Raw genomic sequence first — 72,089 nt, 5'->3', positions numbered from 1 at the left:
GCTTTATTGCAAAGAAGCCCTCTTGAGGCATACTAATCTTTTCTGGATCATACTGAAGCAAAATAATGTTACATAATTCTGAAAACAATTTCAGAATTTAATTGCAAGAAATGAAAAAAGGGAGGGAAGAGAGTCTAATGCCAATTTTCAACTTATTTCAGTGTCCATATCCTGCTGGAGTCTGACTGACTTCAAAGATCTTCCTCCACAGCCCTTTACAGAGTGCTAAACTTATCTTTCAATTTAACACTTACTTTGCTTTCAGAATTTTCCTATATTCTCTTAAGATAACTGAAGATATTTTAGTCAAGGCAGTTATGGGAATAAGTAAAACTGGAAACTCATTTGTACTCAAACCTATCACTCTCATTTAATGTTTATACTTCCAAGGAAAGTGTAAGCTCACAGAAAGAAAAAAAAAAAAAAAAGGAAGTGAAAAGAAAAAAAAAGTAGAAACACAATTTTGACCTTTAAAAACAGGTTGCTGTAATAAAATAAATTACTTGCTTTTCCATCCCAAATTGGCTTCAAATTATAAGCAGTGACATTTACTGGGGGCATACTTCATGTCAGCTACTACTGCTAAGTCTGTTAAATATATTTCACTTCAAGATACCCCCAGAAAATAAGTATCGTTTCCATTTTACAGATGAGTGAAATGAGGAACAGTGAAATTAAGTCAGTGCTTCTTGAACTTAATGTGGAAACAAATGGCCTGATCTTGTTAAAATACAAGTTCTGATTCAATAGACCAAGGTGGGACCAAGACCCAGGACTTGGGAATGGTGAACACAAGGTTCAGAGCCATTAGGTCTACTCCTACCCACGAAGCCAAGGGCCCTTAAAGTGTGATCCAGGACAAGAAGCAGCATCTCCTGGGAATGTGTCACAAACACAAATTCTAGGGCCTTACCTTAGGAGCTACAGAATCAAACTCTGGGGGGTGAGGTCCAGTGATCAATTGTTTTAACAAGACCTCCAAGGGATTCTAGTGGCACTCAAGTTTAAAGTCACATTATGCCACACCTTGGTTTCTTGTTTTTGGAAGTCTTTCCTGCCACTTTGCATTTGAGCCTGGGAATGTGTCTGAGGTTTTGACACATTACAATCCCTCTGGGCTAATTACTATCACACAAAGGGTAGTTTCTTCAGATAAGGCTGAGAACATAGTACCTCTCATGACTAAAACCACACGGCTTTTGTCTTCTCCACCCCAGAGAAGAATAGCAAAACAACTTAGGCAGCCAATAAGATGGAAGGCAAAGGAGGAACTTAACTGGCTTTCCAAATCAAATTGTTTATATGCTCCGGGGTTATTAAGAGTAACTTAGCTGCTGCAGGCATGTGCTTTATACCTAGGAAATGATCATTCTCCAAGGTCTATGCACAGAACAGAATTTCGGTGAAGGAATGGAAATGTTTCCCAGAAAATTCCCCAGCATGGCAACAACAATGATGCAATCATTTATTTTTCACATTCAGAACCACAGAACTTCAGTGCTTCCCCAAAGCAGGCCTCTGTGGCTCCCAGATATATATAGATATATATATAGATATCTATATCTATATATATATATAGATATAGATATAGATATATATCCATCCAAAATGGAGACTAAATGCAACTCAAAAAAAATGGAAAAACAGACAAGCAGAGTAACATTTTTCTACTTACCAAACCAAAAATAATAGTATCCATTCTGTTCAATTTACAGTCTACTTAAGGTCTGCTTTGGTCCTTCCTTTATCTTACCCAATACATTCATCCTCACTAAAGCGTCCACCTCAGACTCGCTCTGGCTAGACTCCAGTCAAGATATTTTATAAGTTTAAAGTGATAGGCTCTTGATGACAGCACATATTTTCCCCCATCTGCACTAAATTCAAACCATTCTTCACAGCCCCATTAGACATGAGCAAAGTCACTTGTAGCCAGTAGGTGTCCTTTGATTGTATTTTTAGAATAGCCCATGAATAAAATAGAGTTGGATTACCCAAAGAAAGCCAGTAACTAAATATGACAGTCTGAATAATCAGGAAAATTCTAACATTTTATCTGGAGAATAGTCTCCCCTGATGCCATTGGAAGTGTGTTATATTCATATTCCTGATTTCAGATAATCCAAGAGTTTCTTTAGGTGTTGAAAGACACTAAAAAGCAACACAAAAGCACAGTAATTCTCAGTGCACACAAAGACACACACACGCCTATCCAAGACCAAGAGACTCCAGTGGAAGAAAAGGCAATCTCACAGTCTCTTGCTATACAATCTTCTCTCCCTAAATTCTAGCCTTTTCTCTAAAGCCCAAACTTCCTCCATGTTATCTTCAGATATTTAATTAATTTGCACCCACGTCCCCAGAACTCCGATTCCTTAGCTTGCATCTGAGCCTCGCCCCAGAGAATCAAATACATATTCACACTCTCAGAAGCTGGAGATCTTACCATATTTAACAAGAAGCATCTCTGACAGTAATTGGAGTTTCATATCAAGGTAAATAAATGGTAAGATCATAAGAACATACTCCAGTGGCCCTGTGCATCCTGGAAATGCTAACATCAGAGAGCAAATTTAACATAAGGCCTCAGTGGAGATGAATTTTCTATAAACAAACAATGTGAAGAAAGCCTCACTTTTGTCATGTGTTATTCCCATTGAAGAAAAGATGAATATTCTGTTTCATATGTTTGTTACCAGAAGCTGATGCTTCATTTATTTAATAGGAGAACTTTCACTTCCCTACCAGGTGGACCAAGTTATATCTTGGCCAGCAGTGAATGAGAAATCTCACCCAGCAGTGCCTTTTAATGCAAATTGTCCAAGTTGCTAAATGTGCTGTGTGATGTTAACACTTGAAATAAGTCAGTCTAAAAGTAGCTTATCTTTTTATTTTATCCACATTGAATGTAGCTCTGTCTTCTAGGACTAGGAAGCTTTCTCTAGGACAGACTTTCTCAATCTCAGTACTACTGACATGTAGGGGTTGTAGTATACAGAATGGCCTTACAGAGATGTTCACAACCTAATCCCTGGAACCTGTGAATATGTCATATTACACAGCAAAAAGAAATCAAGGTTTGCAGATAAATTTAAGGTTGCTAATCAAAAGATGTTACAAGAGAGAGGTTATCCTGGGTTATCTGGGCGGATTCCATATAATCACAGTTACCCTTAAAGTGAAAGAGAAGGGCAAAACAGTTGGTCAAAGACATATGATTATGGAAGAAGCAGGAGAGATCTGAACCATGGAAGGGACCTGACTCACCACTGTTAGCTTCGAATACAAGCAAAGGGGCCCACACGCCAATGGATGCAGACAGCTTCTAGAAGATGGACAAGGCAAAGGAGTGGATTCTCCCCTAAAGCCTCCACAAAGGAATAGAGCCCCGTGGACACCTTAATTTTAGCCCCTTGAACCTCATGTCAGACTTCTGACCTACAGAACTATAAAATAATAAATTTGTGTTGTTTCAAGCCACCAAATTTGTGGTAGCTCATTATAGCAGCAATTATTATGGCAGTCTCCATATTAAAAGAATACAGGTGCCACTCTGTGAACTGTAGGGTGTTTAGCATTATCCATGGCCTCTGCCTGCTAGAAGCCAGTAGGACATTCCCCCAAGTTATGACAAAAAAAACTGTCTCTAAACATTGCTAAACATATCGGGAATGGGGCAGTAAACATCACCCCTGATTGAGAACCACTGCCCAGAACCTATTTATTTTTAAAATAATGTTCTTCTCTCACATAATAGAGCATAAATAAATAATCTCAAACGTTCAGGCCAAGTCATTCCAATATCCCAGTATAATGCTAAAAAGAAAAAAAGTTGTTTTTATCCTAAAAAAATTAAAGACAAAATATTCTAGAAAGAAAAATTATATACTAGAAAGAAAGCAAGCCTCACTCTGTAAGAAGCAAGTGAGGTGGTATGAAAGATACAGATTAATGTCAGACCCATGCAGGGAGTTGGCCCATCACTAATGATTTTTAAAATAGTATCAAAAATAAGCACTTTATATCTGTAATGTCATTTAATCCTCAAAATCACTGTAAGCCATACCTTGGGGGTGTTGGGACATTCTTGCTGCCATCTGTGAGTTACTAGAGTTGGCACTTCAGAGGCAAAGATGAGGTGAACTTTTATGCAGGGACAGAAGAGGTGAAAAGACCAGAGATCATTTTGGGAAAGGAGGTCTAGGAAAGGTATACTGGCTGTTCTGTAAATGCTTAGAGGTTGATTCGAGAGTGAGGAGACCTGCACATAAACACCACAAAGCAGTGCTTTGTCCCAGTCTATTCAAATCCTAAGACCATCCCCATTTAACTGGATTCCCAACCACTTCTGATTAAAACATGCACAGATCTTCAAAGGGGCAACATGCACCCCAGTGTTTATAGCAGCACTATCAACAATAGCCAAAGCATGGAAAGATTCCAAATGTCCATCGATGGATGAATGGATAAAGAAGAGGTGGTATATATACACAATGGAGTATTACTCGACAATCAAAAAGAATGAAATCTTGCTATTTGCGACTATGTGGATGGAACTAGAGGGTATTCTGCTAAGTGAAATTAGTCAGAGAAAGACAAATATCACATAACTTCATTCATATGAAGAATTTAAGATACAAAACAGATGAACATAAAGAAAGGGAAGCAAAAATAATATAAAAAACAGGGAGGGGAACAAAAACATAAGAGACTCTTAAATATAGAGAACAAACACACGGTTGCTGGAGGAGATGTGGGAGGGGGGATGGGCTGAAAGGGTAAGGGACATTAAGGAATCTACTCCTGAAATCATTGTTGCACTATATGCTAAGTTGGATGTAAATTTAAAAAATTAAAAGAATTATATCTAAAAAAAGAACTGAAATAAATAAAACCCAGATCTTGGGGAAATTTTTAAGTAACTATTAAAATGTATGATGATTCCTTACTTAAAGTGAGGGCTATCCCCACCTCCCACCCCAAAAAATATCCAGCCAGCACTTGGTCACCGTTCTTTCTGAACACAACCCTAGGAGCTTTAAAAAATTCTGTGTCATGGGGGAGTGCAAGCAGGATGTCAAGAGGAAATCTCCATCCTGATCTGTTCCCTGACACTGAACAGCCCTTAACTTCATAGGCTACATGTTTTTTGGCTTTCCACTGTCATTCTCTTAATTTAATTCAACAAACCATTTATCTCGATCCCCCTTGGAATCTGCTTGCAGTCCTACTTGTTCTGAAAGTTTTCCAAATGACAGAGCAGCTATAACCATCTCTTGGCACCCTCTTGTGTGGCAAAGCAGTCACGCTCATATTAGGACCAGTTCTGTCTTCATTCTCCTGGAATATGACCTATCTCCCTGGAGCCACCTCATTAAGGCATTAATTATTGGACAAACTGAAAATTCCAAGTTTGGCTTACGTTACCTTGTAGAAACCAACGTCTGGATACTAGTGTTTCTTTGATCTGTGGGGGATTCAGAAAGGGACTGCACAGGTGCACTGGGGAAGGCAAGGAGACAAAGCAACTCCAAGGACACCCAGCCACAATGGACTATAACTATATCACATCCACATTATCCATAAAAGACCATTCTGCTAACATAGATTTTTTTTTCTTTTCCAGCTCTACAATATCTGGCTCACTTTACTATCATATTAAATGTAAGAAATCAATGCTAGACCCTTGACTTTGTAGAGTCCAATGTCAGGAATATTTCTTGCTTTACCTGAATTTCCCTTTCCTCTGCTTAATTTTTTTTTTTTTAATCTTACTCCAAGAAGTAATCAGCCTCAGGGAAGGGAGACAGAAATGCAACACAGAATAAGAAATTATATTTTATTGATGTCATGCCAACAACACTACCCAAAATGGCCAGTAGTTATTTAAATTGGTTGCATGATGAAGCTGTTTATTACCTTACACTGAGCTAAAGAAATGAAGGCCAAACCATTTCTAACACCCAATCAGTAATTAGGAGAATAAACTGTAATTTCACATCTGAACAAAAAGCACCTAAACTATTACCAGATGACAGGTCCCACCTGGAAACTCCTTTCAATGTGGGAAAACTAGTCTGACACACAGTCTGGATGCTTTTTCAGTGGGACCTGGAATAATTGGTCAGCAGTAAGTTCTGCTTTAGGCATCAAAATGGCAGGAAGGAAATGCAGGGCAAGTGGGGCCTAAAACCTCACCAAGAAGCAGAACACTGTCAAACTGGGCTCTTCAGTAGCTTTCACCTTTTTCTCTTTTCAAGCTGGGCCCTGAGTGGATACTGTAGGGGTACTTGCTATAGTTCATTGGGGCCAGAAGGAAGAAAATAGGAAGGAGTTTGAGATAAGCTTTCTGTCCCCATTTTAAAGGAAAAAGTCCAAACCAATGTTAAGGATAGATTGTTGGTTATTCTCATTCCTGACAAGAAATTAAATACAAAAAAGAAAGAAAGAAAGAAAAGAAAAAAATTGGGTCAATTGTTTGGGAGAAAATAATTCAACAAACATTTATTTAGTAATTCCTATGTAAAAATGATGAGCTCTGGCCAAAAAAAAATAATAATAATAGTAATAATACATAAGACATGATTTATTTTTGAAAAAGTTATTTACACAAGTAACTATAATACAACTCAGAATTAAATGCTTGATATAAGTAAGGTATGACCAAATGCTCTCAGATCACCACAATAATGGAGGCATCAGGGAAGGTTTGGGGGAAAATCACAGTATTTGAGCTAAGCCTTTTCGTCTGACAATGATTGTAACAGATGGTGAGGACAGTGGAGGGCACTCCAAGCTGGGAGCACAATTGAGAGCAGAGGCTCAGTGGCATAAGCATGCAAAGCATTTCTGAGAAGCAACAATGCTCCCTGAAGACTGGAAGCAAAAAGTTGAAATAGAAAAAGAGGCTTCCTGAGGTATATTTCAAACAACTAGTTAAAACTGTGCCAGTACTACTAATGTTGGATGTTGCCAACACACCCAAAGCGACCCCCAATGAGTGACACACTTGTATAATCCTATCTCGAGTTTGGGTACAATCTGGACTTTCTTCTAACCAACAGAATAGGTCACAAGTGACAGGATGTCATCCCTTGATTATGTTACGTTATATGTGACAGGGTATTATTCCCATGATCGTTTTATATACTTATAAGACTTCATCATAACAGAAAAGACAGAAAAGCTTCTTTGTTGGCCATGAAGAAGTAAACTGCCATATTATAAGAGGGGCGTGTAGTAGGAAGCCTCTAGTAACCAAAGAACATCCTCCTGCCAACAGTATGAAAAAGGGGAGACAAATTCTGGAAACAATCAGAAGGACCTTGTCTGTAGATCTTGCCCCTGTCAAGCCTCAGATTAGACCACGGCCCCAGACAACATCTGTATTACACCCTGGTAAGCCTTGATAATCTAGGCAAGTCTTGCCAGAACTTGTGACCTGCAGAAACTATGAAATAATAAATAGGCATTTTTAAAGCCACTGAGTTTATGGTAATTTGTTATCCAGTATGGAAAACTAACACATTTGGGTATATAAATATTGAAAAGGATTGGCATTCAATACCAGAGCAGGGAGGCCCTTGAATATCATGCCAGAGGAATTGAATCCCTTCATGGAAGAGTAATTATTCATTATGGTCCAAAACCCTGTTGTATTTTTGACAATTATAATTACCTTATTAAATGAGCTAACATATATACTCAGCATAGCAGCTGGAGTGTATTAATGCCATAAATATTAACTATTATTATTGCTGCTGTCATCATTACTATTTCTTGCTATGTATAAGTTTCCTGAAGAGAAATAAGGTGCTGTTCAAGACAAAAGCTCACCTAAGAAACAACTCTCTCCTTAGGTCTTAAGATTTGGGAGCTTTGAGAATGTGAAGAAAATGGCATACTCTCCACCACTGAGAAAAACACACATATTCATATATATACAACATTTTGCTTACGGTTTCAAGGGGCTCTAAGAACCAATGCCCTAAAAGAATAATGTGGCATTCTAAGGCTAGTGGAAGAGTCCCTGGAAAACCCTAAGCGATAGTACTCTCTTAAGACCTCTGATTTTACCCTTTGCTCTGATGCCAAAACTTTGCAACTCTTTGCAAAACTATCCATCCTCTTTAGCCAGTGCCAGTTTTAACTGCCATTCAAAATTGCCCAAAAGGGTATGATTCCCAAGGTAGAGAATATTCTTATCCTCAGCTCTTCTGAATGGTGGGCAATGCCCCATATGTTCAGATTGCTAAGTAAGAAGACCCACAGCACACTTAGCATTCCAAAGCCAGCCACAGAAAATTCTCCTCAGGCTTCCTATACATTGTATGGGCAGTATACAGAATCCAAGGAAGCAGCATCAATATCCCCATGAGCTCCACCCCACTCATAAAGCATTGCTGTCTCTCGACTCTGGTGTAAGTGGCATATGAGAAACTAAAGGGCATATGAGAAACTAAAGGATGGGTTCAACCTCATGAGAGCCCACCATCCACAGCACAAACAATTGTGGTTGACATTTCCCAAGCTATATTAAATGATTCATGTAATTAGTCTAGATACAAACACAGGCATCAGAGGCTTCCTGATTCAGCTTATCTGTTATAAATTGACAACTGTGTGTTCTTAGGATTGCAAGCATTCACAATTAAACTGGAATTTTAGCTTCCTGCCTGGGAAAATTTTTTTAAATGGACATGGAAATGTAATGAACAATGTGTGGACCAATGAACAAAACAACGTGCATGGAATTGATGAAAAGTGAATCTCATGCTTACATCAACACATTCCACTGAGTTGTTCTGAAAAACATATTGTGTGTGCATGTATGTGTATTACATTTACACAGTGGGTTGAAATTAATAATCAAATTTGCACATAATTTTTAATTAAATCTATATCTTTCCTGTCCCCCCCAGCTGTTGGCCCGGTGTTTATGTGGAATACATCTGGCAGCCCTCAGCATTCTCCACAGTCACCCGTCCTCTTGGTCCCCAGATACACCTGCTTTCTGCAGCTGGTCCCCGAACAGGTGCAACGGAAAGCCTGGTTGATGGGCATTGTAAACACTCCTGCTGTTGAGCATCTGGGTGGTAACAAAGGGCCCCATTCCAATTTCAATGTTCCTTCCTCCAGTAGAAGCAAAAACTCTCTGTGTGATCTAAACACACTATAGGCTCCCCATCAGTCACTTTCCCACTCCAGAAAGAAATTCTCTGGGTCAACTGGGCGTTAACAGCTGTGTCACTTTCTGGGTTATTAACGAAGGTCCCCACAGGGAACTGGGCCTTGGTCATTCTTTCTTTGTCTAAGCTTCTAAGCCTGCAACCAGTGGCCTAGATGCTCACTAGAACAAATGGAAATAGAGTAAGGCACAGATCTCACGGTCCCCCAGTTTGTAACCATTAACCACCTGGTTTTGATTGGGGAGCCCACAGACCAATGCTTTGCATAGTACCTCCAAATGAAAAACATGTGGAAGCAACACGTATGGTGAGAATTACTATTTTGCAATTCCTTGTTGATAGAGTAGTAGGCATTTCAAAGCAAGAAAAATGCACAATAATGTGCAGGGTCTTTTTGTTTTACTTTGCTTTGTGTTGGTTACCATTACCCCTAACCCTGAAGTTTGGAAAGGGGTTCAGATTTTTCCTGTGGTGATCTAAAAAATACCTCATCCTATACGAAAGCATCCATGCAATTAGTCCAGATATAAATACAGGCTCTGAAACTATGCTCCGTGGCACCCAGGTTAATGGACTAATGCAATAAAGCAATAGGTTACAATAAGGAATTTCAATACAATTAAAACCATAAAGCTAATGATGATCTCTTTCAAATGAAGCTCTAGATGAAAATAAAGCACTAAAAGTCACTTACTCATTAAACAGTTTTGGTTCCACTTGCAAAAGTTCACAGAGGGCATTAGTCATCTAAAGTGTAAGATGCGCTGGAAATAAAATACATAAAAATGGCCTCCTTTCTGCTATTTATTTTGACACTCTCATCTCCACGCCAATGGACTATTCCCCACATGCCTGTAAGGCAGAGTTCAAGTACCACTCTATTAGAATCTTCTTGTAGTTTTTTTCCCCCCCACATTCCAAGCTACTATTTACAGCCCAGGAATTAAGTTGGTCACCTAAGACACACAGAGACTGGGTCAAGATCCCAGACTACCATTAGCTTCAGTGATGCCCCCCACTTGCTTGGAAGAGTTATTGCATCACACTGTAATCCTTAAAGGACTCAAATTATCTCCAGGTAGTTCCTGCTGCCCTGGGTAAATCAAGCCCCCGATTGAAATGACTATTCTATTTCAGCTTTATTTTTTATTATGTAGTTAAAAACCCTCCTGGTCCCCCCTAGCTTTCTCCCACTCAAAACTTCTAATATTGCTGAAATAGAAGGCAGTTGACTCTGGGCATGAATATACTGCCCACTAACAAAACATGTAAGAGGTCCAAAAAGCATGAGCTGGAAGTTTTGGGATCCGTGTACTGTATTTCTAAAGGCAGTCTTCCCACGGAGAAGGCAAATAGTGTTCTACATTCTTAGTGCCTGCTGCTTACATGGTATGTGCCCAGAGGATGTGTCTGTGGGCATAAAAAGCCAAAAAAGAGAACCATATCCAATTGGAGCTTTCAGCAGAACACATCCATCGGCAAATAAAAACTCTGTATGTGGTTTTCTTACACAAAATAGTTTGTAACCCCTGCCTTTTCCAAATATTATATACCTAAAACCTTAATGCATTGACAGGCAAGTTACAGGGAAAAAAATGTTGTTTGCTCTCTTTTCCTTGGTCTGTGTTGTGATTCTAAGATTAAAACAAAGCTGCTGCCAGAAATCTGATGCATCCACTTAGCTAATGGGGTTGAGAGTAGGAAAACTAGAAAGAAAGAACTGCTTTCGTATTACTTCACTATCAGAGATCTGTCTCTGTGCTGGATATCTTCCCCTGACTCCATATACCCTTTCCACCCTTCCCCACTCATCCCTGTGCACCAAGGGGCTGACCTATATGGCCTATAATGGGGGCTCTCTGGTGCTCTGGCCTTCAGCTATTTTTGCCCACAGGAAACAATGGGAGAAGGTAGAGAGTGAAAGTGAAGTATTTGCTCCTGCCACTCCTTCCTACAGGTGACCCTGGGCTGGCTACATTATCTACTAGGTTTCAGCTCCCATCAGGCCACCCTCTCTATAAAGCTGCCATGTAGTCCTTCCATACTGTTCTTCTTTTGCCTCTTAGACCTCTGGATGGTAACCACTCCCCATAGTTACTTCTCCAGAGTACTGCACTCCCTCTGGTTGGTTTCCTTTGACTCTGCTTGACCTTTGTGATTTTGTAAATTCCTAGTTTGAGCATGCCATTTATTTTTTGCCAGCGTCCTCAGTGACACAGTGAAAAATCACACTTAGAAACAAATGACTAACCCAGTAAAACATGGATTTGGAGAATCTAAAAAATTTTTCTTATTCTAATAAATAGTAAAGAAACAATGTTAGAGCGTAGACATGCAAGCCAAAGGAACCATTGCCCACTTTCTCATTCCTTCAACACTATCCACTGAGCTTCACATGATAGGCACTGTTCTCAGGGGACATAATAATCTAAAGGCTCTTAGGGATAATTTAGAAAGTGTCTTCAGTGCACTCCCTATTGCAAGTGGTAAGCAGGGATTCTTTTTTTTTGTACAATTGTTCAATATAAGACAAAAGGTAATTCAGTAAATTAACTTGTGTTATAGACAACAGTAGACAGAGAAATTAACAGGTTTAACAGTAGCATCACATTATATACCCACTGTTCTCAAATTTGGTTAAATAAATAAATCAGAATCTCATCTGTGAGCTTTCTAAAACAGTTAATTCACCTCTACCCTCAGCAAGTCTAAGTGCCTTAGTGTATAAGGATTCTTATACATTATTCCTGGGGTGGGGCAATGCTGTTGGTCTTTGAACCATACTTTGATTAACAAGGTATATACAACATGATGTACTTAGCCAATTTCTTATTGTTGAATATTTAAGTTCTTTTTGTTTAAAGTTTATTTATTTGAGAGAGAAAGAGAGAATGAGTTGGGGAGGGGCAGAGAGAGAGGGAGACAGAGGATCTGGAGGGATCTGTGCTGGCAGCAGAGAGCCCAATGCAGAGCTTGAACTCATGAACTGTGAGATCATGACATGAGCCAAAGTTGGATGCTTAACCAACTGAGCCACCCTGCACCCCTTAGTTCTTTTTAATATTATAAATAACAATACAATGAACATCTTTGTACATATGTATTTAGTACAGTTTCTGAATAATTTACTTTATAATATATTTATAAAAGGGAAACTACTAAGTCAAAAAGGATGTGAATTTTTTTTAAGTTCTTAATCCATATTGCTAAATTGATTGCTATAATGTCTGCAAATACATTTTACCACAGCCTTACCAACACTTAAGAATATCTTCATTTTTGCCAATTTGATAAACACAAACGGTATCTTATTTCAGTTTGCATTTATTAATGAAGTTGAACTTTTTATGTTATTAGTCATTTGCATTTCTTCCCCTGTAAATGACTATGGCCTCTATTGGACCAGTCTTAAATTATTCCCTTGTCAAATGTTTCAACTCGGTTGATCATTGATTTTCCCTCCTTTTATGAGGTTACATCTCCAATTTTATAATTGAAGTAGTAGGGAAAAATAAAAGCTCCTTTAAAGAAATTCAGTTTATTGCTAAGTTGTAAAAACATATTCCTGTACTGACTTCAAGGAAATGCCTTTTCTGACACTGCGGATAGATTCCACCATAAAACTGAACTGTATAGTTCTTTGCCATAACATTTGTGTGTTTCAACTTGTAGCAAGGAAAGGCAAATTCTGTATTCCATTCTTTGAGAAAGTTGTTTGTTTGGCAGTTTTTAAATTTAAATGAAGGAAAGAAAAAGAAATAGAGTTAAAACTCTCATCTGTGTTTCTCCAGACCAGAGTAAAACAGCCACACAAAACCACAGTTATGTCACAAACAACGATACCACTGTATATATTTATAAAATGCTGTACTCACAGTTTAAAACAGAGTAAGGAGGGGCGCCTGGGTGGCGCAGTCGGTTAAGCGTCCGACTTCAGCCAGGTCACGATCTCGCGGTCCGTGAGTTCGAGCCCCGCGTCAGGCTCTGGGCTGATGGCTCAGAGCCTGGAGCCTGCTTCCGATTCTGTGTCTCCCTCTCTCTCTGCCCCTCCCCCGTCCATGCTCTGTCTCTCTCTGTCCCAAAAATAAATAAACGTTAAAAAAAAAAAAAAAATTAAAAAAAAATAATAAAAAAAAATAAAACAGAGTAAGGATTTCATACTGTGAATTCAGAAGAGTGTATTTTCAATGTGGTAAAACTGAGATACTTAGATCTTCTGTAACAAATGAACTGTGAACAACTCAATATTGCCCAACACTGAAAGTTAAATCAACAAGAGTTGATTAAGCACTTATTACATTTTTATATATATATATATAACATATATTCAAAAATATATGACTTGCTCCTTGCCATTGTCTAGCTTAGAATCGCATTACCCAAACTCATGATTTTTAAGATTAACTGTTGAGGGCAACTCAATACATTGTCTGTGAGACCATAATTGGAATAGTCTCTTTGGAAAGCAATTTTCAATATATATCAAATCCTTAAAACCACTTATACTTTTAAATTAGTCATTTCACTTCTGAGAATTATTTTTTTTAAATGTAAGCAGAGTTCTATGCACAAAGATATCTTTAGCAGTAAAGCACTTTTCACTGTATACAATGAAGGAACACCAGCTTAAAAGCAATCTATAAGTTTGTTCATTTGTTATGATGATCACTATGTATGTAAAGTAAAAAGCCAAGCACAGAAAAAGAAAAACATTAACAAGGGTTTATATTTTTGACATATTTTTCCAAATTTCCCCCAAAAAGCCTTATAATAATAGGGTGAAGACTTTGCTTTTATAATGAATGAATGTAGGGGCACCTGGGTGGCTCAGTTAAGCGTCCCACTCTTGATTCAGGCCCAGGTCATGATCTCATGGTTAGTGGGATCGAGCCCTGTGAGGGGCTCAACACTGACAGTGTGGAACCTGCTTGGGATTCTCTCTCTCTGAACCTCCTCCCCCCAGAATAAATAAGTCTTTGAATGATTTGGTTTTGCTCACCGGGGGCACTGCCAGAAATGGAAAGGAGGGACTTTGGTGAGAGACTCTGAGAAGCCAGAAATTTCTTCCCAGTTTGAGACCTCAAGAAAAAGATGCACAACATGTCTTCATTTGGCTCTGTGGTTCTCCCACCCTATTTTATTTAATAATTAGTCTTCCCATGTGGATTCTCTTTACATGCTTTCTGAAGGAAGGTAATTAGGGCCCAAAAATTCACAAAGAGTTCATGGTGGGTACGGCTTTTCTGAAGGGACTCACACTGTGTCAAGAATAATCCCCATGCACTCCATCCCTGCCTTGGGGCAGGAATCCTCTACAGTCAAAATATGCATATGAGCACATACCTTAATCATTTGGCTACTTTTTATGATCTGTCTTCCTCCTCTTGGGTAAGCTAAAAGAATGGTGTCTGGTACATAATAGGTGAAGAATTATTTGTTAAATGAATAAAAGTAGAGACTTTCTCTCTGTTTTATTTGATGATGTAGGCCCAATGTCTAGAGCAATACTGTCCAACAGAAATATAATGTGAGCTACACACACAATTTTAAATTTCCTAATAGTCACATTAAGACAGGTAGATAGCTTAAATTGATTTCAACATTTTATTTTACCAAATATATTCAAAATATTACCATTTTCACATGTAATTAATATAGAATTACCAATGAGCTTATATTTTTCTTATCAAGCCTTTGAAATGCAGCATGTATTTTATATTTACATACCACTTCAATTCAGACTAGCTACATTTCAAATCCTCAATAGGTACACGTGGCTTGTGACTGCCTTTTTGTAGAGTACACATCTAGAAAAGTGTCTGGTGCATAGCAAGTGGTTAGTATTGGCTGAATGAATGAGTAAACTAAAACATCTGAGTCAAGAACTTCTGTTAAGCCATTCCTCCACACTCCATACTTGTTGGTTTGTTGACCAAATGGTTGGTTGGTTCTGATAATCTAAACGCAGGATTTTGCCTTTATTGCTATCAAGCGTGATTTTTTTTTTTTTTTTTTTAAACATTCAACTCTGGACCCAGCCTTCCAGGATCACTGATATTCTAGATTCTATCTGACATATCTGCTAATCCTCCCAGTTTCAGGTCATACTCATATACAGTGACCATAACATCTATATTGAGAAAATGTTGGGCAGGTCTGGTCTAAGGCAGATTTCCATAGGATGCTTCTACAGGCTTCAAACATTGCATTGATCTATTAGACATTTATGTTTCAGGTTCTTCCTCTCTCAATACCTCTAACTAAACAATTCAATGCCTCTAATTTCTTCATTTTCTCACAAAAATATCAGAGATTGGGAATCAAGCAATATCTCAATATGTCTTTGGCTTAATTTAGTGTCTAAAATATTCTCATCTACTTACTCTCTTCTGCAAATGTACAGTCATCTCTATGTAACCCGACAGATTCTTAAAAAAAAAAAGAAAAAATCTAACAGTGTATACAACTAAATAATGATACAAATCTCTGGCATTTGTGGATATAACAGTCTTAATTTCAACTATTCGCTATCAACTTATGTGGTAATTCTTTGAATTCTGGACACTAAGTGACCAGTGGTTGGAAAGAAATAATTTAGCTGATGAGGAAAACTAGCTGATGTCGTCACAACCCCATTTCAATTGATGCTGTGGCTCTCTAGTCTTCAACTACATAGTAACTCTATAATTTTAAACAATAAATTTGTGTATAGTAAGAAATGATCTTAAAAAGGAAAAATAAAATAACTTTCATCAAAAACAAGAAAAGAACACTAATAAAAAGTGTTAGGTCCAGCAATGACTCAGGATTATATTATAAAACACTCTGTTTCAGGCACCATGCATTCCTTCACTTAATCCTCTATAACAATCTTTTGATCTAAATCTTATTGTTGCCATCCCATTTTAATCCTGAGTTATCCTAAATGAAATGTGAACCTCTGTATCACTCTCCCAAGAGCAGACAAACCTGGCTCCCTTTTTTATCATTTTTCTATCGCTGATATGTTTCCCCAATTGTGGTCTGAAAACCACCTTTATCAGGGTCACTGGGCCGCATCTTTAAAATACAGCTTCCCAGGCCGTACAATATTCCAAGCAAAGCAATCCCTTTGGGGATAAGACCTGTGAATCTTCATATTGAATAAGCTTCCTAAGTGTTTCCAATGTGCATTACAGTCTGTGAACTACTGACCTAGGGTCTACCTTAAAAGACACTGTAAAAGAAGGGCTCTTCTGAAAATGTTGGGTGTTCCCACTTAAGACACATCAGAATTACATGAAGAATATCTTCAAAATAAAAACTCCTAGGTCACATCCTGGATGGCACAAACTGGGATCTACTGGGGTTATACCTGGAAGTATGTGTTTTTAAGACAAATTCTCCTGGCCCTTAAGCAGCAACAAACCATGCCCTGGTCAGCTGGTGAACACTTTGGAATCACTGGTATAAGTCCCTGTCTAGTTCACATGTCAAAATTCTGCAAATTTTATGCTTGTTTCAGTAAATCAGAATTCGTGGTTGCATACTTTTACAGAAAAGAAAACATAAGATGTGGTAATCTGCCCTTGAGATGTTTATTTTCCTATATGGAAGAAAATATTTACTCAACCCAAAATTTGAAGAAGAAATAATAAGCAGTTCTGAGAAGACAAGTAGATATAAATGATACAACCCTAAATAATAGGCAACTCTGAACTTATGTCACTGATTCCCCGGATTCCAACAGGAGAAGGTCTTTCACAGTTCAATCTCTAAATACTATACAAGTTACAACATTCTTGGAATTTTTATTCATGATTTCCACTCATCAAATGCAAGATATTTTCTCTCATGCAAGAGTCACTCCTCCAAGAATTCCTAGTAAGATCTGCTTATGAGGCCCTGTGTAACCCAACTCAACAGGACATCCAGGTGATAACAAAGAAAATGTGTGAATCTTGGCAGTGAGCAACTAGCACTGATCAGCTGCCAAATGACTCATAAACTGGTCCACAAAATGTAAGCACAGTGCTATTTTTGAAGAGGTCAGCAACCCAGCTGGCAGAAAGAAAGAAAATGCCAAGGAGTCTGATTAGTAAGAAAATAATGCATAAACAGCTAACTAAAACATTTAGAAAGGGATTCTACTCCACAATCTTCCAGTGGAACTTCAGACCCCTCTGGAAATATCCCAGACATACCATAGTCTATCAGTATTTATTAAAGGCCTTTTATGTAGTATCCTGTGAAGAAAACCCAGACCCAAAGGAGTAACAGGCAAAAAAAGGCTACATGTGGCTTCAAGGTAACAGCAGGGACCTGACAGGGATGGCTGCATCCAGTCCCCAAACACAGGGTCCTATACATTGGCTGCTGGGAGAAAACCAGTAGGGTCAAGAGTCACAGACCCTAAGAACCAGAAGTCTGAACCCATCAATACAAGCCCATCCTTTGTGTTTCCACAAGGAACACAAGGGAAGCCCAGCTCCAGGAAGAAACAGAGTGTGGCTGACACAAGGTCCTCTACATCCTGGGAAATGAGCCCTGAGAATATGAGTTCTCCAAATAGCAGAGTCAGGTCAGCTGAGGAGAATGGAATATGTGAACAGAAATAGAGATGTTACGAAAGCAAATTACATATGTGGTAGGTACCCTTTCAACTGAACCTCACTCAGCCAACTCACCGGATTAACCAATATTCCCCATTCCCTCTCTAAAACCTACAGATGAATGCCAGGATGTGCTGACTGCCTATAACCAAGAGTCTATTCCTCAACATTCCTGGGCATCTCCACTTCTACCAGTTATGCTAACAAGAGCTATCTATATCAAGTTTAACTACTGTTACAAGTATGCAGTTTGTTTAAATGTATAAAAATGATGAAATAGGAGAACCATGGAGTTGTTTCCAGGAAAACTAAATTGCATTAAGAGGACATAATAAAATAAGTTTTTTAAAAAACAGTTGCTGCTTGGGGCTCCCAGGTGGCTCAGTTGGTTGAGCACCTGACTGCAGCTCAGGTCATGATCTCACAGTTCATGGGTTTGAGCCCTGCATCGGGCTCTGCGCTGACAGCTCAGAGCTTGGAGCCTGCTTCCGATTCTGTCTCCCTCTCTCTCTGCCCCTCCCCTGCTCACACTCTGTCTTGCTCTCTCTCAAAAATAAATAAAAACAGGGGCGCCTGGGTGCCTCAGTCTGTTGGGTGACCAACTTCAGCTCAGGTCATGATTTCGCAGTTTGTGAGTTCGAGCCCTGCATCGGGCTCTGTCCTGACAGCTCAGAGCTTGGAGCCTGCTTCCGATTCTGTGTCTCCCTCTCTCTCTGCCCCTCCCCTGCTCACACTCTGTCTTGCTCTCTCTCAAAAATAAATAAAAACAGGGGCACCTGGGTGCCTCAGTCTGTTGGGTGACCAACTTCAGCTCAGGTCATGATTTCGCAGTTTGTGAGTTCGAGCCCTGCATCGGGCTCTGTGCTGACAGCTCAGAGCCTGGAGCCTGCTTCAGATTCTGTGTCTCACCCCCTCTCTCTAACCCTCCCCTGCTCACACTCTGTGTCTCTCTCTCAGTAATAAACAAAAAAAAATTTTTTAATAAAAAATAAATAAAAGCATTTAAAAAATTAAAAAAAAACAGTTGCTGTGCAATTAGGGGTAGGTTTAACAACTATTAAAGATGCGAATATTGTAAAAATCTAGGAAAAAGCATTTACATCCTTGTTCTGTTTTAAAGGACCCAAATGAAGAAAATGGAGAAGATGCTTTGCAAGTCTGGTTTACACATGATGACTCAGGACACTGATAAGCAGACCCATACTCAGAGAAAAAGGCTCAAGTGCTATATGGAAAAATAAAAAAGAACTCCTTATGCAAGAAAAAATAAACACTGACCTTGATCCCATTATCCAGAGTCAATCACTGTTAATTTTCTTGAATATACTTATTATGTTTTAAATACATAAGTACATATACACATGCATATATATATATATACATATATGCACACACTATATTTTATATATATATGGTTTTTAATTGTTAAAAATGCTACTTATAACGTATTCTTCATTAATAAATCACGACCATTTTCTGATGTCAGTAAATATTTATCTATAATACCTTTTTAATAACCTTGTAGCATTCCATTTTATGACCACATCATAATTCAGTAAATCCCTTTTGTTGGACTTTTAAGTTGACTCTCATTTCTATAGGTCATAAGCAATGATTTCACCACTGTACACAGCCTCCACTGTTTCCTTAGAACATATTCTGATGGTTGTAATTTGATACACCAGATAGAGCAGAACTGGGAGCTCCTTTCTGGTTCTTAAATGGGACACTAGGCTGCAAGACAGATACAAATACAGCAAACTCTGTATCAGTACTTTGCTAAGGGTAGAGGCATATCCTTAACTTTCTCTCTACAAAATGGAAAACCCTATTTTCCAAGTACTTTGAATCCTTGAAACAGATCTTTCTTAGATATGCATCTCTGATTTTTTAATACAATCTCAGCAAACTCAGTACCATCCTTATTCTAATCTCTTAACACTTCTTGAGTTCCTTCCTATGAGGTGCTAATGGCAATTCACCGCCTGAGTGTTTTGTGGCTTTATCTTCACGAAACTTAGGATGGGCCCAAACACACATAATTTAGGGGTACATTTGCCATTTTATTGGCTGTACGGCACCTCAGCTTTTTTCCTATTCTTCATGAATCTTTCACCTTACCTCTCCAGACAACTAGCTCATTCTGCCAACTATCCAAACAGCTGAGATGTGGCATGGCGTAGGCACGGCCAGGAAGATGCACCTGCCTGGATCTACATCTGCTTCCAGCAGAGAATTCTTTTTCTTGGTGGCAACCAGCAGTGGTGCCAGTGTTGTTCTCCACAGAGGATTCCACAGCATGACTCATACTGTGATTCTGACCACACAATTTCCTTGCCCTCCTGCTCTTTTCCTGAGCCTCACAGCAACTCTGCTAGCTACAAATATTCTTCTCATGAATTCCTTGTTGCAAGAGGAACAACACGGAATCTTTGCTGCTTGCAATTTAGAAGCCTGAAACAGTAATGCCCAAAGTGACACACAGACGCTGTGTGCCATAATTGTGCAAGATGAAGGCCCTAGAGAGAGGCGGCACCTTTTCTAAAGCCCACACTCATGCTCCCCAACACCCTGATATTTCATATGATTGGTGAGAGAGAACCAATGTGAGAATTTAACCTACTAGCAATGTAGCTAATCAAAGTGTATTTTCTCTTACTACACTCATCAGCACATTTATTAAACAGAGAAGAGTTGTTTCTCTCTGTGAGAGTTTGGTCTTGATCGACATACAAATCAAGGAAATCTTTGCTGTTCCTCATGCAGACTGATATTCACATTATACATTAATGGAAATTTAGAGATCATCTAGTCCAGGAATTGGTACACTTTTTCTGTAAATGGCCAGATAGTAGATATTTTAGTCCTTTTGGGACACAGACAATCTCTGTCACGTATTTTTCTTCCTCTCTTTTCAACAATCCTTTAAAAATACGAAAGTCATTGGAAGTCTCAAACTTCCTGATTTCAAAACTTATTACAGAGCTGGAGTAATCAAAACAGTATGGTACTGGCATAAAGACAGACATATAGGCCAAACCAATGGACTAGAGAGCCCAGAAATAAACCCTCCTCTATATCTTCAAATGATTTCAGATAGGCATTCTAAGACAATTCAATGGGGAAAGGCAATCTTTTCAACAAACGATGTTGGAAAACTGAATATCCACATGCAAAAGAATGAAGTTCGGCCCTTACACCATATACAAAAATTAACTCAAAATCGTTCATAGACCTAAATGTAAGAGCTAAAACGATAAAATTCTTAGGAGACCATACAGGAGAAAAGCTTCATGACACTGGATTTGACAATGGTATCTTGGGTAGGATACCAAAAGCACAGAAACTGAAAAAAAATAAATTGGGCCGCATCAAAGGACACAATCAACTGAGTGGAAAGGCAACCCACATATTGGGAAAAAGTATTTGCAAATCAAATATCTGATAAATGGTAATGTTCAAACCATAAAAAGAAATCCTACAACTCAAAAAACCACACACACACACAAACAAAAAAAAACCCCAACTATTAAGAGCTGGGAAAGGGACTTGAGTAAGACATTATTTAGGCTAAGAAAAAAAGAAGACAACATCAGAAATGAAAGAGGAGAGATCACAACTGATACCATAGAAATTATAAGAATAATATCAACAATTATACACCAACAAATTGGATAAGCCAGAAGACATGGATAAATTCCTTAGAGCCATGCAACTTGCCAAGACTGAATCATGAAGATCAGAACAGACCAATAACAAATAAGGAGATTAATCAGTAATTACAAATCTCCCAACAAAGAACAGTCCAGGACCAAATAGTTTCACTGGTGAGTTCTACCAAACATTTAAAGAAAAAATAATGCCAAGCCTTCTCAAAACCTTCCAATAAAAAAAACTGAAGAGGAAGAAACACTCTCAAATTCATTTCATGAGGCTGACATCACCCTGATACAAAAGGCAAATAAGGACCCAACGAGAAAAGAAAATCACAATGAGGTATCACTTCATACCTATCAGTATGGCTGTCATCAAAAAGAGGGGGGAAAAAAACAAGAAATAACAAGTACTGATTGGCAAGGATGTGGAGAAAAGGGAACCCTTGTGCACTGTTGGTGGGATTGTAAATTAGTACAGCCACTACTGAAAATAGTACGGAGGTTCCTCAAAAAATAAAAAAGGGGACTACCATATCAATCCCACTTCTGGTAAAACCTTGGATTACAAGTAACTTGTTCTGTGAGTGTTCCACAAAACAAGCAAACATTTCTAATAAATTTTAACTTGATAAATGAGCAATGTCTTGCAGTACAAGTAGTACATGACTGCCAAATATCACATGATCACAACTGAGCCTGTGGTTCTGTCTGTCTCACTGCAGTATTGTGGGTGATCATCAATGCAATGTCACATTTCCATGAAATCCTCAAAAGGAGGCAAAAGCAAGTGTCATTGGATAAGTTCCTTGTTAAAGTTTTGCACAAAAAGAAAAAGATTCCATTGAGCCAATAGATAGCAGTGATTCCATTAGTGATAGTGAAAGTCATCCTACACAATAACCCTCCTCTCTCCCTCACACCAGCCACAAAGGTTTTCAAAGGTAAGTGCAGGTTATTTATTTTTCGTTATATTTTGTATTTTCTTTATTATTTTGTATTATGTTACAGTATTTTAATCATTTTTATATGAATATTTTTGGGTTGTGGAACAAATCATCTGAGTTTCCATTATTCCTTGTGAGGAAGTTCGCTTTGATATATAAGTGCTCTGGATTATAAGAATGTTTCTGGAATGAATTATGCTCACAAACCAAGGTTTTATTGCATATAAAAAGGAAATGAAATCAGGATCTTGAAGAAATATCTGCACCCCATGTTCAATGTAGCATTACAATAGCCAACACATGGAAACAACCTAAGAGTCTGTCTATGGATGAATAAATAAAGAAACTGTGGTATGTACATCTGTATGGACTATTAGTCAGCCATTAAAAAGAGGAAATCCTGCCATTTGTGACATGAACGAACTTTGAGAGCATTATGCTAAGTGAAATAACTCAGAGAAAGACAAATACTATATGCTATCACTTATATGTGGAATCTAAAGAAAACCAAACTTACAAAAACAGAGATTAGAATGGTGATTACCAGAGACAGGGGGTTGAAGAAAATGGGGAGATGTTGGTTAAAGGGCACAAACTTCCAGGTAAAAGAGGAATAAATTCTAGTGATCTAAAGTATAACATGACGATTACAGTTAATAATACTGTATTTATACACTTGAAAGTTCCTTAAAGAGTAGATCTTATATGTTCTCACCACAAAAAAGAAATAGTAATTATTGTAATGTGATAGAGGTGTTATCTAAAGCTATTATAATAATCATTTTGCAATATATATCAAATCAACACATTGTATACCTTAAACTTACACATTACAATGTCAATTATATCTCAAGTTAAAAAAAATTTAAGTTCTCAAAGAGGTATCTGTACAGCTATGTTCATAGAAGCATTATTAATAGTCACAAGTTAGAAGCAACCCAAGTATCAACCAACAGATGAAGAAACAAAATATGGTCAATATATACAATCAAATATTTTCAGCTTTAAAAAAGGAAGGAAATTCTGGAGCGCCTGGGTGGCTCAGTTGGTTAAGTGGCCGACTTCAGCTCAGGTCATGATCTCACAGACCGTGAGTTCAAGCCCCGCGTCGGGCTCTGTGCTGACAGCTCAGAGCCTGGAGCCTGTTTCAGATTCTGTGTCTCCCTCTTTCTGACCCTCCCTCGTTCATGCTCTGTCTCTGTCTCAAAAATAAATAAACGTTAAAAAAAATTAAAAAAAAAAAAAAGGAAGGAAATTCTGACACATGCTATAACACGAATGAAGCTTGAAGACATTATACTCAGTGAAATAATCCAGTCACAGAGGGATAAATACTGTAGGATTCCATTTATAAGAGATACCCAGAGTATTCAAATTCATAGACACAGAAAGTAGGGTGGTGTTTCCAAGGGCGACGGAATGGGGAGCTATTGTTTCAATAGGTACAAGTTTCAGTGAAAAGAGTTTTAGGGAAAGATGGTGGTGATAGTTGCACAACAATGCAGATATACTTACATCAATGAACTATACACACTTAAAAATGGTTAAGATGGGGGCCCCTGGGTGACTCAGCCAGTTAAGTGTCTGACTCTTGGTTTCAGCTCATGATCTCACAGTTGTGAGATGGAGTCCCATGTCGAGCTCTGCAATGGGGATGGAGCCTGCTTGAGATTCTCTCCCTCTCCTCTCTCTGTGCCCCCACCTGCACTCTCTTAAAAAAAATGGTTAGATAGTAAATTTTACATTAGATGTACTTTACCATACATATGTATATATTTCTTAGTTCAGAGGCCAAAAAAAACAATCCTCAGACCCAATTTAGCATATGGGCTGCAATTACCTGACCCCTGATCTAGTCCAGTGATCTCCAAACAGTGTTCCAAGAAGCCCTAGAAGGAAAATATACCTCTAGAGCTGCCAGGCAGTTCTTGTAAAAGGCTTCTAGGGAGGGATGTAGACTCCCCACACTTGCTTCAAACAGAGAAGCTCCTCTCTTACCTAGAGGTCTACAAGCTTACCTTAAAGAAAGGTCTCTATAGCTTGAAAAGGTTTGGAAAACTACTGCTTAATATACCTTTTTTTTTTTAATGTTTATTTATTTTTGAGACACACAGAGACAGAGTGTGAGCGGGGGAGGGGCACAGAGAAAGGGAGAGATTCCAGAACAGGCTCCAGGCTCTGAGCAAGATGTCAGCACAGAGCCCAACGAGGGGTCCGAACCCACAAACCCCGAGACCATGACCTGAGCCGAAGTCGGATGCCCAAACAACTGAGCCACCCAGGCACCCCTTAATCTACCTTTCTTACGTTATAGAAGATAAAATGAAGGACTGGAGATGGCAAGTGAAATGTACAACAGAGTTGGGACCAGAACCTAAGTCCTTAGACTATGAGCTCAATCCTTATCCATTTCACTTAACAGATCCTTTTGGACTTGATCCTGATAAATTCATGCGATTTATTCAGCACTTCTTTGTACCCAGAAAGTATCTATGAAAAAAGTACAAGGCAAGATCTTGATATGTAGTAGACAAAATAGCCCCCACAAAGATCTCCTAGTCCTACTCCCTAGAATTCTGTTACATTACATGACAAAAGAGGTTTTCCAGATGTTATTAAGGTTGAAGACCTTGACATTGGTAAATTATCTTGAATTATACAGATGGACCCAATCTAATCATGTAAAAATCCTTAAAGATATATATATATACATATATATACACATATATATATATACATACATATATGTATGTATATATATATATGTGTATATATATGTATATATATATATATGGCTGTAGTCAGAGGGAGATGTGTCTACAAAAAGAATAGTCAGAGAGATGGAACATTGCTGGCTTCGAAAATGGAAGAAAGAGGCCATGAACCAAGAAACATGGACAGCTTCTAGAAGTCAGAAAAGGAAACAAGTTCTTCCTTAGAGTCTCCAAAAAGATTCACAGCCTTGTTAATACCTTTATTTTAGCCCAATGAGACCTATGTTAAAATTGATAGCACTGTAAGATAACAAATTTGTGTTGTTTTAAGCCACAAAGTATGTGGTACTTCATTACAGGGACCATAAGAAATGAATACATGCTCTCAAATACACACAGTACAGCTTATTTATCCCGCATTTTGTGTCAGTTAAGAATCTGCTCACCTGGCCTTTCCGTCTTCTCCACTAGCAAGCATACTGGCCCCTGGACACCTAGCTCTGCTCAGAAGCCCTGGAAATCAAACCATGAGTCAATCTTGAGAGTTCCCAAGGGCAAAAAAGTAGTAACAGTAGAATTAAAAAATTAAAACTAACTCTGTAAATAACCATGATTGAGCTTACCAAGTATTTCAAAAGCTGAAAGAAAAAAAAAAAAAAACCAGGTCAGGATATCTGTCCCTACATTATGGACATATGATAGGCAAAGCCAAAGTCTGGGTCAAAATAATGCTAAAAATATGACCTGGTCTGTGCTTGGGGAGAGCAGGGAGGATGGGCAGACACAGGACAGATGAAGCAGTTCAGCCAGTTCTTTCACTACATTGACTTGGCCCTTCATTCTAAATCAGTGGTCAGCAAACCACCACCCTCAGGCCAAATCCAGCTTGCTGTCTGGTTTTGTAAATAAAGCTTATTAGAACATGGGCCCATTCATTCATTCATGTATTGCCAATGACTGCTTTCCCACTACAATGGCAAAGTTGGGTAGTTGTGATACACACTGAAAGGCAAAAAACACAAAAATGTTTATAACTGGCTCTTTACAGATAAAATTTGCTGACCCCCTGCAGATTGGCTGGGGCACCTCCACATAAACTGGAGAAAAAGGATCTCAGAGTAAGAGTTCACAAGCACCTCCATTCCCTCCCTGTGCAGCCATGGTATGAGGGGCCATGTTTGTCTTTCCTCCTGCAGTTGGTTTTGTGACTCACGTCTGCTGACCCTGTTCAGTGAGGCTGACAAAGGCAACCACATAACCCAAGGAAATCCAGCTGTGGCAATTCAGCCACATTTTCCTTTGAGTCAGCTGCCCCAGCATGTAAGCAGTCTTATTTGATCTGTGCCTTCTAATCCAAAAGTCCCCAACCCTTTCTACCATATTTTTAAAAATATTACACTAATGTATTTTTCATTACTCATAAATCATGTTGTCCTGCAGCTCTCTACCCACCAAATCAATGACCTTTGTTGTTTCAGGGAAAGAAGCAGCACAACCTTGAACTGTGAAATCCCCCCTTTTTTTTTTTTCCTTTGCTTGTGTTTTGTATTAGATTTCTCACATTGGAGAGAAACTATTATCTCAGAAGTCATTTTTGTTGAAAGAGAAAAAATACTATTTCTATTAAAAAATCATTTTTGTACCTACCATACAAAGAACAAATCTCAGGAAACTAGAGTTTTAGCATAAGTCACGGTATAGAGAATAGAGGGTATGATGTAAGGGCAATTCCTGTCATACAGAATGAGACGCAGGGAGACTTGACAGCCATCTCCTCACCTACCAAGGGCTTGGTCTTGGAAGGGCAGGGTGAGTGAAGTGACAAAAATTCCAGATAGGAAGGGAGAGAAATCAAAAGTGTTTAGCTGAATGATTTAATCAATTGTATCGACATAATAGATCTTCCACAAAAAACCTAAATGATGGGTATTAGAGAGTTTCCAGATTGGTGAATACATGGAGATGCTGGGAGGGTGGTGCATGTAGAGATAGCATGAAAGCTCTGCACCTCTTCCCACAATACTTTGCCCTATGCACCTCTTCCATCTGGCTGTTCAGTGTATCCTTTACTTTATCTGATATAATAAACTAGTAAATTAAAAGAAAACTATTTAGGCTGGTGTTTTAATTTCTCCCTCCTTCTACCACTCCCCTAACACATGTGTACATCTGCACATGCATACACACACACACACACACACACACACACAATCCATGTAGTTCAGGAGAAAAAGAGTATCACTGGCAGAGAGGAATACCTAAGTAGATAAAAGCCAGAGTTAATGCCCTCTTGTTTCCGCACAGGCTATATCTGACACAGGAAAATCTAGAAGTTTTCCAATAGCCCTGTGTTGGACCCAGGAGAAGGTAGCTGATAATTAAGAGTGTTTGCTAAGAGGTTACCTGGCATGTAGCAGGAGAATCCTACAGCAGAAGATAAAAGGTAAGCCACCTAAAGCCAGGGTCTGATGGGAGCTCCTGGCTAAGCCTCAGAGGATCTACAGCAGCAAGAGAAAAAGTGGAGGATGCTAACCCTAAGGGTACAACCATGCACTGCTTACACCCAGCCAGGCCATCATGAGATACAACAACCAAAGACACCTACCACTGACAATCTGCTACTACAAAGAAACTAACTTGCAAAGAGAAGATAAGCTGCATCTCAAAAAGAGGTCAACAGAAGCCAGCAAAGAAGGACAGTATGTGTACAAAATAGCCTGCCCCCACCACAACAATGCAAGTAATTCTTTCCCTTTGACCAGATGTCAAAGAGAAGGAGAGGCTGATAAGGAGACTGCCTGAAAGAAAAAGCTTAAGCCCAGAGAATCTGAGCTTAGCTTCAAATACCACCACAAACCAGAGGAAACCATTTTTACTTAAGTGGGAAAATTTAACTTCTTTTTGGTTATTCTGTATAAATATAAGCTCCAGGACAAGAGAACATCAATACTGCTCCAAAAAAAAGTTTCCATGGTGATAGAAGTTAACTAGAATTATTGTGATCATTTCATAACAAATATCAAATCGCATTGTATACCTGAAACTAATGTCATAGGTCAATCTCAAAAACATTAAAAATAAACAGCCTCCATATTTTGAGTACTATTTGAGTGTGGTGAGTAGATTTCCAAATACCCCAACCTCACTTCTTACCCCTTCCCCTGCTCCACACATATGCTTCAATTCGTGGTTTAATACCAAGAAGGAAAAATGACTCCCCCTAGGCAAAGAATAGGAAGGGAATACTAATAAATCATTGCAAGAGTGAAGAGCATGCCTTCCTCACCCTGGTGCTTGGATATGACTGCCCTAGAATCTGGGAAGTGGGTCAAAGGCTCAAGCAATATTCCTGCCTACACACCCAGCAACAAAGCAATGGGAGTGAGTAGGGAGGTCCTATCTCCTCTCACGGAAGCTCACTGCTAATGCAAGTTTTCCAAGCCCAGTGGCCAATTCTATGAGTTCCATGATGTCAAATGAAACCAGTATTCCCCATTTCCCACAGGCCCATTTTCAGGCCTTGCCATATCACTATGTCATGTCACTGCCCCCTTGAGAAGCTACTGATTGCAGCCTTATGATCCCTTCCCTGAGCAGACACACAGAGCAAGGTGCAAGATGGAGGCGTGTGGCTGCGGAGCTGCAGTATTTCCCCAAAACTGGAATTAATTATCACTACTTGTTCCTCTGTCCCTCTTAGATCTGCAAAGCATGGGTCACAGTGACTTTGTTTTTATTGGCCTACCACATATTGAAACCATTCTTGCATATTGATACTGAATATCTCAGCCAAAACCCTGTGAAAATTACTTACTGTGCAGCACAACAGAATGATTTTCTAAAGTTAAATGTCTTGGGATATTTTATCTTTTCAAGTACATACCAAAAGCAATTAAGTTCAAACTATGGAATACAGTCTTTGCCAGTTTCCATTCTTGACACATATGTGTCTGTGTTTATAAGTTCAAAGACCTCTTAAAGGATCAAATCTCTAGCTTTAATTTTCTCTTTGCAAGTAAAAAATATTCTAGCATCCTTCCTTAAATCATCTGCAAGGAAGTCTGCAGTATGAGGCCTCCATCCACGACATCTCTAATGTGGCCTAAAAAGGTGGAAAAGAACCCACTGCCATCCTTGCCTCTCCAGCAGCCCATGGGGGTAGCACAATGAATATAAAAGTAAAGTGAGTTCACAAAGTTCTATGCAGGAGAGAAGTACAGTGGCCCTCTCCCAAAGAAGCAGTCTGTCCGAGCTTTTACACACTGACCCAAACCATTCACAATGACTCCATTCTTCCTGCTCCTTTTTCTCTTCCCTGTCCTTGCTCTTCATACATACTCAGTTACCCTGATTCCAGAAAATTCTTCCACTGTTCTCATGCCCCCTTTCCTGTATTCTTGAGGCCTTACACAATGCCTTTATTTTCTCCTTGCTTTTCTGAGGGCCACACTTCCATTCTTCCTCTTCTTTTTCCCCCTCAAACATGAAGGTCTTTACCAATTGAATTTGCACACGTAGCTGAGTGATACACCCTGTATGTGCTGGAAAACTCCAGAAAACCTGTTCTAATTCTCCACCCCACACCCCACCCACATTTACCTTTTAACATTGGTCTTCAAATTATAGTCAATCCTCATTAGCAGATTCCATATTTGCAAATTCACCTACACCCTATTTGTAGCCCTCACGTCAATACTCATAGGCACCTTCATGGTATTCATACATGACACATGTGCAATGCAGTAAAAAAACATGAATTGTCTGTCTGACCCACACATTCCCAGATCAGGCTATTCTGCCTTCTTGTTTCAGCTCTCAAACTGTAAACTAGTGTCTTTTTTGTGTGTGTGGTCTACTTACATGCCGCTTTTTTGCATGTTATTGTTGGTGATTTCACTGTTTAAAATGGCCCCCAAGTATAGTGCTGAAGTGCCACCTGATGTTCCTAAGCACAAGAAAGCTATGATGTGCCTTGCAGAGAAAATACACGTATTAAATAAGCTTCACTCAGGCATCAGCTATAGTGCTATAGCCATGAGTTACAAAGAATCAACAATATATATTAAACAAGGTGCCTTTAAAGAGAAACACACATAAAACAAGGCTCCGTATTAATCAGTTGTGACCAGAGGTTCACGGGAACCTAACTCTGTATCTCTCTTTTAAGAGCAATGGCTCAGTATTTGCTAATTCAGTGTCCACAGTGACTTTATAAAACATACCTAGCACAAATAACAAGAATGGCCTGGGAATATAACAGAGAAGTGAAATAGAGATATTCAACATTATGCATTCTGGTCAAAAACATGCTCTTCCTCAGAACTGTATTTTCAGAAATAAAATTCTAAAATTTGCTTTTATCTATTGATGGGGCAGATGCTTCTTCACTCTCTGACATTAGCCTCAGGAGTATCCCAACTCCAGACCATCCTAGCTCCAGACTAGCATTCCCTCTCCTCCCTCAGATGGCCTCAAGTTCTCCTCTCTGGGGAGCCTTCCACACTTGCCTTAATTCCTCCCGTAAACCTGCCAATCTTCTTCAATCCCCTAGCTATTACCCTTATAAAGCCCCTACTCTAGCCATGATATACCGTGGAAGTGGCTTTTGTTTATATCCATTTATGTTTCTGCAACTTTTATCTTGATGTATATTTCACTGGCACCATCTCCTCCTTGGTTTGTGAGTTTCCTATTTCACTTCAAAAGGCTCAGAATGCCTGCTGGGGTGCTTTGTATTTTTGTGGCTGCAAAATAAATTGTGTTGATTACATAGAAATGCTCACTGACTCCAAACTTCCCTGCTCCTTTTGTGGATGCCTTCTATTACTTCATCATACTCCAGGCAAGCTAAAACATTGTTCACGCTCGCTGTCCCTCAATCTGACTTGCAGATTTAAAGGGAAAGACTTTATTCAAGAACAACACATGAAAATGTCAAAAATCATCATAGAATTCAGGGTTAAGCTATGATGTGATCACTGTGATTGATGCAAGAGTACTCAACAATTCTAATCAGGTCATGTGTTTGCAACTAGCGAACTTGTGGATATAAACAACCCAGATAGCCTTCTTCAGGGTGTATCTTTGCAAACACTCTAAATTTGTCCCTTCTTCCCCTGTGCTCCTCCTCTGGCATGCCATTTCACCTCTCTACTAACAGTAACAGCTTCTCCCATAAGGCTTTTACATCTCAGTTTTTCCAGCAAATACATGAAGAAGTGATTGTACCTTGGGCTGTTTGGGCTACTATAGCAGAATACCATAGACTAGGTGGTTTACAAACAGAAATTTATTTCTCACAATTCTGGAGGCTTGAAGTCAGAGATCAAAGTGCCAACATGGTTATGTTCTCATGAGAACCTGCTTGCTGGTTCTGAAGCAGCAATCTTCTCACTGAGTCTTCATATAACAGGAGAAAAGAAGGCTAGAGAGCTCGCTGGGCCTCCTTTTATAAGGGCACTAATCCCATCATGAGGGCTCCACCCTCACCTAATCACTCCTAAAGGCCTTACCTCCTAATACCATCACAGACATTGGGGGTTAGGGCTTCAACAGATGAACCTTAGAGGAACACATTCAGTCCATAAGAGTACTATAGAATTACCACTGTGTAACCCTGAGTGAACTAAAGTATCCAGGCATTGAACATCAGTGGCTACTACATCACAAAGAGGAAGAGAACTTCATAACGAAAGAACACAGTGGAAGTACGCTGATATACAATTGCCCCCCCCCAAAAAACCATTTATAAATCAGAACAAACCTATAACTCCAACTCCAATTTATAAGTAATAGAGGAAAGAATAACATGTCAAACTACATCATGGGGATACAATCAGCAAGATCCAGACTACAGGAAACTGAAAAACTCTACACATCAAATAACTTGTTTTCAAAAGATTTAGAAAAAGAAAGAAAACATACAGATTTAAACAATTAAAACCTATCAACCAAATGTAATGTGTAGATGTTATCTAGATCTTCATTCAAGCAAACTGTTAAAAAAAAAGTATAATGTTTATGAGATGACTGGAAAATTAAACACTACCCATTCAATGATATTAAAGAAATACTGTTGAACAGTTTAGGTATAATAGTATTATAATTATTCTTAAAACAGACCTTATCTTGTAGAGAATCATACTTAATTATGGATGAAGTAATACAATGCTGGTGAAATTTTTTTCACAATAATACAGGGAGAAAGTGAATTGGGGTAAATGGAAGATTAGCAAGAGGCTGTCATTGGTTGGAGTTAAGTGAACTTACATAGGGCATTCAATAAGTCATTCTGTCTACTTTTATGTATGTTCAGAATTCTCCATAATGAAAATATAAAAACAGGCATATACATCTCTATCATCTTTCTTCTAGTATCTTTCAAATCTGTATCTCCAGTTCTAACTGTTTATCTGCAACACAAGGCTTTATTTCCAAAAGTAAAGAAATTCTTTCCCAAAGCCAGCAATTTTAAGCAGAATGGATGTTTGCTGACTCAAAAGCCATGTTCATTTTCTTCTCTGGTAACAGCCACAATTTTGTTTCCAATGTTTCCCACCTCCCCATTTCCTTTGTCAGTGACTGGCTCAGCGACAGGCCTCCAATGTAGTTCTGGTCACTGAGACATGAGAAGACTGCTGAGGGTTACTAGGGTAGGATTCCTTGCCCTTAAAAAAATAATGATGATGCACAAGGAAGAAAGGTCCTCTTCTGCTAGACATGGTCACCTCTGCATGTGATGCCTGGAACTGCAGCAACCATCTTGTTGACCATCAAAGGAGCTAGCCTAACAGGAACATGCTAAGGAGGGCAGGGTAGAAAGGTATATGGACTCTGAGTTCTCTGTGATAGTACTATGCCACAGGGTTGGCCAGTCCTGGATTTCTTAATACATGGCATAATAAGCACCATTATTAAGCCATTTTGACTATGGTATTCTGTTACTTGAAACTGAAAGTATCTTAATAAAGAGGCTCACCAGAGTCATGGAAGGAGAAATATCTACACATCTCTCCCCCTAAAACTGCCTCCACATTCTGTTTCTCCATTGAAGGCATACTCTCTACTCTGTACCCCCACCCCTTTTCTTATACTCTGTCACACCCTGCTGTCCCCATTTCCATAATAGGTCACATCGCTCATGAGTGGTGGGACAGAAAAAAAGGCAAGAACCATTGCAAAGGAGTTGAAGGAGTTCACAGAAGTGTTCTATTTACCTTATCCTTAGTGCCTACTGCAATGCCTGGCAAAGTTAATAAAGATTTGAATGCAAGCAAGGAAAAAAATGAATTCACAAATGAATGTCCTACCAACCTCTTAAAACGTAATAGTTTCAAAGTTATGCTCAACTTTCCCGCAATACTCCACAAGTAACCCATGTAGACATCATCTCTTGCCTGAACTATAATGGCTTTTTATTGGCCTCCCTGTCTCCAGCATTCCATCCTCTCCATGGTCACCAGAGTTATCTCCTAAAACAGACATCCTTCACACTACCTTCCTTAGGATCTCTACTACCTCATAATTAGCAATAGGATCAAATCCAAATTCCTTTCACGGAAAAAGGTCCTTATTCATTTGATCAGAACTTAAACTTACTGCTAAATCTCCCAATTCCTTCCTCTCTCCTCTCCTCCAATCAACCCAAAGTACCAGCCATACAAGTCCTGGTAGTAACCTACAGATAATCTTAAGCATGCTTACACTGTGTTTTTTCTGTCCACCCCACCTATTTAATCTAACAAACTCCTGATCGTTCTTCATGACCTAGCCTAGATGTCAACTGGTCTTTACTTTTCCAGGCAAAGTTGGTTATGCTTCCTTGGTTTTCTCATAGTTCTTTGACCATACCTCCACAATAGCATCTGCCACGTTAAATTATAATTATCTGTTTAAAGGTACAACCCTCCTACTAAACTAAAAAGTATTCCAGAGATGGAGGTATATCCTTACTCCCTACAGTATCTGTTATTGGATAAAAGGTTCTGAATGATGGAAAGGAAGAAGGAAGGTACTGGCATTTTTCCAGTTGCTTAATCTAGAAACCTGGAAGTCATGAATTCCCAGAACAGAAAGGAATGTTACAGATCATCATAAAAAAACCTTTAAAGATAAGTAAGTTGACTCTTCTTTCATCCCCTTTATGCAATTTGTCACCAAATCTATTTGTCATATCCTCCTTCACAATGTCTACCAGATTCCCTCCTGCCTCTCCATCCCCACTGACCCACACCCAGTCCATTCTCATTTACTCATACTGGGATCATTTAAAAGGCCCTCCAAGAGGGTCTCGTTTTCTCTCCACCCCTCCCCATCAGAGCCACACTGCACACAACCAACAGAAGAAACTGTCTAAACTAGTACTTTTAACATGTCACCCAACCATGCCAAGAAATCTCTACGATTTCCTAGTTTCCTCTTTGTTAAACCAAGCTCCCATCCCACCTCACCCTCAACCCTACCAGCCTGTTCTCCTAAAGTTCAATTATCTGGGCCATTCTTTTGGCCCAGCCTCTCTTAAGTGTCTCCCCCATATTCCAAACACACAAACCTTCCCACACCCTGGGTGTCTTGCAGTACTAGAAAATATGTCAGTGCTTACTTCTGCCTCAGCCTTCTGCTTAGGCCTCAAGACTCTACTTACATACCCTCCTGCTCACCAAAAACCCAGTCCTCCTTCAACCTCACCTAGTACACCTTCCTCCCTCCCTCCCACAGTTCAGACTAATCTTCCCTATTCCTGAACTCCCATGCCACTAACATTACTGTTCTGTCTCCCACTTAGAACATAAATGACTTGCATGCCCCATGAGTCTGCCTCCCCCTTCGCCTATCACCACCCTACTCTTCCTTAAATATTCAATACAAATACCACCTGCCTGTGAACTAAAGAAACTAAAATCTGATGCCTTTGAACTCCTGTAGAACCCTGATGGTATCTTTCTTAAGGCATTTGTCACATTCTTTCTATGAATGCAATTGTCTGCTGTTGTTTTTTCTTTTTCTTAATGTAGGACAAACCCTTTGAGGGCAGGATCTAGTCTCAGCTATTTCACATCACCTCAAAGGTCTTCAGCACCCACAGGAGTGCTTTGTACAGAGTAAGTCCTTATTGTAAGATTCTTTCTTTGAGCATATGTTTCTCTGTGCTTCCTAATACGGACACTGAAGGCAGAGCCTGAAATGAACACAATTATAGTATGTGTGAATTAGAATATGGAGGAGAGGAAGAAATACTGGAATATTTTGTGTGCAGGCAAAAGTATGCACCTGTACCCCATTTTGAAATCCAGGTGAAATTTTGCTTAAATGGTTTTCAGAGGGAGTCTTAAAGGGGCTAAGGTTATAAAGGCAGATAAGTGAGTCCAATAAGGTCGGTCTCAGTGACTCCCAAAAAGATTATTGACAGCCTGACCTGGTTTTAGCATCAAAAGTTCTGTACCCTAGGAAATTCCCAGATTCCAGGCCAACCTGATGGTTGATCACTCTACTCCCCAAACCCAATTTTAGCACCCAAGCCCACCTACTTGTCTCTCTTTTCCTGACTCAAGCCACCATTCATGGCACAAGCATGGTACAAACACACCAATTTATCATAACCTAGGCCACACTACACTGTAATTCTTTAAATTTCTCAATGCCAAATTAAGCCCTGCTTTGCAAAGTGGGTGTTTTAGACCTCAGTAAAAATTATTTTGGTAGATTAGAAATACCTCTGATATCTGAAGTGCTTCAGCAAAACCTAAGGCAGGTTGGAAATACACTGAGATTATGTCAACACTCTTAATATGTCATTAAATGGCAACCTGCTTTTCCAATCCACCCTCAAATCAAATCCAAACACAGTGAGGTGACATACCTCCTAAGTAATATCAATATGTCATATTTGGCTTCGAAAGCCCCATTTATTCATAAAATGTTTAAACTCCATCTTCTTGAGCCTGCCTTATGTTGATGGTTTCAGAAACCATATTCTGAACTGTGGTATTTCCAAGTCAAATTTTTATGCAGACAAATTAATCTAAAAATTTCCAGAAACAACTAAACTGTATAGAGTTTCAAGGCTCCATGATGACTTTTTTGGTTGTCCCTGTCACCAGTCTAGTGTTTACAACAGAATCTTCAGTGTGAGAATATGTTCTCCTGCATTTTCATTAGTTCCCACAAGGGAATGAAAAAGCCCTTTCAATACTTTTAAAGCCTCCCTTTTAGCCCTCTACCATGTCTAATGCCATAGAGCCAACATCTGAAATGATCATGTATGCACTGGTGTGATACCTAAGGACCTATAAAACATACTCAATTTGGTAAAACATTCAGTTAATATTCTGGAAGCTTCTACATGCTTTGCAGTATGCAAATTGTTCTAAGTGGACTCAAGTGACTGAATTTTTTGCTAGATTAACTGGAGGTTCAGACACCTTCTAAATCCACAATTCCAAGACTCAAAATATGTGACTAACACTATCCATAAAGCTAGTAGTATCAATTATTTTTTAACAGGAAGAAAACCTTAACTTGTCCCTTTGCATTGACTGGGCCATCAGTCGAACATGCTACATAACTTCTCATAGATGTATGATTTGATATGAGAACATCTGTAACCGTCTGGAACATATTTTTCCCAGGACTTTACTTCGAGCTCTCTATAGATATCAGATGTTCTCCACAGAATCTGTGACATGTCTTAGAATTCTTAAATAAACATCAGTTATGCCTCTGTCTTGAATAGTGTCAATATGAATTGAAAATCTGCCAGCCTTCTTAACATCACCATGAGCAGACTTCTTAATTAATCTGTTGATACTATGGATATACTTACATTAAAATCAGAGTTCTATAAGCTGATCTTCCACTTATTTTAGAAACTCACTTTTGTTTCCAAAGATTCAAGATGTGTTTAAGCAAGCAATGATCTGAGAAATATACAAGCAGAGCCCTATCTCGCTGCTTACATTTGTTTGTGTTATTTGTCCCATGATAACTGACAGCGTCCTTTGCCAATGGCCTTCGGTCCATTAATCATACAAAATAAAAATATTTCAGCACAACTTGTTCTATCTTCATGTACTTTTGATGATAAAGTAGAAGACTGGTGCCATGATTAATAGTAATTATTAAATGAGAAGTCTTCATCTCTTACACCAGTTTCTCCAACATAAATGTTCTGCAAATTACATCTGAAAAACACACTACAAAAATAAAAGAACTTAATTTTCATGAAATTATCTCAGATATGTACAAAGATGTATGCACAAGGATATTCTTCTCAAAGTTGTTGAGCAATTCAGAAAATCTGGAAAGACTTGCACTATAGAGAATGACTTATTGCATATCCCTACAAAGAAATGCTATACTATTATTAAAATTAATGTGGTAAAAATATTTTTACTTACATGGTAACTTAGTCCACAATTATTGTTGAGTGGGGAAAAAAGAAATTTAAAAGATAGTATTATAGTGTAATTAATTTTTATTCATACTTTTACATTATATGTCTATTTGTGTGGAAACAAGTCTGAAAATATATACATCAAGTAGTAAGAGTGGTTACCTCTAAATGGTGGCATTAGGGGTAAACTTTATTTTCTAGCTCTTGTCTATACCACCACCACTAAGCTGCGGCCTATCAGTGCCCAGGGCAGAAAAACGCAGAGCCTGCAGTGTGAGCAAAGGAAAGAGGGTGCTCACAGGTTGACTGCCAGAGGCAGAAGGCTCTGTAGTGGGACCTGAGAATTTGCATTTCTAACTAACTTCCAGATAATGCTAAGGCTGTTGGTCCAGGGACCACACTTTCAGTAGCACTTCCCTAGGGTTTTCCTTGACCCCATCACTCCCTCAATTCATTCATCACTTCCCTCCCACCTACACTGCCTTCTATTGGTAATTGTGTGTGTGTGTGTGTGTGTGTGTGTGTGTGTGTGTCTGTCTGTCTGTCTGTCTTCCAGTAGAGTACAGGCTCAGGGAAGTCTATGGCTCCTGATCCCAAGCCCAGAGCCTTCTAAAGACCAAGTACTCAATGTGTGTTTGTTGAAGACATTAATAGCAAGACTTTCAGGCAAGGTGGGAGGGTACTGAGAAAGATCTGTGGCGTTCACAACTTCTCATGTGGTACCATGATATTATAAACTACTTCATCCAAGTGTGGGCCAGAATCTCCAGGGATAGGCCTAGGAATCCACACATTTGCTAGCTTTCCAGTAGTAAATCTCCACATTCACTGGTTCCTTGTTCATCAAAGTGGAGAGCCTGCCCAGGGAATCAGAGGAAAGAAAGGATTCTATGATTTGGTCAGGGAAGGCTTTTGCACTGAGGCAATGAAAATCCCTGGGAAAATGTGAAAATATTTTCAAGGCACTTTTATCACAGTTAATCCCATTAACCATTAACACCTAAGTATGAATGAGTACCATCAATTTGCACAAAGAGAATGGACAAAGGTTGGTATGATTTGTTAAAAGAAACTTTCTACATTTCACAACATATGTAAATCAAACCACCATACTATATCCTTTAAACTTATACAGTGATGTAAGTTCATTATTTTTTAATAAAACTGGAAAAAAAACTTTTTCAAGGTCCAGAGAAAAATTAAGAATCAACTTGGGTACCAGATGCTCTTTTCCAAGGGAGTTAGGGGAAAAGCATATCACATTCTGCTCAGAGGCCTTTTGCTTTCAGGTGGTACAATCCCAAAACAGATTTTATTTAAAAAAAAGAAAAAAACTGGCTGTTTCTACTCCCTAGAAGACTTTTAAGCAAGCTCTACATAACCAGCCAAGAGGGAGCTGGACTTGGAACATTTGGTACATTGTCCCTTCCCACATGCTACTGTTCCCAGCTGTATCTGCCAAGACCTAGAGTGCTGGGATCTTACAAAAGGCATTTTGAGAGGCCACGATACTTCCTCCTCTTACCCCAACATGAGGCCCTCGATTAAGCCGGAACTAATTCTTATGACAAGTTACAAACCACAGGCAAAAATAATGAAAACACTGACACTGCTCACACTGGGGGAAGACTTCAGGGAGCTCCTATGACAAAGCCCCTGTTATTCACCCAACAATCCTGAGGGTTCCCGTGCTGGACATGGAAGCCTCCCTAAGCCCTGTAGAATGAGGCAGAAAGCAGAATTTCCACTGTAGCACTGGTTCAAGCTTCTAGCAGATGGTTCTCCTATGTGACCAACTTTTTTAGTGTTTTTTTTTTTCTCCTTTATATCATCATGAGGCAGAGGAAAGAACATCAGACTCAGAGTCAAAAGTTCTGGGATCTATATCCCAGTGAATCAAAAATGGGATGGCCTGGAACAGGTTAGTTCATTTCTCTAAGTCCCTGAGTGTGTACATGTTTATGTGCTTGGGGGTGTATACATGTATACATATATTAAAAAACAGTTAACTAGTATTTTCAAAACTGAGATTTGAACACATCTAGTATGGGGGTTATGCCCATCTCTCCAGTTACCTATTTGCAGGCATTGGTAGGTATTTCTTTGCTGGAAAAGGAGAGTATAAGAACATGGGTCTGAGAGAAGGAATGAAGACATTAGAGGGTGATCTTTCCACATCAGTCCCTCCACTCTCAATTGGGAGCAACCCCAACTGACAGGGAGTGATTTGTCAGCGCAACCAAGCCCCAGTGGCTATACAGTATGTGAGGTTTGGTTCCTAAGTCCAAATTAGACATTCTTAGGGGACCCCCAGAAACAACAGAGGAATCATTAAGAGAGCCCTGAGGTCCCGTGCCAAAAAAGGACTGAACATCTTCAGAGTAGAGTAAATCCACATAACATATTTCCCTCCTACTCGCTGGCAGGCAAGGCCTGGGGACATGCAATGGAAATAAGAACTCTCCTGCCAAAACCCACAGGGCCAGTATCAGGCTCAAAGTAGGTAACATACAGGAAAGTAACTTGTAAACTACAAAAAAAGATCTAGAGATATAAAGAAGCACCTGCTTCCTTTGCTTTCCTTGGCTTGGTCAACAGCCAAGAGATCCAGAGAGCTCAGATCCCAGTGGCAGATTGAGGCCCCACAGGGCCCAGTGTGGCTGCATCCAAAAGCATCTTTACAAATAGGGGTGAAAGTTCTCTTAAGTCCTCAAATTGCTTCTAAGGGGCTGACTTGATCGTCTGCAAACTGTGAACTCAGCCAACCTATCTTTGATACCAGATCTTACTTGCTAGCTTTAGTCTCCTTTACCTACATATAGGATAGTATCATCTGAATACTCTACAGACATCTTCAAATCAACATATTCAAAATTAAACTCATCTCACTTTGTTCAGAAGTTTTAATTACCATTAAATATATATATATATATATATATATATATATATATATATATATATATATATCTGCACTTCTCTCAGACTCTAAGCTCCTTGAAGACAATGACCAGATCTTATGTGTCTTTGTATCCCCAATGGAAAGATAGTAAATTCTCAATAGTGGTTGGCTGCACCGAAATAAAGTATTTGGTATTAGTTAGGAAAATGCTAGCTGCTATGACAAATGCCAGAATCTCAGGGGTTTAATACATCATTTTGTTTTGTGTGTACTAAAGACTCCAATATGGAGGTTTGTTGGCTGATGGGCAGCCTTCTGCATGCTCGTCTGGGATCCAGGATAACTCCATTTTGTAGCTCTGGCCTCCTCTGGGGTTTTAAAGTCTTCTGCATTCAGCCCACAGATGGGGTGTATGTGAGAGAGACAGACTGACTAATTGAGATTGCTAGGAAAGGTCCCATTTTTGGCCCATTTCCTTAGTATAACTACTAATAACACCGCTTTTCACTCTCAAAAGTGTCCAAGTTTAAAGGATAAGTTATGTTACTCAACCCACAGACCATCTCAAAGATAATCTATGAGTCCACCATAAAGTTTCTGAGGCTCACATTTTTTATCATGGGCAACTGAGAACCTATCTTAGGGTAAACACTGTAAAATAAAGAAGAAAAGGTCAAGAGTGACATATTCTATTTTATCTGCCCACCATCTAGTTCCTGTACAGTCATACATTTTTTGAAGTTTAAAGTTCACTTCAGAGAAACCATAGTCTTCCAGAATATGCCCCTTCTGTGTTGTGTCAAAGCAGTGTCCTCAACATGAAGGACCAGTGTCTGACACCGAAAAGCACAAGTGTTCTATTCCAGCTAGCACTGAATCTCTGCTTTCCAGGAAATGACGGACATCTTCAAAAGGCATTAAACAAAACATTAGTGAATAAAAGCAATGAACAAATGAAAAATGCCTATGATCCAACCAAAATCCCATTAGTTACAGCATTGAAAACATGACCAATTAGGAAGTCAAGACATTTCTTCTCGATGAAGAACTGCTACCTAACTTTAAAAACAAAAGCTTCTAATTCTGGAGTTATAAAGACTGAGACAAGCCTGAGACTTATTTTTGCTTACAGTCTTCATTCATAATGCAATAAACAAAGGTGCAAGGAGAATTTTTAAGGACTTATAGGCAAAGAGTTTTCAAGAACCCAAGAGAATTTCCTAAGATAGTACAGAGATATACATACCAACTACTAGAAAGTTAGATGAAGGAGATAACCTAAAACTCTTTGTTAGCCTGCACTTTCATAAATTTAGTTTAAGCATTTTGAAATTATACAAGAAACTCTGGAAAATAGTCTGCAATTCAATCTCACCAGTTAAGAGTGATTTTCCGTGTCAAATAGTCTGAATGAAAGAAGCTTTGCCAAATGTAGAGGATTTCTCCCTCTAACTCTTCCAATTGAGACCTGTGAAGATATTGCTAACAGGAATATCTGATCAAATGCTTAAGCATTAACCACGTTCAAGGAAAGCCATTAAATGAACCTTCTGTGAATTAAATTGATTTTCTAGAGAATGAAAACAAAATTGAATCCAAGGATAAACTATCTTAAAATCACATTAGACGAGTAAAAACATAAAATATTTTTTCACTGGGGCTGTAAAAATTAAATTAGCTAAAAGGGGAAATAAATGCTTTTGTATTCCAAGAAGTTCCATTTACTAGGACAATAGGTACCTATGAAGGAACCAAAACTCTAAAAAGAGCTCTAATTGTTTCTGAGGATGATGCCTTGTGTAGCAAAAGTCAGCTTTTTCTCTAACATATGAGGAGAATCGTTCTCAGTAGCTGCTCACAATTTGGGAGAAATAACAGAATTTAATGGAAATGAACATCTGACCCAAAAGCAGGCTGCTCAGCCAAGGAAAAGGTGGGCAGGCTGGCTCCTCCTCCCCTTTCATCCCTCCCCAGGTATCACCAATCTTTCCTTGGGTTTAAGTTGCCTCTATACATTTCTGCTTCACATATGGGCTGGCCCAATACATTGTTTAGGGTTCAGCAACCTTTGTTAGAGGACTGAGTCGTATCATGCCAGGATATCTACATAAAAATTTTTGTTGTGCCCAGATCCTCATTTTATTAGCCAGATAAGTACACCAGCTGCTAGAACAAGATGTTTACATTTCAGATTTTAAAGATCCAAATTCCTCTTTCCAAGTGGTAACAGAGGGATCTAGGCTCTTTCTATTCCAGTAAACTGGATCAGAGAGTACCCATGGAAGATCATGCAGTTCAGTCTAAAAGTGGCACACATGATTTCCACCCAAATTTCACTGGCTATAATTCAGTCTATAATTTATCTAGACGCATAAGGAGCTGGGAAATGTAGCTTTACTTTATCCTCAGGAAGGAGAGAAGAACTGGATATTGGTGTATTCAAGCTATTTCTACCACTTGTTAATCTCTTTTGCACATGAGGCACTTTTTCAAGAACAAGGGTAAATGGTGAAAAGTATATTGTACTTGAGTAATCATAGGCTAGTGATAAAGAATAGGTAAATTAATAATTACAATATAACATGGTAAGTGTCATAACAGAGGCATTACCAGAGTGTTCAAGGAAACCAGAAAAGAAGTCCAGGGAATCTTCAGGTACATTTGAACTGAATCTTGAAGGAGAGCAAATAACTAAAGTTCTTTAAATTTTTTTTTAAGTTCCTTTGTTTATTTTGAGAGAGAGAGACAGAGGGAGAGAGGGAAGGAGGCAGAGAGGATGAGGGAGGGGCAGGGAGAGAGAATCCCAAGCAGGTGCCACACTGTCAGCACAGAGCTCAAACTCACAAACCATGAGATCATGACCTGAGCGGAAACCAAGGGTCACTCAACTGACTGAGCCACCCAGATGCCCTGCAAGTGTTCTTTCATCACTTCTCACTCACCCAGCACTGCTCTAAGTCCTTCTCATGTACTAATTCATGTAATGGTCATAACAACTCTAAGTGGTGGGTAGTATTATTATTCCTACAAATGAGAAAACTGAAGCACAGAGAGGTTAAGTCACTCATTCAGAGTCTGTTTTCTAGTAACAGAAGCAGTATTTGGACACAAGCCCCCTGTCTCCTGGAGTGACTCTCAACCACCACACTGTATAAAAACAGTGAGGACAGAGGCCCTCTCTGCTGATGTAAGTTTTGTCTCAGCATTCTATAGCAGTACAGCAAGAGGAAATTTGGAGGCCTGAAGAAATTTGTACTGGTGCGTCTAACTACACCCTCACAGACAGAGTGAGGGCCTGGACCCAGGCTTACCACTGCAAAGCCAGGATGATGTCAACATTGGGAGTAAGGAATGCAGAGCTGAACAACAGATGGCCCCTCTAAGTCAGGGCCAGTAGCCAAGGAAGGTATACAAACAAGGGGATTCATTTAATAAAAACTTACTATCATCTTATCAGGCTCAACACCTATCAATCCAAGTTGAAGTTGGCCCATGGCCAGAAGCTGGAAGTAGGGGATTGTGCCATCTCTTTAAGCATAGGTGATCCCAGGACTTGCAAGTTGTCATTGTTGCAAGGAAGAAAGCAGTGGTCCATACCTAAGTCCATAGGAATTCTGCATCCTCTGCTGAATATCCATAGTATCAGACTCTATTTCCTGGATTCCACTCCAACTATTTGTCCTAACCACCTATGTGGAGAAAAGGCATGCAGTGCTCACACACACCCAGTTTTTCTCCCCTTCTTGGACACACAGAGACTCTACACTTCCTAGCTCCCTCAAAGTTAGGCAGCCATGTGACTAGTCCTAGCCAATAAAATGTGTGAAGTGATACGTGTTTCTTCTGTACTATGGCATAAAAATCTAATCTCTAGTCCTTTGCTTTGGCATTCCCAGAAGCCACCTGTTGAGATGGCTGCATAACAAGGTAAAGGGAGTATTGCCCAGAAAATCACCTACCCCATATTGGACTTTATAAAAGCAAGAAAGAAGCCTTTTTTGTCTTAACCCCCAAGATTTCTCAGTTCATTTATTAATGCAGTATGGCTTAGCTAGTGTATATAATAAATTATACTTCAAGCCTTTGCCCATTTCTGGCTTTGTTTCTACTTCTGTTTCGACCCTAAAACACATGCCACCCTCATTTCATTATTTAGTCAAGATTAAATCTGCTGTATCTAATCCAGTAGTACATACATGTGGTGACTTAAGTCAGTTATTAATTATCACATTTTTAAATGAAGCTATAAAAACTCCCTGACCACCACTTGGAATGTCATTGTCTAAATCTGATGTCAGAATGGCCACAGAGTCTGAGCTACTTCCTAACACATCCTCCTGCTCTAAGCGGAAATCTAACAGGATGAACTTTCTAGTAATGAGGCTTGACAACCTTCCCACCACCAGGAGAAGCAGCAGTCGGGCCAGGAAAAAGGCTGCTAATTTCCTCACTGAAGTGTTGATTAGGCTTCCTGCAAGGGGCCTACTAGTGGAAGAATTCTAACCACTCCTCATCTGAACACTTTGTGAATGCCTCCTGGCCCTCCCTCCACCCATCTCTCTCTCTCTCTCTCTCTCTCACACACACACACACACACACACACACACACACACACAAAACACACACACAAAGAATATTACAAATTACAACAGCAACATTTCCGAAAGAAGCTGTGTCCAGTGCCAGTACCCTCCATGTTATAAGAAAGCTACGTTCAGGAAGTATTAGATATAAATTCAATCTGAATTAGAGAACATTGTCTTTTGGGAAATTCCAATTTATTTAGTTTGTTACTCAAAGGGAAACATATTCACATCTATAATTCTAGCTTCAACTTAATGACTATGACTTTCAGACAAAACACAGAGAAAACCAAACAAAAATTGTCTTCTAATCTCTAGCACAAGCTGGGCACTCAGACACCAAACATATGCAGACAGGACAATATACTTCTCTTCATCAGAGTACTTTGAGAAAGCGAACCAGACTTAGCAGCACAACAAGTTTAGGGAGAATTGGCTCCTTCTTCTCCACCCCCCGGCCTCTCGATTCACAGAACTTCCTTCTCAGACTTTGCTGACACAATCTGGAGGTACAGATACAGATTACCACATAATTGTTATATTATGTATCTTCTAAGAATGATTTTTTACATTTGCTTTCAGTTTGTAAGCAGAAATACAATTACATATTTTTATATGTAATCCCTAATTATTATTTATAATTATCTAGGTATATAAATAGACATACATTAATTGGTTTAAATGTTATCCCCTGGCCTTTTTATACTCTGGCTCTCCTATTTTGATTACTCCGTGTAACATCAACCATCTCTTAGTCACTTGGAATTTATCTTCAAGCACTGTTTTCAAAAGAGACAAGCAAGTAAAACCTTGCCCAGGAGGACTGCCTATCATAGAAATTTTCTGAAACTTTGCCTATCAGATAATATATCTGTTGCTTTCACACATGAAAGACAATCTGGCTGGGTATAAAATTCTTGAATCACAGCTTATGAACAAAACTCTGAAGATACTGCTTTGGTACAGCTATCACAGAATGGTACAATTCTGGATGACTATCTCTCTTCTTTTGGCTTTTGGCATTATTTGCTCCTCACTGAACACATGTTGTTGTAATATAGAAAATAATAAAAACAAATAAAATAGATTTGTGATGAATGCTGATTATAACATTCCCACATTCTGCTGGATGTTGAGGGCCCCACCCATAATTGCTGCAGGAGGAACTCAGCTGTTGGTCACATGTATACCATTGATGATATAAATGAGTGATATTACTATGCAGTAACTTTACAATCAACAAAAATTAACACTGGGATTAAAAAAAATTTTTTTTTCAACATTTATTTTTTTGGGGACAGAGAGAGACAGAGCATGAACGGGGGAGGGACAGAGAGAGAGGGAGACACAGAATCGGAAACAGGCTCCAGGCTCTGAGCCATCAGCCCAGAGCCCGACGCGGGGCTCAAACTCACAGACCACGAGATGGTGACCTGGCTGAAGTCGGACGCTTAACCGACTGCACCACCCAGGCGCCCCAACACTGGGATTTAAAATATTATTTAGGGGAAAAAAGTAGTACATCTGGAACACATAAGATGAAAACATCCAAAGTCCTCAAACCTCTCCAGATCTTCCACAGGCAAGATTCTGAAATCTGAAGGCCACAGGGTCTTACAATAATCAACCTCTAGTTCTAGCCTCCCTTAGGATGCACAAACTTAATCACCTCTTTATTCAGAAATAAAAGAATCCAACCCCCAAAGAAATATGTTAAAACTAATTATACTTTGTAGGAGGTCAGATGGAGAAGAAATAAAGCACAGTTGTTAAAAAACACACTATCCAGGATCAAATGACCTCGGTTCAAGTGCGACTGTACCACATACTACTTGTGAGTAACCCTGAGCAAATCAACTCCCATGTGTTACCACTTTCTCATCTGAAAAAATCAGGGTAATAATATTCCTTATGGGATTGTTGAAAGAATTAAATGAATTAAAATAAAGCACAGGACCTGACATACACGAAGTCTGATCTAAGCACTTACAATGAACAAATGAGTGGCACAACATCAAAGTTACAGGCTGAACTTACATTATATGTTTCCCCAGGAACATGTATTACCATCAAGGTGAGTAGGACAAGCAGTCTTACTGCCATAACAAACCAGTTAGGCAAGCTGAGGGAAGATGATGGGGGCTGGTTCAAATCATGAAACTTTTTGGTGCCAAAACTAGAACCAGCTGTTCCAGGCCACCATGTTGTTCCCTACACTAACCTACCAAGATGCCCTGCCATGGAGTCTTGTCATTCAGAGCCAGCACCACTGGTGCTCTTGTTAACCAAGCATCTGGTGAAGCTGCCCAAAGTTTGCATAGAGGGAAAAGTCCTTAAAATATCTACAAAATGAGGGAATGCTACTTGTTTCATTTTGTTTTTATGATTTATTGTCAGGGCACAGGAGATGTTTTTTTTCTTCCTAGGAATTACACATTTCTCAGCTTGCTTTCTTTCAAGAGAAAGTTGGTCCAAACCCACAAATAGGAAGAACCCCACATGAAAATTCAACATTGCTATTTAAGGCAATTAGAATTCAAGAAGCAGTTTTTCATCTCACCTACCATCTTGTTGAAGAGCTAGAGTCTCTCATCCCTATAGACCCACAACTAACTTGTTGGCACAATCTAAATTAAAAGGGATTTTTACATTTTTTAATTAATTAATTAATTAAAAGGGTTTTACTCTCACATCCACCAGCCCTTGGTAGAAAAATCCATGAGGCTCATCACCCTGGAGTATCCCCTCAAAGAACTTCTAAAAGAAGGATGGGGCTATAAGAACACAAGCTCCAAAGGCTCTTCCATCTACCATCCAGGTAAGGCTACATACTGGATTTAACCTCCCCAAAGAAAGTGTTTACATCTGCACAATAGAGATGTAAGGATACCTACCTTGTAAGGTTGTTGTAAGGATTAAATGAGAAAACACATCTAACATACTTAGCATAGTCCCCTACATGCTACATCCAGGCAAGAATAAAGACTGGCTGCCAGTATAAATGCTGCCATATCAAACAATGTATAAAGTCATTGTGCAAGTCTTGATGGCTTACATCTATTTGAACTTCCTGTGTCATGATATTTAACGGACTATTTATATGTTTCCAAGACTATCTCTTGCTTCACTGTTTTTGTAGAACCCCTAAAACTTTGTGGCAGTCCATCTTGCCCTGTGATGAAGTATTTTCTTGCAGGTCTAATGTCCAATTGACTTCTGATCTTTATCAGTCAAACTCATGAAATTCAAATTCTTTTGTTTCCACATTTCACTGGGGATGCAACTGGAGAAGCAGCTGTGGGATGGATTGCTAACTTTTAGGCTAAACTCAGCTAGAGGATGTCAAGAAATCTCCGTTTTGCTCAAGAGAAGCCCAAGATCTGTCAGAATTCCAGAAATACCGTATCAGCCCCGGAGTGTACAGGAGCCTCTTCTAGCCTGCAATGTGGGAAGTTCCCAAGACTGCCAAGAAGGAAACATATCACTTGGCCCAGCTGGAACTGGCTAGTTCCGACCTTGGGAGAGGAACCATAAGGGAGGCAGGCAGGCTCATGTTCTTGGTCCAGGCCGGCTGTGAGCCCTGGATCTCCAGGGTCTGGATGCCACCTCTGCTGAGTGCATCTCACAACCTATGGAATTCACCCCAGGTGCACAACAATAGAGCAGGCAGTTAGGTGGTCCTTACCTCCTTGTGCTTTAAGGGAGAGGCTGAAACTGCCAACAGGACCTGTTTGTTCTCAACTCCTCCTGCTCTCCTCCCAAAGTTGGGTTTATTCTCAGCAAGGGTTTGATAACTTCAATGGGATTGAGCAAATGCTGTGGTTGAGTAATACCTGGAAAAGGTAATTACTCATAATGGTAGTTCACAACCAACCAATAAACCAAGCTAAGGGGTTCACACTTTAATACCTACATTCTGTGACCTTGGTAATTTGGATGGGAACCTTCTAGTCATGCCACTTCTCTTTCCTGCATCTCTGCCCATCTGCTCCCTAGATTTTCACCTCCAACTCTCTGTATATCCTTCTTTCTCTCCCTTTCTAAATAGATTCCGAAAGCAGGACAATACAGAGCCAAAAAAAATTGGAAACACAATGACACACTCACACTTTACAATAATTTTGCAAAATAATACTTTAGACATGATCTCCTTGGAAGTGAGACACATTCATGATAAAGAATCTAGTTCAAAGAACCAGCACAAATATAGAAGATTGAAATGTTCATACTGTTTCTTATGAAAACAGAATTGAAAGGCCCTGAGTCATATTACATCAGGCATAGCTTGCTTGCTTTCTCTCTCTCCCCCCACCACCCCCCCATCCCTGTGTTGTTTCTTTTGTCATTGAGATAAAGAGAGGTACCAGTACCTCTCATTCAGGAGCCCATTATGGCCAACGAACCCATCACAACCAAAGAATCTTCTTTCCCACAAACCTCTTACTATCACATCACAGAACAAAGGCAGGAAGCGCCATCCTTTACTTTTTTATTCACTGATGCAAGGATTCTGCCCACTCTTTACCCACTGTCTGATTTCTCACCAAAGGAGCATTTGCAAGTTGAAAGATTTATATTCTGTGAAATATTTCACTTGTCATCAGCCAGGGGCTCCAGGATCCCTGGATGTGCTGGCCAGTTCCAGTCAGGTTCCCTAAGCTTCCCTCATAGGCAAGGCCATACTGCTCCCAAGTGGCTTCTGTAGAGAAGCAGGAAGCTAGAAATGGCTGTGACTAGGATGCTCTTCAGACTCACCAGGGACTGCCTCACTGCTAAAGAGCCCATCTCTGTAAACCCACCTCCAGACCCTTTCTAGCGGTCATCACGCTGGAGAGCTCAGGTGCTCACAATTCCAGGAAGGCCTTTTGCCACGACAAAGCGAGCAGTCATTCCATATTTTTAGTACACTAAAAAGCATGCAGGCTGGTCTAACAAAAGAAAATCAAGCATTCAACCGGGTCATCACAGTAGTGAGAGTCTGTTAACATAAAGTGTAAGGAGGCCCTCCCCACACACCCACCACCCCCAGAAAAAGGCAGAAGAAAAGGCGAAAGTAATTGGAGGCTAAAAACGCAGTTATTAGTACCTACTTCATAGGACCGTTTGCACTCCAGTGGCAGCTCCTTACTCCTTATGAATCTACTTACCGTTTATGAAGGTAAAGCAGTCTTAATAAGCAAAATCTCCTTCACGCTCATCTTTTCCCAACGATTAAAAATGCAAGCTTATCTTTATAATTAATGTTCTTGTAATTTTGATTGTTACTGCACCGCGAGGGGATGGCCCCTTGTTTCTAGTACTCTGATCAGTTGGGCTCAAAGTTTAGAGTAATATCATCTCAGTAATTCTCAATTGCCAGGAGGCGCTTGATAAGATGCCTCCCCAAAAATTTCTGAGACACCACCCAATCCTTCTAATGCTTGAATCACCTGGGGACCTGTTAATGTTCTAAAAGAGCCAGCTGCACTCCAGACCAATTAAATCAGAACTTCTGCAGGTGGAACCAGGTATCAGTGTTTTTTGAAGTTCCTCAAGGGCTTACAACCTGCATACAGGTTTGAGAACCACTCTCCTAGACTGGGATTCTTAATTCTAGCTGCACGCAAAAATCAACAGGAAAGTCTATATGCTAACCATTCCGCGACCGCACCCCAAACCAAGGTAACGCAATACCTGGGAATGGCGCCTGAGCGTTTTAAGTTCCCAGGTGACTCTGAAGTTCTGGTATTTGATTAAATGGTTTCATTTCTTTACAAAAACGTGTTCAGAAAAAAGAAAAAAAATGAGAAGTAAAAACATGTATTTCAAACAGGCATAGTACCAAATCCCACCTTCCAGAAATAACCACAGTTACCAGACTTTAGCTGGGGTAAAGTAGGCGGTAATGAGAGAAAATGTAAATGAACGAATGAGGACTCACAGCTCTTGAATTCAAAGTCTCCACCGCCCTCCCACGCTCTCTTCAGGAAGCTCTGGAGCCGTGGCCGCGCCCCAGCAGCGCTCAAGCTCATATATACGCACGCACGCACGCACGTGCACATACGCACGTGCCTCCACGCACGCACACGCAAGCACGCACATACCCTGCTCTAAAGGTGGCCTGGGGTGCCTGCTATCCGCTTCATCAGCGTGAAGGCGTTTTTATAATTTCATTTTGTGGGTGAGTATGGTACAAAAATTTTGCTCACCAAAGTAGATTTATGAAGTAACAATTACCTCATTTGGCCATTTTTTTTAATCATAAGTTTACATAACTCGCCACCAAAACTGCCTATCAGAACAAAAAACCTGAGTGCAGCGCCAAGTTGTTAGAATGCCATCCTAGATGAAAAAAAGAAAGGATGCTTTTTGAGGTTAAGCAGTTTACCTTAGATAGGTTTTCTTTTCTTAAGAAATCTGAAGTATTAAAATACAATCACTACCATTGAGAGCCTGGGGATATTTTAGAGGAAAAAGGAAAGAAGATGAATAACAAATTTTCCCAGGGCAGTAGGTTCAAATTGGGGGGGAGGGGGGGGGGGGCGGGGAGGAGAAGGTATAAGGGCGCGGATACGCTATAATGCTACCATTGTTGGGAATTTCATTCTGCCAATAATTATTCATGAATCCTCGGGCAAATCAAGCTATCGTCTCTGGACCATATTTTCCCATCTGTAAATGAGAGGATTAAGTCCAAGGCAAGGTTTCTCAACCTTGCCACTACTGCCATCTTGGGCAGGATGCTTCTTTGGCTATCCTGTGTGCATGGTGGGACGTTTAGCAGTATCCCTGGCCTCTACCCACTAGATGCCAGTAGGATACACTCCCCCGCTGGCCCAGTTGTGACAATCAAAAATGTCTCAAGACATTGCCAAATATCCCCTGAGGAGGAAACACAGCCCTGGTTGTGGACCATTGGTTTAAGGTAAATTTTAATGTCTCTTTATTTTCAAATGTTCACAAAATATGTGAAAACATTGTGAAGACAAATTTGACCTATCATGGAATGTACCCATAAAAATCCAAAGATGAGAATGTGTGAAATCATTCTGGAAAGCAGAGGTTCTCAATCTTGGCTGAATATTAGAATCACCTGACGATCATTTCAAATTCCCAGTCTCAAGGTTAAACCCCTGACAAATTAAATCAGAAGTCTGGGGGTTGAAGAAAGTTTGTGATTCCAGTGGGCAGCAGTTTGAGGATCACTGAAGAAGAGCTTATTGTGAGACAGAAATGACAATAAATCTGTTCATCCTTTCTCATGATTCTGATAATACGTCATTTTGTTTAGCAAGAAAACCAAAAACCCAGTCTATGCTGGCATTTTGCAAAGCACCTAAATCAAGCCAATATCAAATTTTCACTTTAAATGAGGCCTACACCTATTTAGAGGAGAAGTACATGGGCATAAAGAAACCTAAACAAAGGCAAAAAGCCCAGTGTCTCTGAAAGAGGTGCCACCATTCAGCCTTCAAATCCTCTGTTCCCTGCAGCTATTGATCCGAGACCACAGCAGCCATTCTCTCCAAACCACGACTGTCTATTGCACTAATCCTGTTGAACAGGGATTATCTGTTCCAGTTTATCAAGTAAATGACAATCTCATCAAAAGAAAATGCATGCACTCCCTGGAGGAGGAAGATACACCCTACTCACCTCTGAGTGAAATCAGTCTATGTGGCCAGAGTTTGAAGAGGCCTAGACACCCAACCAATGAGACAAAGCCACTACCAACCTGATTTAACACAAATATGACATAAGCAGTTCAAAGGAGCCACATTCCCCTGGGAAATGTGCTAATTACCTTCGTATTCTTTTTCATTTTTTTAAGTTTTATTTTGAGAATGAGAGACAGTTCATGAGCTAGGGAGAGTCAGAGAGAGAGAGAGAGAGAGAGAGAGAGAGAGAGAGAGAGAATCCCAAGCAGGCTCTGCACTGCCAGTGGAAAGCCCAAGATGGGGCTCAATTCCATGACCCGTGAGATCATGATGTGAGCTGAAATCAAGAGTGGAAAACTTAACTGACTGAGCCACCCAGGCACCCTTTGGTACTCTTTCTAAAGTGCTCGCAGTTACCTAGAAAAAAAGTTGTGAAATGAAAGTATGCAATTCTATTTATTGTAATGTTTATTTGCTGTTGTTTTATTTACACTTACTCTTGTGCCAGGCCCTGTGCTAAGCATTTTGTATAAATTATTTCATTTAATCCTCACAACAACTTAATTACATTGGTATTATTATTATTATTATTATTATTATTATTATTATTATTATCCCTCTTCTACAGTTGAGGAAACTGAGGCTTGGAAAAGTTGAGTTTCCCAAGGACCTGCTGCCAGCACCCACAGGAATAGGAATTAAAACCCAGGCAGTCTGACTACAGAGCCTAAATTCTCGAATATCATGTAATTGGCCTCATGAGTTTTCTATTCATTTGTCAGATCATGACACTAGTCACTTTGCATAGCCATCTTTCAATCACAGATTTCAAAACACTTTTAAAGCATATAGTATATAGGCATATACCTGTATGATACAAATGGAGAAATGTTATGCCAGTGTTCCACAGCACAGCTGCAAACCATCTAAATCAGAATCACTTGGAGGAGTTTGTTCATATGCAGAGTACTGGGCCCCATCCATACCTACCATATCAAAATCTAAGGTGTGAAGAAGTCAGAGTGGGAATCTGCATTGTGAACAAGCTCCCTGGGTGATATTTTTACCCTTTGAAGCCTTAGAATGATTCCCCTAGAATTGGCACAACTTGCATCCACAAAGCACAGTATCGGGCCTGTAAAACTTGAAGAAAGAAAAATTTTCTCTTCAGAATCAAAACACAGAGAAATTAGATCAATTTTAAGAGCCAGAAGATCCCCAGTAAGGCAGCCTCCTTAAAGATCCCTGGACATATTTTAACATATTCAATTTAAGACATAAACCCACTTACCCGAATACATCATACTTTGCACTGAGAATCTGCCTTCCTCTGGAGACCAGAAATCTGCTTTATTAATATCACTTAAGCTGTTACCAAAAGCCTTCAGCGTGCGCGCGCGCACACACACACACACACACACACACACACAATCTGTGCACGAATTTGAGTAAACACTATGTAACCAGAAAATGAAATTGCTCTAAAATAACCATTATGACTTCTCTTATATGCTCACATTACAATAAAATTCAGAGTGAGAGCTATCAGTGGAGATGGAAATTACAGACCATGCGTTCCTCTACTAGACATGAGCCCTTTAAGGGTTGGGATGGCATCTTATTCCTCTTTGTACCCCCAATTTTAAACACATAGTAGGCAATTAATCCAGTTTCGTGTTAACAAAGAAGAAAGGAAGAAAGGAAACTTCAAATGAATCAGTGAGCAAATCAATTCCCTGATGAGAAGGAGCCTCACAGGTCATCTTTTCCCCCACAGAGCCTTTGGACAACACTGCTGTCCAAATATAAGAGAACACAGGTGGCTTTTCTTAAACGAATTAACTTCACACTTTCTCAAATCTTGAAGCCATGCCTCTTTTCAACAAAAGATAATCACCTCCACTTCTGCAGGACACACATACAAAGTTAGCCTCCAAATGAAAAATGAAAGCCAAAATAAAACACTGAGGAAGAAAGAAGACAGATTGTGGTTTAAAAAAAAAAAAACAATAACAGTATACAACACACCAGGGGTTGGGAAAATATCAAATTTTCATTTTACAGCAAAGATTGTGTAGAGTTTTGCTTCATTCTGCTATTCATGAATTTCATATTCTTCCTTACATTAAAACATATTTATGCTGCTTCATTCCCTCCAGTCCCTGTGCAACATGAATATTCACAAAACCACTATAGGCTGCAAATGTGTGCACACACACACACACACACACACACACACACACACACACCTACATCATACTCAGAGGTCAGCCTTGTGATCCTTGGGAACTCATGTAATTAAATAATTTCCAAACTGCTGGAAAATGAATCCTAGGGATGGTACTACTCAAACGGCATCAGGAGAACCTATGTGTGGGGTTGGTTTCCAGCCACTGGAATAATTCTGACTAAATGTATTCAGAACATCTTACTCAGATTTCCACACAGTCACATCAAATCATAAACATCTAGATTTTAAAGAAACCCTAGAATCATCTGTTTCCAAATCCCTCCTTTTCAGACAAGGAAATCAAGCTCAAAGTGAAACTGCCTGCCCATAACCAGATGATAAGTTGGTGCCTGAGCATCCAATCCAGTTGTCTCTCTACTGTTCCATATTGGGACCAATATTTTGCACTTAATAGATAGCTAGCTGGCAGTTCAACAAGGAAATTTATCTAGAGCCCTCTTGGTAATGACTGCAAGATCTAAATTCAATTTCTATAAATAATTGCCAATTTTTGTTACAGTTCCTAAAGATTGCTGGACTCCAATAATCAATATTATAATAAATGAATTCTAGCTCTTCTTTTTTGTTAACCTCTTTCTTAAGTGCTAGAGGCTAATGGAAATAAAATATAAAAAAGGAACAGAGGCTTCACGTTTCAGAAAATTGACCAACTAGATACCCCGATTGGCTGCATGCTTTCACTTTGTAACTCCAACCCTGCCCATATTTGAAGAGGTGATGCTCTCTAACCCAGTGTTTCTCAAACTTTAATGTCTCATGAACCTGAAAAAATGCATATGATGATTCAATAGGTTGGAGGGACTTGAGAGTTTGAATTTCCAGCAAGCTCCCAGGGGACCCTGATGCTGCTGGTCACAGGACCATACTTTAAGTAGCATCCACAGTGATCAAGGTATTGACACCATGCAAAACAAACAAGGTGGCAAAGAGTAAAAGATCAGTAAGCAGGTCCTCAAAGTGATGCTTATAAAGAAAATGGCAGAACTGGCCAACCAAAGTTAGTTACCAGCTAAGAAAATAATGTCGTCTGGGCCTCAGGTCTACCTTATCTAGATGTCAATGTCAGAGAAACCTACCATGTCATCATTCAGTAGCAGTAAGTTCTACTTACTCAGGAAATTCATCTCCAAGAAATAAATCTGGAAGTACAAAGGCAGCAGAGGTTCTAATTCTCTGCATTAATACTTGGGAGCAAAGAATAAATGAAACCAGAGCACTTTCAGTTGTTTATAAATCATTTCAATCCCAAGTACAGAGAAACATATCTTTAGCCATTCATCCAGGAGAGTGCAATGCTACGTCCAGCCTATCTTTAGTTTACTAAACAAGCAAAATCATCATGTCTAACAACTTTGCTTGAAAAATAGGTTTTGTGCCAGATGGACATTTATTTCAGAAAATCAAATGGGCAACTTAATTTCAACCTTTCTGATTAAGCAGATCCTAGCCATTCTATGAACATGCATCCAACCTTTCCCCCAGGGAATTGAGTGGTAACATGGAGAGCATGACCGTTTATTTGGCTTAAGGAACACATTAATTTATCTGGTTTATAGAATTTAAACATCTGACGAATGACAGTGGGGTTGATTTTATTCATCAGCTAATTGCTTTGCCACCTGGAGCTGAAGCTTTATATATGCAGCTTATAAAAGATCTGAAAAGGATCTCAATTATTCTTTAATTTGTTCCTTGAATATAAAGTAGGAAAATCTGGCTTAATCAAACATTGTCTCAATTCTACTGGGATATGTCTAGTTACCTTATAACAAGGTAAGCTTTCATTTAATCATATGATATGATAATTCCCCACTTTCAAGCCAAGTATCCTCTTAGTTACAATCAATTTTCCACTGAAAAAATAAACATTGTCTCTTTACTAAAATCCCAGTAGAGAAAAATAGCCCTTTTTAATGAAACTTGCTGCTAATACAACCACACTAGGAATTTCTGTGTAGGAATCCATTAAACCCCTTAATTTGACATTGCTGGTAAATTGCAGAATAAAGCAAGTTCCATGAACAATTCTCTATGCACATGGCCATTCTTGGCACACATGGAAGAAGTGGATAATGAGTGCACACACACACACACACACACATACACAGCATTACTGGAATCTATTAAATCTCACTTAATAAATGTTTTAATCAAGTTGAATTCTACAATTTGTCTGAGGGAGGAAAAAGAAGAGAAACTAGCAGTCATGCAATTTCTTTAATTGCACTGAGTGAATCTGAAATGCCAGCATGTGCTAGAAGGCTGCTAGAAATCCCAAGACATAAAAGCAGTAACTGGCAGGCAACTGGGACACCTCCTGAAATGTAATCTTGCAACAAGCTTAAAGTTGAAATTGTAATGCCATTATTTTAATGACCCAGGGTATTGTGGGTTTAAAGCCAAGTATTTGGCCTCCATCTTCCTCATCTCTTAAATGCCATACAGCTCCCAGGATGGGCTAAGTCAGGGAAAACTAGGGACCAGACATGGCACAGGCTTCCTGGAGCAAAGCAGGTCATCAACTAGCACTCCACCTGAGAAGAAGGGGGGCATCTGAGGCCTATGGCAGGTGAATGGTAGAGGTACAGGCAGACAGGTGGCAATATATACAGTCACTGAGAGCTGAGAGATGGGTTCAAAGGCAAATCCCCATTCCTAGAAACCCTGTCAAAAACAAAGGAGAACTCAAATCCATGGGGAACTACCCTATGTGATAAGTCAAGGAACCAAAAGAAAACTGAGGCAAGAGGGTATACCACAGGCATCTGAAAGCAGACAAGGATCCAAACAAGGGATGTGACCACAAGCAATAATATAAGAGATCAAGGAACAGCACAGGAATGAAATTTTAGAGTAAAACCAGCCCCCAAGTCATCCTTTTCTAAAGCACCTAAAACTGGGCCTTCCTTAGAAGTAGTTTATTCAATAAATAGTAAAGTATAGTTAAATAAAACTTTGAATTTTAGGACTAAAAGAGATCCTAAGCGATACTAGTCCATTGTATGCATGGATAACATGAGTCCCCCAGATGTTTAGAGACTGATTAACTTAGAAGAGCTTGGACATTATGGTCAAAATCCTAACCCTGTAACCCTGCAAGTGAGTGTGTTTCTTTGTGTGGTTTTTGTGCCTCTGTAAAAGGAGATAATAATAATAACAGTATCTGTTTCATAGGGTTGTTGTGAAAATTAAATGATATAATCCATAGACAACAATTACAATAGTGTCTAGGATGTGTGACAATGCAATTAATGTTGCCTTTTATCCATCATCCTTATCATCATCATCGTTGTCGTCATCGTTGTCACTATTAAGAACTGAATTGTGTTCCCCACCCAAAATTTGTAATGCCTTAGCCCCAGTGTGACTGTATTTGGAGACAGGGCCATTAGATAGGTAATTAAGATTAGAGGAGGGCAATGGAGGTCCTCAAAAGAGGTATGGAGGTTCCTCAAAAAATTAGAAACAGAGCTAGTGTATGATACAATAATCCCCCTTCTGCGTATACTATACCTGAAGGAAAACTACCTTGAACAGATATCTGTGCCCTCTTGTTTATCATACCATTATTCCTAATGGCCAAGACATGGAAGCTAAGTGTCTATCAATGGATGAATGGATGAATAAAATATGGTGTTATATATAGTGGAATATTATATGGCCATATAAAAGAAGGAAATCCTGCCTTTTTGTGGCAACATGGTTGGACCCTTAAGGCATTATACTAAGTGAAATAAGTTAGACAGGAAAAGACAAATACTGTGTGTTCTCATTCATATGTAAAGTCTAAAAAAGCCAAAGTCAAAGAAATAGAGTAGAATGGTGGTTTCCAGGGACTAGGGGTGGGAAGGAAATGAGATGCTGGTCAAAATTACAAACTTCCTGCTATAAGATAAATAAGTTCTGGGGATCTAATGTATAGCATAGTGACTATAATTAATAATATTGTAATATGTACTTGAAAATTGTTCAAAGAGAGTAGACCTTAAAAGTTACCACCACACAAAATTTATAATTATTTGAGGAGATGGAAGTGTTAATCAAATTTATTGTGGTAATCTTTTCACAATGTGTACACATACCAAATCATTATGTTGTATCCCTTAAACTTACCTATGTCATCTGTTATAATATCTCAATAAAACTGGAAAAATATTTTTAAAAATACCCAGAGATAAAATTATGTGCTCTCTCGAATCTGCTGCAAATTCCATGGGAATCAGATTGTTTATGAGTTGGTAATTTTTGAGGCAAGGCAAAATCCACATGGGAGTAGATATTTCTACTCTCCTTTTGTAGAGTATTTTCAAAATTCAAACAAATTTTTAATAAAAATGGTACATTCAGTTCAGTGTTCACATAACAATGCTTAGAAAACAAAACATTACAAATGTTTTTAACTTAAATAAGACCATATGGGCGGACCCTAATTCAATATAACTGGTGTCCTGATCAGAAGAGGGAAAAACACCAGGGATGCATGCACAAAGAGAAAAGACCATGTGGATACACAGCAACAAGGTGGCCATCTGCAAACCAAGGACAGAGGCCCCAAGAGAAACGACGTTGCTGGCACCTTGATCTTGAACCTCCAGACTACATAACTGAGGAAATACATTTCTGTGTTTAAGCCACCCAGTCTGTGGTATTCTGTTATGGTAACCCTAGAAAACTAATACAGTCACTATCACTATTATCTGGTCCAAGTCACTTTGCCAACTAAAGGCAGTGGCAAGATGAGGACCAGCCTCAATGCCCTTTCCACCAGCTCCTCCTGCCATATGATCTCCCCAAATTCTCCATTTGGTCTCTTATACTAAAACACTAGCTCCTTATCTGGCAAGAAGAGGCCAAGTAAGCTATTATTCAAGAAATTAGAAAGTGTAAGAAAGTTGTAAATCTGAGAGGAAATCAAGTGTCTCTGTCTCAAAGAGAGATGCTAGTTCTGAAATTTATACCCTCTCCTACAGATACCCAATAAGCTCAAACAGGTCTAAAGTAGCTGCATTAAGGAAGCCTGGAGTTGAGGCCCCAGGCTGGGCCTCCAGGTCACAGGCTAGACTCAATACACAGGTAGCATCTCTTCACCAGAGAAGGAGCATTCCAAAGAGCTGGCCTAGACCTTGATCCATAACCAGACTTCAAGTCACCTCAAGTCACCTTAGCAGTGCTAAGCCTGCCTGGGATTCTCTCTCCCTTTATCTCTGCCCCTCCCCTGCTTGTGCACACTATCCCTCCCACCTCCTCTCTCAAAATAAATAAATAAACTTAAAAAAATTTTTTTAATCCACCAGAGATCAACAAATAGGCTCCGTACAACTAGATAGCCACATGCAAAAGAATGAAGCTGGACCCTTCTCTCTTATCATATACAAAAACTGACTCTAAATGAATCAAAGACCAAAATGTAAGTGCTAAAGCTATAAAAGTCTTCGAAGAAAACATAGGGATACATCTTCATAACCTCAGATTTGCCAATGAATTCTCAGATGTGACATCAAAAGCATGAGCAACAAAGAAAAAAGAGATAAATTGGATCTCATAAAAATTAAAAGCTTTGTGCATCAAAGAATACTATCAAGAAAATGCAGAGACAATTCACAGAATGAGAGAAAATATTTGCAAATCATATATCTGATAGAGGCTTAAATCTAGGATACAGAAAGAACTTTTACAACTCAATAACAAAAAAGACAAATAATCCAGTTTAAAAATTGGCAAAGGATCTGAATTGACATATTGCCAAAGAAGCTATACAAATAACCAATAAGCACATGAAAAGATGTTCAACATCATTACTCACCTAGAAGATGAAAATCAATATCACAATGAGATACCACTTCACACCTACTAAGATGGTTATAGTTAAAAATATGAACAATGACAAGCATCAGTAAGGATGTGGAAAATTCAGGACCCTCATACACTGCTGGAGGGAATGCAAAATGGTGCGTTTTTTAAAACAGTCAGTTCTTCAAATGGTTAAACATGTAGTTTAACTACAAACATGTAGTTGGCATGTGACCCAACAATTCTACTCCTAGTATCTACCCAAGAGAGATGAAAATATATGCCCACACAAAAACTGGCCTATTGTTTATAGCAGTTTATAGCAGTATTATTCATAATAGCCAAAAAGTGGAAACAACCTAAATGTCCCTCAATTAATAAATGGATAATTTAGTATACCCATACAGTGGAATAGCAAATGGAATATAAAAAAGAAAGACATACTGATACATGCTACAAGATGGATGAATCTTGAAAACATTATGCTAAATGAAAGAAACCAATGACAAAAATCAAATATTATATGATTCCATTTGTATGTCATGTTCAGAACTGGCACATCTATAGGGACAAAAAGTTGATTCATGGTTTCCTAGAGTCGGAGGCCTGGGGGTAAAGTATGGAAGTTCTTTTGGGAGTAGTAAAAATGTTCTAAAATTGACTGTGACAATAGTTGAGCAACTCTGTGAATAAAGCGGATTTTACACTGTAAATGGGTGAATTGTATGATATGTGAATTTTATCTGTTCCCCAAAAAATCCACCAGTCCCTTCAATGTTCAGACCCTTTTTTCTCAGTCTTAAACATTCCATATTTTATACTTGTTCCACCAGGAGGCCCATTTGCAATGCACAAGTACACCTCTGTATGACCTTGCAGGTCAAGGTCTTATTTGCAATCTTGTGCTCTTGGCCTTTCAAATTCCCTACATATCCACAGTTCTCCCTATCATCCTAAGGAACATTTTATTTTCCAGAATTCTGTCATAGTGATCCAGTTTCTCCACAATCTTGCCATACTAAGATAACTATTTGGTATCTTAATCACAGATATCAAGTCTATTTCCAATAAAGCCAAAGTGAAAAGGTTGAGATCAAACTTCTGTTCTGAAATCTTTTGCTCCCAGCAGATGGATGTCCCAGCTACAGGTGGAATGTTTGTTGCAAGAACATACGTTTTCTTCCCTATTTTCAGATACTAACAGTTCAGATATCCAGTAAGGTTTGGTATTTCTAAATGTACTTTATTAGAATCAAGAAGTAAATTGCCAGAGTGGAAGCTATCTGAATAACCAGCAAGAAAACAACAGATTAACCTCCCAGCCTATGCTTATAATGAACAATTTCCAACTTTCTAGTAGTTAACTGTTTGTAAATACAATATACCCATTCAAAAATATCTGTCTTTCTTGAGCTTCCAAACTCAGTTATTATGAGTTTTGTGCCATGGGCATCTGCTCCTTAACTGTAAACCAGATTGTCATGGTGTCATAAAATATCTCCTTGAAAAAGTGCAGTTAAAGAGCTCTTTGAGAGCTCAAGTAATTCAGCCTACTCAGGCAGAAAAGAAAGGATCAAAGTAAAGAAACACACACACACACACACACACACACACACACACAGTAAGATGATAGAATAGGGATCTTGGCTTTTGTTATAGCTACGTTTCCTCCCACCTCTCCTGCACATCTCCTTACTTCTCCCCAAAAATATAATTCCATGGAAAACAACAGGGTGATTTTTTTTAATAAAGAGGGGGAAAAGAGAAGACTAGAAACAAATATGCCATCTGTTGACAATGGATAATTCTGGATACTGAGTATATGAATAGACTTTAATTTTCTTCCTTTTATTTTTCTGTATTTTTAATTTTCAAAAATAATTTTTAGATAAACAAACTTTTAAAAAGGTCTGTTCCCACAACCCCAACTCAGAAACTATTTCAATATAATGTCCTGCCAGGCCCTGGATCCAGAAACAAATGAGAAATGTTGTAATTTTTCTTTGGAAATCTTTTTGTCCCCTTCTCCCTTTTCAATATTCTCTCTCCCCCATCTACCGTCCCAGCTTGGTTGTATAATCTTACATCCCCACCAACAATATATGAGTGACCCAGTTTCTCCACAATCTTGCCAGTATTTGGTGTTATCACTATTTTTTACTTTAGCAATTTTGAGAGGTATATAATGATATCTCATGGTTTTAATTTCTGTCTCCAATACCTAATGATGTTGAACACTTTTCATGTGCTCGTCATCTGTGTACCTCTTCAGAAATGTATGTTCATGTCATTTTCTCATTTTCTAATTGGATTTTTTGGTTTTTTAGTGTTGAGTTTTGAGAGTACATTATATATTCTAGATACAAGTCCTTTGTCAGATATGTGACTTGCAACTGTTTTCTCCCAGTGTGTAATTTGTCTTTTTCACTCCTCATAACAGAATGTTCACAAAAAAAAAATTTTTAATTTTGATAACATTCAATTTTCCCTTTTATTGACTTTGCTTTTGATGTCAAATCTAGGAACTCTTTGCTTAGTTTGAGGTCACAAAGACTTCCTCTTTTTTTCTAAAAGTTTTATAGTTTTATGTTTCACCTGTAAGTCCACGATCCATTTTGAGTTGATTAATGTGTAAGATGTGAGATTTTGGTCAATGGTTGAATTTTTGCCTATCCAATTGCCCCAGCACCATTTATTGAAAAGGTTATCCCTTCTCCATTGAATTGCGTTGGGTCATTTATCAATAATTAATTAAAGATATTTATGTGGATTTATTTCTGGCTTCTCTATTCTATTCTATTGATCTGTATATTTGTACCTGTGCAAATACCATACTGTGGGATTATTGTAGCTGTAAGAAGCCTTAACATCAGGAAGAATAATTTCTCCTACTTTATTCTTCTGTCTCAAATTTGTTCTGGCTATTACAGAGCCTTTCCCTTTCCATATGAATTTTAGCACAAGCTTTTCTGTGTCTACAAAAAACTGCTGAGATTTTGGTAAGAATTACATTAAGCCTTTAGATCAATTTAGAGAGAATTGACACCTTTATTGTGTTGAGTTTTCCAATCCACATTTCGTCTCTGCAAATATTTAGAGCTTCTTTCATTTCTTTCATCAGTATTTTATAATTTTCAGCATACAGATTCTGTACTTTTTGTTAAATTTATACATAAGTACTTCTTTTTTACAACAATTGTAAATAGCATTATATTTTTATTTTGGTTCATTGTCAGTATAAAGAAATGCAGTTGATTTTTGTATGTTGATTTTGTATCCTTCAACTTTATTGAACTTACCTAGTTCTAGAAGGTTTTCTTGGTTTTGTTTTTTGTTTTTGTTTTTTGTCAATTCCTTGGGATTTTCTGTGTAGATAATCATATGCAAATAAAAAGAGTTTCATCTCTTCTTTTCCTATCGATACCCTTTTTATTTCTTGTTCTTGCTTTACCACACTGGCCAGAACTTCCAGTACTCTACTGAATAAGAGTAGTGAGAGCAGACATTCTTGCCTGTTCCCAATCTTAGCACAAAAGCATTCAGTCCTTCACCATTAAGTACTATGTTAGCTATAGGTTTTTTTAATAGTTTGAGGAAGTTCATGCCTAATCCTATTATACTAAAAGTTTTTATCATAAATGGGTATTAAATCTTGTCAAATGTTTTTTCTGCCTCAATTCATATTATCATATGATGTTGGACTGGTGGATTACATTGATTCATTTTCAAATAATCAATATGCCTTGCATACCTGGAATAAATACAACTTGCTCATGGTCTATTATCCTTTTTATAAGTGCTGAATTTGATTTGCTAAAATTTTATTGAAAATGTTTGCATATAATTACATAACAGATATTGGTCTATAGTTTTTGGTATGTGTGCTGTCTTTGCCTGGTTTTATAACCAAGGTAGTATCTTATAAAATGAGTTGGAAAATATTCCCTCCTCTTATATTTTCTGCAAGATATTATGTAAGTTGGTTTTAATTCTTATTTGAATATATGATAATATTATCCCAATAAAACCATCTCAGCCTGGAGATTTCTGTTTGGGTAGCTATTTAATCACAAACTCAATTTTTAAATAGTTATAGGACTATTTAGGTTATCCATTTAATCTCAGCTGAGTTTTGGCTGATTCTGGTTTTTGAGGAATTGGTCCATTTCTTCTAAGTTTGCAATTTCTAAGCATGAAGTTGTAATATTCCCCTACTATCCTTTTAATACCTACAGCATCTGTGGTGATATCCCATTTCATTCTTGATTTTGGTGATCCATGCACTTTTTTCTTTTTTCGTCTTCTTTAGAGTTATCAATTTTATTCATTTTTCTTTTATTTGTTTTTACTTGAGAGAGAGAGCACATGAGTGGAGGAGAGCAGAGGGAGAGAGAGAGAGAGAGAGAGAGAGAGAGAGAGAGAGAAAATCTTAAGCAGGTTCCATACTCAGCACTCAATGCAGGGTTGATTCCACAACCCTAGGATCAAAACCTGAGCTGAAACCAAGAGTCAGACCCTCAACTGACTGAGCCACCCAGGCGCCCTTCATTGATTTCTTTAGAATAACTTTTATTTCATTAATCTTCTCTATTGTTTTCCTGCTTTTAATTTCATTGATCTCCGCTCTTTATTCTTTCCTTCTATTTTCTTTGAGTTTATTTTGCTCTTCTTTTTCTAGTTTCCTAAGATAGAAACTTTGATGATTGATTTGAGATCTTTCCTCTGTTCTAATGTAAGCATTTAGTATTATAAATTTCCCTCTCGGCATTGCCTCCCTCAAATATCGATACGTGTTGTTTTCGTTTTTTTTCAGTTCTATGTACGTACTTGTAAAAATTTCCTTTGAGGTTTCCCTTTGACTCATGAATTCTTTAGGACTATATTGTTTAATTTCCAAGTGTTTGGAGATTTTCCTGTTGTTTTCTGTCACTGGTTTCCAGTTTTATTCCATTATGGTCTAAGAACATACTCTATACAATTTCAATTCTTTTAAATTTGGTAAAATTTATTTTATGGCCCACAATATAGTCTTTTTGTGTGTGACAGTGTTCAATGGGTGCTTGAAAAGAATGTATATGCTGCTATTATTGGGTTAAGTGTCAAAAATATCAATTAGATCCTATTGTTTGATGGTTTATTCAAACCATCTAGCTTCTGTCTACTAGTTCTATCAATTGTTGAGAGGGTGTTGAAGTACCCAATTATTGAATATTTCTCTCCCCCACCAACCATGCTATTCCTACTTTTACCAAAGGGTCCAATATTTTCCCTTCTGTAACTTAGTCTCATAGGGTTCAAGGCACAGGAGCCATTCTATTAAGGACTATTGGTATTTTAAACCAAGACCCTGAACACTGGTGAAATGTGATAAAACCCAAGCCTGGGACTTGCTGAAGGTAGATGCCAGAAGACATGTAGTCACCTATCAAAGTTGGTCCATGAGGCAGCAGATGAGGCAATCAGGCAACGCCAACATTAGTTCCAACCAATAGGCTAGAAGTGGTGAAGAGTTCAATGGAACAGCCACCAGTCTGGGCCTTAACCAACAACCAAAGTCAGGAACCAGCCAAGAAGCCCAAGAAGTGTCAGGATCCAGCACCTGAAGAGGACATATGGGGGTCTCGCTTAATTTCATCTAAGCCCTGATGGCCTAGGACTCTTATGAAAGGATCAAAGAGCCCATTCTTAGCCATACTGTTGTTCATCTTAAAGGTATTCATATCTTTCAAAGTAACCCAAAGGAATTAATCGCTCCTGAGACAATTTTCAGCATCATCAACAGAATGATGGGGAGGATATTTTAAAGTATATTTCCTGGCTATCCTAAAATCATACTCCATGAGTCTCATCTTATTTGATCCATACATCTCATTAGCCCTGGCCAGGGGCAGAAATGCCTAGTAAAAAAATCATTAGGCAAGCTAAGGTCTGGGCACAGAGGCAGGAAAAAAAAGTAACTTAGGGAAAGGATAAAACTTCTACAAATTTGGTGAATAGGATGCCTAATAACCTACAAACCTACCTACTTATTCAAGATTTCTGATAGGCAGAAGACTAAAGATAGGCATTTTCAAAAATTGTGGTGAAATACACATAACATAAAATTTACCATCTTAGTCATTCTAAACTATACAGTTCAGTGGCATTGAGTACATTTACCTTTTTGTGCAACCATCACCACTACCCATCTCCAGAACTTGTTCATCATCCCAAAGTGAAATTCTGTATACATTTAACAGTAATTCCCATTTCTCCCTCGCCTCAGCCACGGGCAACCTCCATTCCACTATCTGAGAAGATGGCCATTTTAATAGACCTTCATGCTTAACCTACCAGGTATGTTATTCAATTGGCGATAACTCAGAAATAATGCTAACAATGTTCTTAACCACACTGGCAAATTGCTGGTGATTCTTGTCCTTTGATACCAATATTCCAACCTACATTCCAAGAAACCCAGTTTGAGACCCTGTTCTTTTCTTACACATCTGGGGAAAGGTTTGTCCTTAAATGTACAAAAGTGCTCTGCCTGTGATCTGGCCTGGAGCAGTGTCCTCGATGTAATGTGACAGCACCCTGGATAGAACTCAAGAGGAGCTGAGAGCATGACTTCCTTACTCAGAAATGGGAGAGTCAACAGCTTTATTCATCTCACAACCACCCCAAAGTCAGGCCTTCACATTGCACCACGGTGACTTGCCCCATCCCGGGCCTCACATCTCTGCTCTCTCAGGTCTCAGAATTTCCCAAGATAAGGCTTAGTGATGTGCTGCCTTAAAGAAGTTCCAGGGCACCTTCACAATCCTTCCCACACCATTGGTGCCAGTCTAATATGTGTCCAGAAAGAGATGAAACAGAACACCCCCATATGAGATTACTGATTTATTTTATCACGTATTTTAAATGAGTCACAAAGTCTACACTAAAATAAAGTGGAACCGGGGCATTTGCAAAAAGCACCACTCCCATAGTAAATGAAAGTCTAACTACACTGAATTGGATCACTGCCTCATGAAACCAAGGCACTATGTAGTGATAATGTGCTACTACAATTCAATACTGGGCCCCAACAATAAAGCCGGGACTGTAATTACTATAATGACCTCCCACTGCTATTGTGTCTTTAATTAAGTCTTTATCAGTAGGCATTTGCCACTTAAACCTAACTCACTGTAACTACGGCAGCGTATCATCTACATTTTCACAAAGAATTACTGAATCATATTTCTGTCACAAAGATGAAAGGGAATATTTTAGCTCAAGTACCATTTGCAGACAAGCTGCATCAAGAAAAATCAAGCTGTCCTTTAGCAGCACTTTCTGACAAGTGAAACTCAACTGAGAGATGCCAAGAGGTCTTGCGTGTGTGTATGTTTTGGCTTCGCTGAGCTTCTTTTTAGCACAACTCCACTCCCTGTCTACGTAAACTCCAAAAAAAGAATGACACCAAATTAATAACACACTTGATTACATACAATTTCTTGAGGCGGCAGGGCTGAGACATTCACATGAGGCCCTGCAATGTCAAGGTGCCCCAAGGTGCACAGTGGTGACTGACAGAGCTGGGTGTAAGTGTGTATCTCACACCTCTCAGCGACGTGCTCTTCCCATTCCATGGTGAGGCCACTTACGTTGCTGAGAAGGCCCATTTTACCCAGCAAGGCACACTAGAAGTAGTACCCTGGGCCTAAAGAGACCACATTTCAAGTTCAAGTTTCCAGTCCTAATCACTTCCTTACATCAGACGGCTTTTTGACACAGCCCAGTTGATGGGTCAGACAACCCTGTGTCAGAAAAAGCTGCCCCAATCCAAGGCCTCGCCACGGGGTTCCAAGGTTTTAGCCAGGGCCTCGACCTGCAGAACTTGCCTCTTGGTGAGGAAGACTCTGATCTTCATTCCTCTGAGGCTACTTGATTGACTTAGGACACAGGAAGAGCCCCACCCCACCCCATTATCTCCCTGCCTCATTGGCCAACAAGTCTGAACTGCACTGGCCTCCAGCAAGTGGCCAGGCTGAGGTGTCATTATTTGTGCTTTCACACATGAAAAACTTTTTGGCTTTAAAACTTGCTCCTCCAGGTATTATGCTTAGTGAAACAAGTCAGTCAGAGAAAGACAGATGTCACATGATTTCACTCATATGTGGAAGTTGAGAAACTTGACAGATGATCATAGGGGAAGGGAAGGAAAATTAAGATAAAAACAGAGAGGGAGGCAAACCATAAGAGACTCTTAAATACAGAAAACAAACTGAGGGTTGGTGGGGGGTGGGAGACATGGGCTAAATGGGGGATGGGCATTGAGGAGGGCACTTGTTGGGCTGAGCACTGGGTGTTACACATAAGTGATAAATCACTGGATTCTACTCCTGAAGCCAGGACCGCACTGTATGTTAACTAACTTGAGAATAAATAAATAATAAACAAACAAACAAAAATAAAACCTGCTCCTCCAAAGGGCATACATTGATGAAGGGTGTTCACATTATAGGAGTGGGTGCTAAGGGGCAGCAGAACCCTCCCTCTCATGAGGGCTGGAAGGGGAGGTAGAGTTCAAGGGAGGGAGGCTAGGATGTCTCTGGGGCATGAGTGGCACCACTGTTCTAGAAACTCAAGGACATGAACTGGCCCTGCAGCCCCGCTTTACTCCAACAGACATGTAGACACCAGAGATGTCGATGACTTTCTGCTTATTTATTTGAATGATTCTGACTCCACTTGGGGAAACCTGATGCTGCACCAATTGCAGCCTTTTTCAGTGTCATCTTTGGCCACAACTGCTCTCCCGTCCCTTTCAGTTCTAATTTCACTTTTAACAACATAAAGGCTGTAGCTGAACACAGAAGAACTGAAAATGAGAACGAAATGGAGAGGGAGGGAGGAGGCATGCTTCCTGGAGGGACCCGGGGTAATTCTATTCAATTTTGTCCCACATATTTGCACCCGCCAAGAGCAGCTCAGATTTTCCCACCTTGGCAGGGCCGCCTGCTGAGACGGCCTGCCTGGCCCTGGTGTGGCCACTGCTGCTGGCCTGCTTCTACCACCATGCTGCCTGCACTGGGGGCAGCCAAGCCTGCAAAATCAGCAGACGGTTCCACCTTCGGAAAAGAAATCCAAACTGTCCTCAGCCCGGAATTCAGCAATAATTGCAAGATGTTTCACGAAGCTTGTTTCTGCCTATTGAACAAACACAGCCCTCCAGCCTAGAATCTACTCACTTCTGATGACATAAGTGATACCAGGAAGCTGGACTTAGTCTTTGAATGCTTTCAGACACAGCCTCTTCCTCCTCGCTTGTCTTTGTTCTATAAAGGGCTCTTCTCAGCTATGGACGTGTTAGTGAGCCTCCAGATAACCCTGTCACCAGGGTCCTGCAGGCGCCACTTCGCTTTGCTCGTCCCTCCCCGGCTGACCACTGAGCAGTTTCTGCTGCTGTTAGACGAATCCTTCCCCAGGGTATGCACACAGCCAGGATGAATCTTGGCTGGTGCCACGGGGAAAGGGGGCCCCCGGGCACAGGGAGTCTCTGTCGATGAGGATCACTGCCACTGTCATCAGCCCACACCCAGGCTGCCACCCTCCTCAACTGAGCCTGCTGCTCTCACAGGGAGCTTAGGCCGACGATTGTTTCTGCTAATGCTCTCAGCTGCTACCTTTTCATCTGACAAAGGACTTGGCCAAGCGATGAAAGACATAAGCCAAAATCCACTCTTTGCCTCATCATACAAATACTTGGCTTTCCTGGGGCCAAGACACCTTCTAGTGATTGACATGTTTCTAGGTTCTTCACCACACCCTGCTGTGGATGCTAGGATGTTTCTCTGAGTAAATGCCAAGATCCTCCCTGGAGGGCAAAGGAAATGTCAGAAGCACTGTTCCTATCAGACAGCCTGAAATTATCATATGCCTAAAAAAAAAAAAAAAAAAAAAACATATTCACCAGGAAGAATGTCTCTTAGACATGATTTTCACCAAACATAGAGGTAATTCCCATCCCCCAAACATGGATCTGGGCCCAAAGCACTTCATAAATATTTGCTGAATATAGATAAATGATGTGTACATAAAGGAATAAATGAATTTTTCTCTAGAGAGAGACCTGATTTTCTTCTCCACTCCTTCTACCTCCTTATTGCCAAGCATCGTGCTGTTGAAGATTCATAAAATGCCATGTATTAATTTCCATGTGGAAGGTGAAAGGATAAATGGAAAGTATAAGATAAATAATATTTATTACCATGAAAAAAAATCAGGAGAGAAAAAATGAGATAAAGCTAGGTAAAGTTAGTTTAGAATACCTGTTCTCAACCTTGTACCTGCATTAGAATCCCCTGAGGAGCTTTCAAAAGTACTGATGCCTGAGGGGTGTCTGGGTATCACAGTCAATTGAGCATCCAACTCTTGATTTCAGCTCAGGTCATGATCCCAAGGGTCATAAGATCAAACCCCACATTAAGCTCCACGCTGAGTATGGAGCCTGCTTAAGATTTTCTCTCTCTCCCTCTACCTTTCTCTCTATCTCTCTCAAATAAACAATTTTTAAAAAGTACGGATGCCTGAGTCCCACTGCCAGAGATCCTGACTTAATTGGTATGGGCTGTTACCTGACTATGGGGAATTTTTTTAAGTGCCCCAGGTGATTCTACTAGACAGCCAAGTTTAATAAACACTGCTTTACAACACAATTGACCAAAGGTCTGGATACTAGCTAGAGAACAGCAAACTTGACTCTGAGCCTCCTAGCAGCCAAGGTGAAAGAAAGAATACAATCCATTGCACAATCTAGGGTCTAGAAGAAAATCAAACTGCTTGTTTAAAAATGCACTTAATCTTGAGACAGACCAGAAAGAGATTTGTTCTCATGAGGCAGACATGGAATGAACCAAGTAATAACATCTTCAGTGGTGTCCCTACCATATTCAATCAATATTTACTGAGCACCTACTAAGAGACAAAAAAGATTGACAGACTTGAAACTTTGTGTCCAATGTCAATTGTTACTATCAAATGCTGTTCTGCCCTAAGTAGTTTACATCCATTGCCTCGTTTAATCCTCACAACCACCTGAGGAGGTGGCCATTTTATACTTTATGGAAACTGAGGGTAACTGACTGGCCTAACATGGCATGTGCAGTAAGTGGAAAGCTAGGATTCCACACTGGGGACTGTCTAACCCCAGATTCCATGCTCTCAGCCACTGTATTATAGACCTGGGAGTAAATGTGATAATAACTTTCATAGGACTCTATCTTAAAAGTACACTACAGTGTGAGATGGCAGCATTTTTCTAATCACCACTTGGTTAATGCAAATCGTTAAAGAAGTTAGAACCGTGTGGCTCAAGCACTACTAAAATTACAGATGCATTTACCTTGTACCTCAACAAAGGTATTCCTACAAGCATACCAGCACACATGGGACATCCCTGCCACGTTATTCATTGTG

At 39.3% G+C, this 72,089-nt stretch overlaps 1 long non-coding RNA gene across 1 annotated transcript; it reads right to left on the bottom strand.

The window, feature by feature from the left end:
• Window positions 1–23,542: 23,542 nt before the first annotated feature.
• LOC123579706 lies at window positions 23,543–50,952 on the bottom strand. The gene is made up of 3 exons (XR_006702908.1): window positions 50,887–50,952; window positions 25,540–25,606; window positions 23,543–23,577 (listed from the first exon to the last, which is right to left on the bottom strand). It is a non-coding gene; the product is annotated as an uncharacterized LOC123579706 (long non-coding RNA).
• Window positions 50,953–72,089: the final 21,137 nt, after the last annotated feature.

The sequence above is a fragment of the Leopardus geoffroyi genome, chromosome A3 (genome assembly GCF_018350155.1).
Source record: "Leopardus geoffroyi isolate Oge1 chromosome A3, O.geoffroyi_Oge1_pat1.0, whole genome shotgun sequence".
Taxonomy (NCBI): domain Eukaryota; kingdom Metazoa; phylum Chordata; class Mammalia; order Carnivora; family Felidae; genus Leopardus; species Leopardus geoffroyi.
This window is presented reverse-complemented; position numbering and strand designations above follow the sequence as displayed.